Source organism: Anastrepha ludens, chromosome 2 (assembly GCF_028408465.1).
Source record: "Anastrepha ludens isolate Willacy chromosome 2, idAnaLude1.1, whole genome shotgun sequence".
In the NCBI taxonomy this organism is placed as follows: domain Eukaryota; kingdom Metazoa; phylum Arthropoda; class Insecta; order Diptera; family Tephritidae; genus Anastrepha; species Anastrepha ludens.
Window position 1 is genome coordinate 169,376,034 of NC_071498.1, and position 72,089 is coordinate 169,448,122.

General features: G+C 39.2%; 4 protein-coding genes across 4 annotated transcripts; 3 read left to right on the forward strand and 1 right to left on the reverse strand.

Annotated features, from left to right (window-relative positions):
* Window positions 1-8,072: 8,072 nt before the first annotated feature.
* On the forward strand, window positions 8,073-18,395 carry LOC128860406 (NPC intracellular cholesterol transporter 2-like). The gene is made up of 3 exons (XM_054097933.1): window positions 8,073-8,189; window positions 17,838-17,951; window positions 18,031-18,395. The coding sequence occupies exons 1-3, from the start codon at window positions 8,105-8,107 to the stop codon at window positions 18,366-18,368; spliced, it is 537 nt and encodes a 178-aa protein (XP_053953908.1). The 5' UTR covers window positions 8,073-8,104; the 3' UTR covers window positions 18,369-18,395.
* Window positions 18,396-25,573: 7,178 nt separating this feature from the next.
* On the forward strand, window positions 25,574-31,644 carry LOC128860415 (alkaline phosphatase 4). Its single transcript, XM_054097944.1, has 4 exons — window positions 25,574-26,045; window positions 26,118-26,926; window positions 26,979-27,157; window positions 31,473-31,644. Exons 1-4 carry the CDS (start codon window positions 25,626-25,628, stop codon window positions 31,544-31,546), a joined length of 1,482 nt encoding a protein of 493 aa, XP_053953919.1. The 5' UTR covers window positions 25,574-25,625; the 3' UTR covers window positions 31,547-31,644.
* Window positions 31,645-32,029: 385 nt separating this feature from the next.
* LOC128855721 (uncharacterized) lies at window positions 32,030-34,944 on the reverse strand. Its single transcript, XM_054090873.1, has 3 exons — window positions 33,433-34,944; window positions 33,170-33,375; window positions 32,030-32,477 (listed from the first exon to the last, which is right to left on the reverse strand). The coding sequence occupies exons 1-3, from the start codon at window positions 34,942-34,944 to the stop codon at window positions 32,030-32,032; spliced, it is 2,166 nt and encodes a 721-aa protein (XP_053946848.1).
* A 35,789-nt stretch (window positions 34,945-70,733) lies between these two features.
* Window positions 70,734-71,616, forward strand: LOC128860426 (uncharacterized). Its single transcript, XM_054097955.1, has 2 exons — window positions 70,734-71,383; window positions 71,442-71,616. Exons 1-2 carry the CDS (start codon window positions 71,012-71,014, stop codon window positions 71,505-71,507), a joined length of 438 nt encoding a protein of 145 aa, XP_053953930.1. The 5' UTR covers window positions 70,734-71,011; the 3' UTR covers window positions 71,508-71,616.
* The last annotated feature ends 473 nt before the right edge of the window (window positions 71,617-72,089 follow it).

The following is a 72,089-nucleotide window of genomic DNA, read 5'->3' on the forward strand; positions in this document are numbered from 1 at the left end:
CTTTTAATATTTTTTTTCATGGCGTTTTTATGTACTTTCTTCATATCTTCCTCTTCAACTGTTGCTGGATATATTTTTATACGGAAGAATACCGTAAATGAAATGAATTCTCAGAAAAATAAATTCTCTAAATCAATGCAATTTTTGAAGGAATCCATATTTGTGATAGTCACGCACCAACTCATTCGGCTAAGGCGGCCGAAACTTAATTCAAATGGGCCACTCAATGGTCTATTAAACTGCCCACTCACTCTTTAACAAGTATCAAATTTTTGAATTCTGATAAAAACGTAAAAATATAATTTGAAAGTTTTAAATGCGATTAATGTGTTGTCAAAAAAAAAAAAACAACGAACAAAAATAAACAAAAGGAAAAAAAAAATAAATAAATAAAATAAAAGTAAAAAATAAATAAAGTAAAAATATTTCCAAACTTTTCAATAAGCCCCTTTGCTACAGTCATTTAACGCGTTGTATGTACAAAAAACTTAAAAAAAAAAAAATACTAAATAAAAGAAAAATTCCTAAAGTTCTGATTAAAAGATAAAAAAATTTATAATTCTGACTAAACCGTAAAAAGTTTTAAATCGCGATTTATGTTTGCACAAAAAAAAAAAAAATAATAAATAAAAAACTAAAAAAGTATAAATAAATAAATAAAAAAAAAGAAATAAAATCAATACATATTCCAAAACTTCCTTTGCTACAGTCGTTTAACGCGTTGTATGTAAAAAAACATGAAAAAATTTGAAAGTTTTAAATTTCGATTTATGTTAAAAAAAATCGAAAAAAACTTAAAGCAAAATAAAATAAAAAAAATTAAATTATTTCAAAACTTTTCAGAAAGTCCCTGTACAACAGTTATTTATGGCAGTGTCTGCATACTTAGCATTAGCGCAAATAGAATATTTCCAAATGTCTTCGTTAACCTTCACTTTGATTTATTCATTCCCAATAGAAATATACTAGAAATAGAAGAATAGAAATATTAAAATTACACTACATTGTATTAAAAGTATTAAAAAATAGTTATCAAATCGGCATAGCCAGAAATCCTCTTAAGCCATTTTTTTCATCCACCTGCAATAATTTTGCAATTACATTTGCCCATTTATTTATCTTTATTGCCTTTGAAATCAATATAATTCTTATTATTTATGGAAGGAAAGATAACTGGCTATTCTTCGTCTACTTTGTGACTTTGAAATTATTTCATTTACAGCCTGCTTTCATAAGTATGAGAGATTTGCGATTAGCTCAATGAAACATCTGGCGAAAAACACGCGCAAAGCTGATAGTTATCTGGACTTGACGGATTTTACCGATGTGTGTTATCTCACTGCCATGGGTGCTTAATTCCATAGTTGTGTTTTGCGTAAAATTTCGTATACCCCGTATGATATGTGATTAAGAATAAGCTGAGGTGGAACGAGATGAAGTAAGTGATTATATTCAGTATGTAAATATTGAAACAAAAAAAAGAAAAATCAGCTTTTATGAAGACAAAATGCGTCCATGTTTCTCTTTCGAAATCTCGCACTTTATTGGAAGCTCAGTGGAGCTTCTCTGGAGATACCTTGCAATGCCTTTAGGCATTTATGGAACTTGACGTTATTTTTGATATTAGATTTTCATTCATCAGCCGTATTAATTTTGTCATTTCAAAGGTGCTCGGTTTTGTGCGACGTTATAGGACTAAATTTTCGTTTCTTCGCTCGCATCTGCTGCAATATTTAATCTGTCGCCCTTTTTTTATTCGTATATCATTTTGTTCCTTTTAAGTGAGTAAATTTTTCTACATTTTTAATTATTTTTTGTATAATTGAAAAAAAAATTAAATTAAAATTTTAATTTAAAAAAAAAATAAAAAAGTGAATAAATTTAATAAATAAAAAAAATTTGTAATCATTTTTATTTTATATTTTTAATATTTATTTAAAAAAATTTTTTTAAATCGTGGACCACAAATAAAATCGAATAAATAAAACTTTTTTTTTTTTCGTGGGCCACCAATAAAAAATAAATAAAACGAAACTTTTTTTCAAGTTTTGAATTATTATTTTTTTATTGCTTCTTTTATTTGTTTGGTGTTTAAATCGTGGACCACCAATAAAAAACAAAAAAAATTGCATAAATAAAAAGATTTTGTAATCAAATTTTTAATACTTTTAATATTTATTTTAAAAACTCTTTTTTTAAAATCGTGAACCACCAATAAAAACAAATAAAATTGAATAAATAAAAAAAATGTGTAATATTTTGTTTTGACTTTGTAGTATTTATTTAAAATTTTTTTTTTTTTTTTTTAATTAATTCAAACTTAAATTTCAATTTAAAAAATTTTAAAAATAAAAATTAAAAAAGAAATAAAATTAAAAAACTAGAAAAATTGTGTAATCATTTTTATTTATTGTTTAATTTTTTTTTTAGTTCGTGGACCACCACTAAAAACAAATAAAATTGAATAAATAAAAAAATTTTCTAATCTTGTTCTTTGATTTTTTAGTATTTAGTTTTTACATTTTTTTTTTAATTCGTGGGACATCTATAAAAAATAAATAAAATTGAATAAATAAAAAAGTTCTAATATTTTTTTTGAATTTTTTAATTGCTTTTTTTTGTTTTTAAATTAAAATTTTAATCTATTCTTGTTTTTTTTTTAGTTTCTTAATATATATTTTTTTATTGTTTTCATTTTTTTACATTTACAATTGAAAAAAATTTAAATTTAAATTTCAATTTAAAAAATTTTAAAAATAAAAATTAAAAAATAAATAAAATTGACAAAATAGGAAAATTGTGTTACACTTTTTTTTTAATTTTTAGTATTTATTTTTTTAATGTTTTTCAATTGGTGGACCCCCAATAAAATATAAATAAAATTGAATAAATATACAAAAAATTGTAATCTCTGCTTTTGATTTTTTAAATTTTTTTCTAATTCGTGCGTCACCAAAAAAAAAAAATAACTAAAATTGAATAATTGAAAAAAATTGTAAATACTTCTATATTTTATCTTATTTTTTAATATTTATTTTTTTATTTATTTTTTTTTCTTAATTCATGGACCACCAGTGCCACATTGATAGAACAGAGCGCGCGCAGCAGGTGTTTCTCAAATTTGTCTTACGTTCATTGGCTTGCTCGGAGCCTATAACTTCGTATAGTGCAAGTTTAGCTCTGGTCAAATTGAAATCGCTCCTCTAAAGTACATCAATATTAACTTTAACTTTTATTTTTTGGAATATTTAAAGAGTTTATGACTGTTAGTAACTTTAGGAAGCAACAAATTTTAGTCTTCCGTGGAGGTATATTTGTGCTTCGTTGCCATTCCATGCAGATTATGTTAAAACGAATTATGCCCGTATTGCACCTACTGGAGGGGATACGAGTATTTGTGAATTTAACCAAATCTCAACATCTGTCGATTTTGGTTTTTTATTTGCCTAAAACAATTTTTAAGAATATTCTTAACTCCAGTTTAAGTTTAATTTAGTATAATTGTTAAATAGTATTTAATAAATATTATTGCTTCATAGATTAAATATACAAATAAAATAATATAAATAAAATATTAAATATTATAAATAAAAAATAAAATAAAAAAATAAATATATTGAAACGTATCAAAAAAACAGGTCAAAATTTATTTATTATTATTTATTATCCGATAGGCTAAATGGACATATTTAAAGGTTAATAGGCATTACAATAACAATTGCAAGTACAATTCAACTATTTATAATAAATATTCAAAAATGTTAATAGGTGATCTTTTGAAAATGAAAAATCTATCTCAACAAATTTAGTGATTTTATTAAACTCAATTGAGGCTCTACTAATAGGAGCATATCGAGCATGAAGAGATTTTGAGCGACCAACACAGAAGAACTCCGAACTACGCAGACCTCTGGCCGGACGATTAAAGAAAGTCCTATCAAGAAGCACGGGGCAGTCAACAGCACCACGGATTAAGTCAAAAATGAAAGATAAAAATTGGATTTTCGTATCATAGTATTACACCCAGCAAAGCCAACAATTTTGCTTCTTTATCCACAGGAAGTTTGCTAAACGGTTCAGCCATTGGATTAGAGTATCTGGAAGACGCAGAAATTCGTATTAAAGAAGGTTATTCATACCGCCTTTGCAAGGCATCTAAAGCGAAAGGATTTCTATTTTTCGGCAACATGCAAAGAAATTCCAATTTTGTAGAACACCTCCACCAACTCTATGCTTAACACATAGGAGGATGTTCTTTTTAAACCCGGGGAACAATAAATTTCGCTTCCTCAGATGTGCTAGATAAAATGCGCTCAGCGAAGTTAGACAGAAATATTAAAATTTGTTTTTGTTTTTTTTTAATTTTTTTTTAATTTTTAATTTTTTTTTTAATTTTTTATTTTTTAATTATATTTCAATTAATATCAATATAGAAATGCGGTATGAAAAACCGATTAATGCTAAGTAATATTTTTTGTATTTTAACAATTCATTTAAAAATAATTTGAACTCATACTTTACTCATTTCGTTAATATGATATTATATAAGAAAAGGAACATCTCTTACAGTTTACAAATAAATTAAAATATTTGGAGAATACTTAGAAATTAATTAAACAATTCATTTAGTAATATTTTGAAATAATAATAGGACTATGAATAAGTTCGTGCGGTTTTTTTTCGAAATTTCAAACTTTATTGACGTAAAATGGTTACAAATTTAATATTCAAAATATTGTCCATCGCTTACTACTACTTTTTCCCATCTTTCTGGCAATTCACGGATTCCCTTTGTGAAAAATTCAGTCGGTTTTGCCGCAATCCACGAATCGATCCATTTTTTGACTTCATCGTAATTACGGAAGTGCTGGTCAGCCAGGCCATGTTGCATCGATCGGAAGAGATAGTAATCGGATGGCGCAAGGTCTGGACTATACAGCGGGTGGGGTAGGACATCCCATTTGAGCGTTTCTAAGTATGTTTTGACCACTTGTGCAACATGTGGCCGAGCATTGTCATGTTGCAAAATAACTTTGTCGTGTCTATCGGCGTATTGCGGCCGTTTTTCTCGCAGTGCTCGGCTCAAACGCATCAATTGTCGTCGGTAGACATCCCCCGTAATCGTTTCATTCGATTTCAGTAGCTCATAATACACAACACCCAGCTGGTCCCACCAGATACACAGCATAACCTTCAGGCCATGAATATTCTGCGCCGACGTCGATGTTGAAGCATGGCCAGGGTATCCATACGTTGCCCGACGTTTTGGATTGTCGTAATGGACCCACTTTTCATCGCCAGTCACAATTCGATGCAAAAAACCCTTTCTTTTGTGCCGTTGAAGCAGTTGTTCGCATGCCATAAAACGGCGTTCAACGTCTCTTGGCTTCAATTCATACGGCACCCAATGGCCTACCTTTCGGATCATTCCCATGGCTTTTAAACGTTTGGAAATGGTTGATTGATCAACTCCCAAAGTTTTTGCAACCTCTTCTTGCGTTTGAGCCGGATCTTGATCGAGCAATTCCTCCAATTCGGTATCCATGAACTTTGGCGGCGCACCCTCGCGTTCTTCGTCTTCCAAGCCAAAATCACCACTTTTAAAGCGTGCAAACCACTTCTGGCACGTTCGCTCAGATAGAGCATGCTCACCATAAACTTCCACCAAGATACGATGACTTTCGGCTGCTTTTTTCTTCATATTAAAATAATGAAGAAGAATTCCCCGCAAAAACACATTATTTGGCACGAAATTCGACATTTTCAAGTGTGGTAAAAATATTGTTGTTTACGCTTCAAATAAAAAACTTATACTGACGTTTGTGCCTTACGACAGTAGCTCTCCAATGAATGTTTGGAAATGTGGATCGATGGAATAATAATCAAGTTACGCCATCTGTTGTAAAACCGAAACGAACTTATTCATAGTCCTATTATTTTGTGGAAGAAGTTGAATTTGAAAATTCGACAAAAAGTAGAGTTTCGAAAAAAGTATTTTGAAATACTCACAATTCACTCTTTTTATTTCTTTTCCCAATATGCGAAACAAATTTTACATTTCATGCCATCAATTGAACGTAATTCTGATTCACTTTTTTCGCGATAGGACTTGAAAGCGAATTAAATTCTCTCAAAATTCTAGAAGTCGAAGCATGGGAGGCATAATCAGTTCTAACCATACGCAGCCACAAAATTTCCCGATTTCGTAAGCTGCACTGAGGAATATTTAAATTAATATTGAAATTAATATCCTCCAGTTAAAAGTGGTACTCAATCGCCCACTTATCAGATCAAAAACAAAAGAGAGAGAGAGTGAGCGAATAGTCCTTCTACTAGGTTTTTAGTTTAATGAGCCAGCACCGACCTTTAGAGAATGAAATTGCATCAGCGAAGTGCAACAAACGCAAATCATAACGGGCAAAGGCTCTTTTGATACTTTCAAGCATTTTTGTGTATGCAAGCAAAGGCATCGTTCTCGCCAATTACAACGTCACGATGTTTTGCCTTGCTCTTCTTTTCACCAGACCGACCGCAGCACGATGCCCGTTTGCCATAAGTTGGGTGGTTGTGTTAATTGCTTACTCAATGGCTCAAGATATGGGTACTAATAAGAGAAAATAGAGAGCGCTTATTCATGCTTCGAACGCACGCAAGAGAGGTATGCGTATAACAGTTTCAGATTATATGGATCAACGAAGTCTGAACTACATAAAAACAACAAATAAAAGCAAGTACGGCATATGACTTCGCAATGGCGTAATTTACTCGTAAATGTCTTTGAAAAGAGAAACTATGTATAGTTAAGTGCCAAACCAAGATCAATAATTTCAGGAGGGAAACCGGTTTAGATCGATCAAAAAATCGATTTTTTATTGCATAAATCGTTAGTATAACTACTCAAGAATATGTGGTAAAGAGAAATTCTCATTATTCCCGATTCTATGAGCACTTAAGTGACTGCCCGTCGGTTCCGCACTGTAACGCACGTTAGTTAGAACGACGTTTTTCTCGAAACTACTTTTTCCAACTGGTTGGCATTCTAGCTTAAAAAGTTATCGACCAATCTTTATAAAAGTTATCGGGATTTTTTCTTTAATCAATTCTAATTTATATGAACCTTATTATGGGATTATATTATTATTTAAAATATGGGTTTTTAAGCAAAATAGATGAAAAAATATGGGGGAAAAAATACTTTGTGTTCAAGCGCCTCAAAAGCATGCAATTTTCAATATTTTTTTACCACAATTAGGTTCATATTCTTAGGAAATATGTTGTTAATAAAACAAAAAAATTGCTGTTGATTTCAGAGAAAAAGTGCAACTTCAGGAATTCCCAGCAGCAAGATACTCGAATGGCGATCGTCCATGGACAGCACGCCCTAACGCCACTATCTCCCGCGGAAATAGCTACAAAAAAATTAAAAAGTGTACCTAAAAACATAAATAAAATATTCTCTAAACTTAAACAATTTCTGATTATTCCTTCTTTCTTCAAAAAATTCTCGAAAAACACCAAAATTTTGGCCTCCTAAACCGGTTTCCCCCTTCATTTGAATTGGATAATCTAGAGCCACTTATGTGGTAGGGAGTAGGTAAAAGAGAATGAGATTTAGAATATTTATCCAAAAGTTTCTCTTTTTATTTAGTATTTTTTATTTATTTATTTATTTGTTTATTCATTTATTCTTTTATTTATTTATTGAGTTATTTTTTTGTTCATTTATTTGCTTATTAAGTTATTTATTTCTTTATAATTTATTTTATATAACAAAAAATATATTATTACATACATAAATACATAAATGCAGCACTGCTTACGAGGCCTTCAGCCGCGCTCATTGAGTACAAAAAATTACTAGTATCGCTTTAAAATGCTAAAAACTCACATTTGAAATAATTGGTAATAATTTGCATTTCTTACTATGCGTATTCGGTATAACTGGCGCCTATCTCAGTACAACAATTTTTTTGGGTTTTTCTGTTTATATCAGCTTTTCTTTTTTTGTCAGGTATTTCTGTCTGAGTATAAAAATGCCCGTATAATTTCTTTGCACTTTATTTGCACACAATCGGGAGCAGAATATTGCAGGAAATTTCTCAAAATGCCTTACGCATTTCATATTATTTTCTCGTTCGTGTTGTTGACCGCGTTGTGTGCGGTGGACGCAAAGACAAATGTCAAGCAATGTGAGTAGTCTGAGTAGTGTTATGGCCTAGTGATTACAAAAAACGGAAATGCTGGAAATTTTGTGGTTTATGGGTATATAAAACTAACTCAGTTTTTAAACCAATATATGTGCAAAGATGTGTGTGTAAAAGTCGCAGAATTGTAAATGAATTTAGGTGCTGAGCGAGTGAACATTGAAGTGAATATTTAATGGCACAAAAGTGAACATTTGTAATGATAACACTTAATACCAAATAATATTAAAATATTTTTAGAAATAAAAAAATTAAAAATTATAGAAAAACATTTATAATGAAGTTCCTTTCGCGACATTTAAAAAGGGTTGGCTGGGTTGTTGCGTGACTACCATTTGGGAGTGCGTGGGTTCGAATCACCATGCATAAACATAAAAAAACTTGAAAAAATTAAAAAAAAAGTTAATCAGAATTGTATACTTTTTGAACAGAATTTTCAGAAAAATATCGGGTATGCAAAAAAAATTCAAAAACGTTCAGAAGAATTTCATATATTTTAAAAAGAATTTTTGGAAAAATTTCGGGTGTGCAGTTTAATAGGCCACTGAATAACCCTTTTGAAACTAAACAAATTAAAAAAAATATATAAAAAAATTTCATCAAAACTGCATACTTTTTAAGCAGAATTAAAAAAAAAACTTTCGAGTATGCAGTTTAAATAAAAGTTAACAAATTTTCATCAAACATTCATATTTTTTAAACAGAATTTTGAGAAAAACTACGGGTACTAAGTTTCGGCCACCGTGACCGATTGGGTTCGTGCGTGACTATCGTTCGGGAGTGTATAGCATCGAATCTCGTGCATGAACACCAAAATGATAGAAAAAGTTGTCTTTCTTTGAATATCGAAATAACACCTCTTATTGGAAAACCCTTTAGCAGTCGCCCCTCGACAGGCAATGGCAAACCGCCGAGTGTATTTCTGCCATAAAAACCCATTTGCCATTCGGAGTCGACTTAAAACTGTAGGCCCCTCCATTTGTGGAACAACATCCAGACGCACGCATCAAGAGGAAGAGGAGCTCGGTCAAACACCGCGCCAATTATTTATTTTTTATTTATAAAGATTAATAGTCAAAATATTAAAAAAAATTATTTTTCAGTGCAAATGTGAAGCCCTTGAAAAGTTGCACTGATTTTAGAGAATTTTTTTCCCCGACGGTGTTGAGTGTTTTCTTCCATATAAAAAATGTCCAGCATTCTCTGCATATCACTATCCAATTCTTACGTAGAATCGCTAGCTGTTCCAATTGTGAACAAATTTTCGAAATTTTTGCAATTCATCGTTACGCAGCCACAAACCAAAAGTATTCCCACTTAATCAAGGATGATAGATTGCAAAATTTGGCCAGCAGCAAAATTGTGATAGTAGTTTGGTTGTTATATCACAGAAGATTTGACAGAGAACGAGAGAGAGAAAGAGAGAGAGAGAGAGAGGCGAATGAAATGAAAATGAATTGTGCAAAGTGAGGTTAGTTGAATACAATCAGTCATCAAATCAATCGCTGTTCAAGCGGGTACGAAGTGACATGAGCAGTTCATGCCTTGATTTTTTATGAAGGGTCTTTCGAAAGTTTCGCCTAAATGTAGTGAATGTAGTAGTGAATAATTCCTGGACCGTACCTTTTTTTTATGTTTTCTTTGGAATTTCGATTACAATTCAAAATAATAAAAATGAACTGGTTGATTGAACGAAATTAAAATTTGTTCTTTTATAACAAAATAATGATAAACATTCAAATTATCCAGTGAGGTCTTATGGCGCACAAATTTGGGGCTGTGCCAGTCCATCAGTCCATATAATATCGACGTAGTCCAACGACTTCAAAATGAAATATCGGCGTAGTCCAACGACTTCAAAATGAAATTCTCAAAAATATTGTCAATGCTCCTTGGTACGTTCGCAATAGAGATATTCATTGTGACCTCAACATTTCTACGGCCGCTGATGTTATTAGAAACCTAGCAGAAGCCCACTCGATAAGGATCCAGAGTCACGTTAACGAGGAAGCCAGGAAACACCGTATACCTAACCCGACGACTCCAATGAAAAAAACCATGAGATCTTATGCGTTGTTAATATAGAGAAGACATTTTAAAATTCTCTTCATAAAAACCTCACTAAAACTATTGAAATTTATTTCAAAAATTGTCGAGTAATGGTCTGAATGAGTCGGCAATTCAAAGGTTGGTGAAAAAATTTCAAGAAGTTGGTGCTGTCGAGTATATAAAAAAGACTTCTTCTCCTTAATTGGTGCGATAACCGCTTATGCGATTTTAGCCGAGCTTCTTTCTCGTGCTAACCGGCGCCAGTTGGACACACCAAGTGAAGTCAAGTCCTTCTCCACTTGATCTTTCCAACAAAAAGTATACCACAAGGCCTTCCTTTTCCTCTGCTACCACCAGCTGGTACCGCATCAAATACTTTCAGAGCCGGAGCGGTTGTATCCCTTCGGACGACATGACTCAGCCAACGTAACCGCTGGATCTTTACTCGCTGCGCTATGTCTATGTCGTCGTGAAGCTCATCCAGCTCATCACTCCATCGCCTGCGATATTCGCCGTTGCCAACGTGCAAAGGTCCAAAAATCTTACGCGGAATCTTTTTCTCAAACACTCCAAGCGTCATTTCATTGGATGTTGTCAGGACTTTACTACTCAATTGATAATGGCAATATCATCGGCATACGCCAACAGTTGTACGCTCTTATAAAATATTGTGCCTGAGCGATTAAGTTCTGCGGCTCGTACGATACTCTCCAACCTCAGGTTAAAGAAGTCACACGACAGCGAGTCACCCAGTCTGAAACCTCCTTTGGTATCAAATGGCTCGGATAGGTCCTTACCAATTATCTTGCATAGTCGTATTAGTTTTGTGGGGAAACCAAATTCAGACATCGCGGCATACAAGTAACTCCTTTCCGTGCTGTCGAGTGCAGCTTTGAAATCGAAGAAAAGATGGTGTGTGTCGATTCTCCTTTCGTGGGTCTTTTCCAAGATTTGCCGTATTGTAAATATTTGGTCGATGGTAGACTTTCCAGGTCTAAAGCCACCCTGATAAGGTCCAATCAGTTGGTTGACGGTAGGCTTCAGCCTTTCACACAATACGCTCGTTAGAACATTATAGGTGATATTTAGACGAATCTCTCGATAACTTGCACAGATTACAGGGTCACCCTTCTTATAGATTGGGCAAAGCACACTTCAATTCTAATCGGCAGCTATGCTTTCATCCGGCCATATTTTGCATAGAAGCTGATGCATGCATCTTACCAGCTCCTCGCCGCCATGTTTGATAGCTCAGCCGGCAGTCCGTCGGCGCCCGCGGCTTTGTTGTTCTTTAGCCGCGTTATCGTTATTCTCACCTCGTCATGGTCGGGTAGTGGAACGTCAATTCTGTCGTCAACGATTGGGGTATCGGGATCTTCACATTCTCTGTGACATGTGCAGCTGTCACTACTCAATAGATTCGAGAAGTGTTCCCTCCATAATTTAAAGTTGCTCTGTACGTCAGTCACCACTCTCGCCGTCTTTGTTCTTACAGGAAAACGCCTCGGTCTTAAAACTGTTTGTAAGCCGCCGAACTTTCTGGTAGAATTTTCGGGCGTTGTACCTATTGGTCAGCATCTCAAGCTCATCGCACTCACGTATTTCGACCCCTCGTTTTTTCTGTCTCGTAATACGTCTCTTTTCCTTTTTTAGCTTCCGGTAGCGATCCCACATGACTCGCGTTGCGCCCGATCGCAGCGTGGCTCTATGGACAGCATCCTTTCTTTCTGAGGCAGCATGACATTCCTCGTCGTACCAACTGTTTTTTGGGGCTCGACATTTACGTAGCGGGTCCCACACCCAAAGCCCGACCAGCTATCCTGAAATGTTCGCCTTTTTACGTTGGTCTGCTCTCGAACGGGTGTTCGGAAGCTACCCAGAAGTTACTTGGGCTAATCCTGGAAGTTGTGAGCTGCTTGGCCACTCCTAAGTGGATGGCGATCAGTAACTTTCCCCACTTGCGTGAACTTCTACATCCTCCATATAATTGTTAAGAACCGTATTTTGAATTGAAATAGTGGAACCAGAAAGACTCTAAATTTGCGCAAGTTTTATTTTAAAACCAAAACTAGGTTTTTTTTTGAAGAACTCTTTACTTTCAAAATGAGGCAGCGACATGACTATTTTGAATTTTAAAAAACTTGCCTTAGATTCGTAAAAAGCGATCCCAGCAAATCCCTTGTACTTGTAATATTGACGAATCGGAATAATTTTTGTTCAAATTTTGACCGCCATTTTGAATTTTGAAAAACTCGCATCAGATTAATAATCAGCAATCGCAAGAACTTCCAAATAATGAGTTTCAAGTAATGGTATTGTACCAAGAATGATAGAATACGGCGTCAGCTCAGAGTCGTAAATAGTAAAAATTACAGTGGCAAGTTTATTAATATTTTGTTGAGGATCATCATGAATTTTATAATTAAAAGAGGGCGGAAAAATGTTCCACAATCTCATTACAATCAATCTTATTAAATCCTCTTTTAAATATCACGCTTCTAAAAGTAAGTTGAAGTATGAAAGTATGAAAAAAATGGCTTTTTTCCAAAAATTACTGGTTTTCTAGGCCACTTTTTTCCTTGTTCGCTCCACCGGGAGCATATCGCCTCGACAATACTCATTGTTGCGTTAGTTTCTGTAATCTTAGATCGTTAATTTAGATTTCTGACAGGGTAGGTGATTAGCCTGCCGCTAGCAGTTCTAAGTATTTAGTGGGAATGCCCACCTGTCGTTGCTTAGGTACAACGCCTTCTTGCTGCTTAGAGCGCCATCTGTGGTTCACAGTTTTCTGCCAGAAGGATCACACAGATGGTTGCGGATTTCACTAAATTTGGTGTTTCTGCGCTATTGCCGCAGTTGCCCGCTTCCTCTTGCAGGCGCCACTGATGCAATGCCACTGATTTTGCTTGTTTTGGCAGTCACAGTGCAAATAATGCGCTGACTTTCGTGCGGGAGTAAGAATGGAAAGGATAAGGTTTTGGGGTTGAGGAATGAAACTAGTTTTTTTTTTGGGATGGCAGGCTAGTGCACTTACGCTATACTACCGAGGCCGCTTACGCTATTTTTAGAAAGTTGTAACTTTTTTATTAACGGACACATTTAATATATTTTTCGCTCGTCTTATACTTAGCCTTCGATTGCGTTTTCTCCCATTTACCTATATCGGGTGTGTTTTTAGGTGCATGAGAACTATCGCCATCTATAACTAAGGGCTGCAAAATACGCTTCCACAGCTGTAATGATCTCATCATTCGATGAAAAACGCTTTCCTCGCATGCATTTTTTAGGTCTGGAAACACATGGAAGTCGCTAGGGGCCAAATCTGATGAACACGGTGTAAGCTCCAGTAATTCGAATTTTAATTTTTTGAGTTTAGCTTGATAATGGATTGAAAATGCCGTTGTAGCACACTGTATTGTCTTTTCTTTCTTTTAAAACTAGGCATTTTTTCACGATTTTCTTCCTTCACCGCTCCTTAGCCTCTTGTTTTGGTTTAGGACTATGGTGATAGACCTAGTTCTTATCCATAGTGACGAATCGACGCCCAAAATCCACTTTATCCTTTCGAAAACGCTCTAAATGTTGCTGAGAAAATCGCAATCGATTGTGTTTCTGTTAGCGAATGCGGCACACATTGTGCATACAACTTTCGTAAATCCAATATTTCAGTCAAAATATTGCGTACACTGCCCAATGAGATGTCTGGGGATTCTACTAAATCTTATTCAGACACTCGACAATGAAATTGTTGAACACATTCACAATGCATTCGAATAAAAAAGCAGTACAGTACAGCAGCGTTCCTCGACCTTGCCCAAGCACGACAGTTTGTTCTACAAAATGAAAACCACCCTCCCTATAAACTTCTACATACTTATAAAGTCTTATCTCAATGACCGAAATTTCTTCGTCAAGGAAGGAGATCAGCACTCCGAGCTCTGAGAAAGTTTAGCGGGCGTTCGCCAAGGAAGCGTAAAAGGACCAATATTGTACCTACTCTATACATATCACTTACCCGAAACTGAAGGATTAACTATAAGCACATTTGCTGATGATACTGCTTTACCAGCAAGTGACACTTTTTCGCAAGCAGCTTCTTCTAAACTTCACAAGGGACTCGACAAAATCAACCTATGGCTCAAAAAATTTAAAATAAAGTCTAATGAAACTAAATCAATAAAAATCACATTCACTCTTCGTCGCAAACGTGCAGGAAACATTTCGTTTATCTGGGTTCCTGGGCACAGGAATATAGAGGGAAATGAAATTGCCGACGAGCTTGCCTGGAAGGGGTCGACAGAACTGGTTTCAGCTGTCCCCCTCTCAAACATCGGTGTCCCTTTGATCGTTGTTAAACGGAAACTACACAATTTCTTTCTAAACAAAGCGCAAGACAGAAGGAGGTCTGTCTCATCGTGTTCTATTTCGAAAACACTATGGCCTCAATACGATATAAATAGAACGCTTAAGGTGATGGGAATCCCATGTCATTCAATTTCCAAACTCATTGCGGTGCTCACTGGTCACTGGGTGATCGTTACTCATGCGGAGAAGCTTGGAATTCCGTATAACTCCTATTGCAGAAGCTGTGGGGATCCTGCAGAGAAAGAAACTGTTGAACACTTTCTCTGCAAATGTCCGGCTCTGGCGGGTAGGCGCTTGAGATTCCTTAGCGTGCCCTTTGGGGATGACTTGAAGAAATTCTTCAGCCTTGCTCCCTTTTTCCCCCTCCACTACATCAACAGCACTGGATGGCTGTAGAAGGTTTTCTCTGCTCTGTACAAAAAAAATTTTTTTTTTTAATGTTTTGATATTATTTTTGTACACTGGAGCAAGCGGCAAAAAAAAAGAGGTACAGTAGCTGGACGGCGGGATTTCGTCACTTGTGGTCATCTGAAACAGAAAAAACAAAGTGCTTAGGTATTAATCAGTGTGCTTGTCGTTCTGGCGGGTGGTAAGATCAAATGATTTTGACAAAAAATAACAAAATGGCGGACTTCGTAAGAAAATTGCCTTTTTTAAAGTGGAAATCGGACTAAAAAATGGAAAGTTAGGGACGAAATAAATTAAATCTACTACCCGCCAGATCTATTGATGTGTAGAAAAACATATCTAAATTTCAGCTCAATCCGTTAGATAGAAAATTTGTTTTCACGATGGCCATCCGGAAAAACGTGGTTTTCAGAAAAACGCGCTTAAAGTTTTAGCAATTGATTACTTATAGCGCGCGCAAGTACGAGCCGCTCTCATGCATGTGCTATAATTTCGTCAATATTTCGAATTTCGGTCTAAAATTTGTTCAGTATATTACCAATATATCGCACTTTCAAAATATGTAAAAAACCGAAATTCGAAATTTTCAAAATAAGTTACCAGACTTAAGCGAGACACTTGCCCACACGTCAAACTCAACGATATGGACATGCCACAAAGCAATGAAACCAAATATCTAGGAATGCATCTAGACAGAAAATCAACCTAGAAGATACATATATTCTCAAAAAGAAAAGCACTTGGTATTAAAATCAGAGACCTTCACTGGCTTTTAAATCGTCATTCTCAAGTTTGTCTCGAAATCAAATTTTTCTTATACTCAGCCGTTCTAGAACCCGTGTGGACATATGGTATTCAACTTTCAAAAACATTAGGAATGATCACCAACTCACCCTAATATTACCATCTCGCAAATACACAGTGATCTCCAAATTTCTAATCTTGTGCAAGAAACAGGGAATATGCAATATCCCACAATCTCAGGCTCCATACTCACTCTAACTCCTTAATCACGGAAATGATAGCCAATCCCATTGTTTTTATCCGACTCAAAAGAAAATCCACCAAAGATCTCCTCTTCTAGTGGAAAAAACTGAAATGGGTTGTACCACTGGGTGCATCCCATAAACGACTGAAATTCTCTAGCTATTAGTTTGAGTTATTCTATAAATATTGCTTAATGTACTACTGTGGCAAAAAGTAAGGTGAATTTATTTGTCAAACTTCGCGGGATTAAAATTTCGCTCTAGTTATTTTTTTCATGAGTTGGCAGCACTGTTAATAACATCTGGGCCAACTTTCATGTGAATGCCATTATCAGTAATATATTTACGCTTGTGTTTACCAAACGACCAAGAGTGCATTTCTCGATGTTTATAATGTCTGATTTGATTGAGCAGAAAAGTGCCATCAAATTTTGTTTGCGGAATGAAATTTCAGCTGCGGAAACCTTTGGCATGTTGCAGAAGGCATTTGGTGATTCGACCATGGCGCAGAAAAATGTTTATAAGTGGTACAAAGACTTCAAAGAGGGTCGAGAACGTGTTGATGGACGACGTTGTTGCAGCGCTCCGGACGACCATCGACGTCAACAGATGACCAACACGTCAATAAAGTGAAGGAGTTAGTGCTCAAAAATCGTCGGTTGACTGTTAAAGGCCTTACTGATATGATCGGAATATCAGAAGGATCTGTGAAAACCATTTTGAAAGACCATTTAGGCCTACGAAAAGTCAAATCTCGTTTGGTACCGAAAACTATCAATTTCTTGGAAAAAAGTCGTCGCGTTGATGTGTGTGAAACAATGCTTTCAGACTATCAGGAAAAGCTCAAATGCATCACGGGAGATGAGACTTGGATTTATGCTTACGACCCTGAAACAACCGACCAATCAAGCGAGTATCGTGCTAAAGGCGAGGCCAGATCGAAAAGAGCACGTCAAAATCGTTCAAAAATAAAGGTCATGATGACAGTTTTTTTCGTTTTTCGTGGTGTGGTGCACTATGAATTCCTTCCACCTGGCCAAACTGTTAATAAGGAATATTATTTGAGCGTTATGCGTCATTTACGTGAAGCAATTCGTCTAAAAAAACCAGAATTATGGGCCAACCACTCTTGGTTTTTGCATCACGATAATGCACCGTCTCACACTGCACTCGTTCTTCGTGACCATTTCGCCAAAAGTTCCACGCATATCGTTCCGCAACCACCGTATTCGCCTGATTTGGCTCCGTGTGACTTCTGGCTATTCCCAAAACTCAAGAGACCACTCCGGGGAACGAGTTTCGAGTCGATTGAGGAGATAAAAGCTGAATCGAAGAAGGTGCTGATGGCTATACCGGAAATGGACTATTTGGCATGTTTCGGGGATTGAAAAAATCGTTGGCATAAGTGTATTTCATCGAGAGGGGATTATTTTGAAGGGGATGAAATTGATTTACAAGAATAAATAAAGATTTTTCAATTTACAACCAAATTCACCTTACTGCTTGCTCGTGTCAGCAATGAAAAAAATCGTTAGCAAAGAAAAATGAAGATCATCACTAGACAACTTCGCCCTCTTCCGGTCTGACCCAATCCCGAAAACCGTTGCCGAAAAGTGATACACGCAACTTTTTCGCTTGGTTTCAGTGAAGTGCCTCCCAAGTTTAGCCAATCTTTTCTTTTCATTTTGTCTTTTGGGACGTGTACAAACTTAACGTCCTCCTTTGTCCACGTTTGCGACACAACCAAAACATTTCCTAAGCATTTCTATCATAAACAAACTACTACCAATATAATTACCAACTGATTTTCTTTTCTCCACAACAGGTAAAGACACGTCAAAACCTATGCCTCTGAGCGTAAGCATAGAGGGTTGCGAGGAGCCGCCATGCATAGTCTATAAAGGCCAAACATCCATTATTGCAGTACACTTTGTGAGCAGTAAGTACATTTCCTTCATATCAATGCTTTTGTATTTCATGTATTTTGTTTTGATGAAAAATTTTTCTGACACTTTCAGCCAAGGACAATATTCGAAATCTCACAGCGCGGTGCTATGCCACGACTTTGGGTATAACTGTACCTTATGAATTGCCTGAAGATGTGGCAGATGTTTGCCAAAATCTCTTATATGGCGCCATGTGCCCACTCTATGCAACCGAAGATATTGTGTATGATTTCCAGTTTTACGTCGACACCCACTATCCCGAAATTGCAGTTACCATTGAACTGAATTTAGCCGATGCAGATGACGATGTAATAGCCTGCTTTAGTACGAGTATTCGTGTGCGTAAGGGCACTCGAACGAATGTTATAACAGACTCTATAACTAATAATACAAATCACATTTGGAGTTAATCCATTAAGGTGTATTTCGTTGCAGAAATAACTGTATTTTTTATTTGGTTAAATATTTTCTTTTGCTTAGCGGGCATGAGGTCCATAGGATAGAGACGGAATATGAACCAGAATGGGAAATGAAATACAAATGAAATTAATGAAAATTTTTTGGAATGGAAGTAGCTGCGATTGATTTTATATTTACTTTATATTTAATTAATTATATATTATTTATATAAGTATCCAATCTGCTGGATCGCAAATGAGTGATCGAGATCCACTAATGGGTGTCCGCTCTTATCACCCTTCTTGTGGAGCCTAATAGTTGACGACCTGCTTCTCTTGCTGACAAACAACGGAATGCGCTGTCAAGGATGACGTTTTAATTGCGAGCGGTAAGCTTGAGAATACTCTTTGCGACATATTGCAAAGAGCTTTAAATCTGACGAAAAGAAGGTGTGCTGGGGTGGAACTGGATATGAACCCTTCCAAAACAGTCATCATTCTCTTCGCCAGGAATGAGAGAGATCTACAAGGACGGGGTTGCTATTAGATGGGTCAGCGAAGTTAAATAACATGGCCCTGCCCTAGACACCAAGCTTAACAAGGAAAGGCATGCTGACGCAACCTTGTCCAAAGCAACAACGACTCTCTTGATCTGCAAAAGTCTAAAAAATCCTGGGGCTATATCCCAAGAATCTTAAGATGGCTATACGTCATGATAATAAGGCGAATGATAACATATGGAGCGGTTGTTTGGCCATCGAGAGCCGCTCTCTCGACAGTGAGGGCAGCGATGGAGGTGATGCTTGAGCTGGCACGGCTTCATATAATTATTCAACAATCAACCAAGCGACCCCTGTGGAATATTATTGAGGAAGGTTTCGGTAAAGGAAAAGTGATGTGAATTAAGAACATGGAATTGCTGAGTCTTCAGCTCTATAGTCATCAAATTCGAAAACAAGGTAAACTGGAGTACATTAGCTTAAGAAAGGAAGTTCCAGGTGTGTACCCTGCACTAGAAGACATCAAAAGGCATAGGCACAGAAATATAAAGCTCCCGAACCGAGCGTTATGTGCTAATGGGTCATTTTCCAAGCATCTTCCAAGGCGGTTTTCGTCATCTGTAAATGTACAGAAATTAACTTTGACAGGAACTTCTGGAATGAGCGAATTTCCATTCTGAGTGACAGTCAGATTAAGTCTCACTGAGGGTACAACCAATAAAGTTTTAAAAAACTTATAACCCTCCCCAAGGATAAACAGAGAATGCTCACGGGCATTATCACAGTTCATTGCAGTTATTTGCAAATGATCCGAAGTTGGTTCACGGAGTCTTGTAGTTTCTGCAACCAATCGTAGGAGACTCCAATTCAGCGCTACAGCGCGTAGAAGGTTGTACCCAGAATAACAGCAGATACGCTTACTCCAACCCAGCTTTATCTTAAGTTTAAAGAGCTTTGGTAGGATGAGGTACTTGATGAGTAGAGGGCTCAAAAGATCACAAGGTGAAGTCCAAAATAAACAAGACTTAGCTATAAGAGAAACGACAAGAGTTTTGTTCTCATAACTTGCAGTTAATTTATTCAAAATAATCCCCTCTGGCCTCGATACACTGTTTTGAGCGATCTAAAACCTTTTCAAAAAGTGTTTCAGGCCATTGACCGGAATCCGGAATGTCCTTCAGGAGTTCGGTACAAGCCCTTTGGATGGCCTCTACGGACGGAAAACGTTTTCCTTTCATGGCCAAATGCAATTTTCCGAATAGGTAGAAGTCACAGGGAGTCATATCAGGCAAATAAGTGAGTGATTGATGGTTAAAATTCGATTTCTAGTCAAAAAATCAATAAGCGCCATCTTCCTCCTTTGCGGTATTCAGGGCGAATCCCGAATGCGATGCAACAAATGCTTCAACCCGTCAAGATAGAAAATAGCATTGATGGTTTGGAACGTTGGCTCGAACTCCTTGTGGACAATTCCCTTGGAGTCGTAAACACAAATGAGCATCGACTTGATTTTGGACTTCTCCAAACGCGATTTTTTCGGCGGCTTATTTTTAGGCTCATGTTGGAAACACAGCACTTCATCACCAGTCACAATGTTGTAAAGGAAGTTCTTGTATTTTCCTGCCTCTTTAATGAGGTATTTCTAATTTTAAATTCTGAGTTTTTGGTCCTCAGTTCACTTGTGCGGAATGAAACGTGCGCAGACCTTTCGTAAGCCCAAACGATCAGTTAAAATGCGATAAATCGATGTTTTGGATATATTCAACTCCGATTCCATGAATTTCAACGATGATTTTCAATGGAGTTGTCGGTGGTTACTGATTTCGGGCGGCCCGTATGTTCGTTGCCATTTAGGTCCTCACAACCTTCTCTGAAACGTATAAACCGCTCATGAACTCTGGCACGAGATAGCCAATCATCGGCATAAACTTTTTTCATCAATTCAAATGTTTCGGTAAACGTTTTACCGATTTTAAAACAAAATTTGATGTTTGCTCTTTATTCGAAACTCTATACCGTTGACACAAACATACTGACACTTAAGACGCATTAACTTCGTATTCACTGAACCGAATGTCACCAAGCTTTCACTAGAAGTCAGCTAGGGATGTAACTTCCAACGCACTAACTCATTAAAAGGATGGCGTCATCAAAAACATTTTTATGACACCAGACTTGTTTATTTTGGGCTTCACCTTATAATTCTAAACCGGATCGTTTGCATCCATTGGGCGACATGACCCAGCCAACGAAGCCGCTGAATCTTTGTTCTCTGCGCTATGTCTATGCCGTTGTAAAGTTCATACAGCTCAGTGTTCCATCGCTTACGATACTCGCCGTCGCTAACGTGAAAAGGCCCAAAAATTTTCCGCAGAATCTTTCTCTCTTTATAATAAAAAGTATTGTTGGTTTCTCGTTACCCTAAAGTAATCGCGCTGCGAAATTTTCGCCTTCGAGAGGTAATTTTAAATATATCAGACAACGCTTTTGATAAAAAATCTCTTTCCAAATGTTTAGTAAAGAAAATGTATTTTTTTTTTTACTTTTTCTCAACAAATTCAGGAAATAATGAGTACGTAAGTATCACATCTTTTTTTATTAAATAATGCCATAAAATTTTTATCACAAAAAAACAGTCGCTGTTGAATAAATAAATAAAAAGATTCGCGCTTATCACAGCAAATACTGTAAGTAGACTAACTTCAACGCATGAGTCTACTGGGAATCTCTTATCTGTCTCACTATATAAAAATTGACACACAAAGGTAGTCAATCGTAAAGGGTTACCCAATTGGTATTATGAAAAATGCGTTGTTAAGATAAAAACATAGAAAGGTTGTGAGTGCGTTCTAGGCTACGGAAACAATTCATATCTTTTATGCTTGTCAGATGGAGGGTGCGTTCAATAATGTTAGCACAAGACCCATAATTAAGGCTCTTAATATGTTAGGCGCAGCCATAGGTCTCAACGAATAGATAGAGAACATGCTTAAAACTAGAATAATCATCGGTGAGGTAGGCTGTCAACAGGGGAACCCCTCAGGGAGGGGTTAGTATTTGTCAACAATATCCTTACCAATTTCAAACAAAAGGGAATCAAAGTAGTGGCGTACGCGGACGACATAGCGCTTATGGTTTCAGGAATGTTTCCAACCACAATCAGTGAGATTATGGAAGCAGCTCTGGTATTACTCAACAATTGGGCCACGGGCTGTGGTTTAAGTGTAAACCCAATAAAAACTGAGCTGATGCTATGCACCAAGAACTCGAAGGTACCAAAATGTAATCTCCCAAAACTAAACGGCGTTAGTCTCACGCTAACCCAGCAGGCAAAATACCTAGGTGTTATCCTAGACCCCAAACTCAGCTGGAAGTCCAACGTAGAGTACAGGGTAAAGAAAGCGAATGTAAGAGAATATTGGGTAGAAAATGGGGTATCCAACCAAAACTATCCAATTGGTCCTACACAGCCATTTTAAGGCCAATACTAACATATGCGGCATTAGTTTGGGATGGCCTGCAACAGAAAAGAAGTACAACAACTGAACAACTAAGCTGAACAAGATACCAAGAACAGCGTATATCTTAACTACAGGAGCGCTCAGCACCAGTCCTACTGAAGCGCTCAATGTACTAACACATCTATTGCCATTAGATTTACACATTAAAACAATAGCTACTTGTAGCGCGGTGAGACTCAGAGACATAGGAAGCTGGGCAAAAAGATCGTACGGTCACAGTAAGATCCTCCTACAGGGACCCTCGCTGCTCAAAAACAAATCGGACTACACAGTACGTTTTCCACCGAGAGCCGAATGGAGCAAAAGGAAGGTGATTGGAAGATACGATATCGAAATCTATACCGACGGTTTTAAGATGAACTGTGGTGTGGGAGCTGGCTTCCATTCGGAGCCAATCAATCTATCTCAGTCAATTCGTCTTCCTGACTATGCCAGCGTGTTCAAGGCAGAACTTTTAGCGATCAGAGAAGCATGCAAATCACTAAAGCTCTACAAGGAAGTTGGTGCAAGAGTAGCTATCTTCTCAGACAATCAAGCAGCTACGACTCCAAATCCATTTCATTCAAACGGGTCTTACCGTGTAGAGAGGAGCTGGAATTGCTTAGTCATTGGCTTGAAATCACTTAAAATGAAGCACCTGCAAGTTATGGCATTTTTTTTTAACTAGCGGACGAATTCGGTTTTTTATTGACGAGTATATATTTACTTATAAATATATAATATAATTTATGGAGAAATATTGGAATTAGTATGACAACGAACACTTGCTAAAAAATTAACAAGTTTCTAAAATATTACTGTCTAAAACTCAAACAATAAAGTGCCAACACTAAAAACAAAGACCCAAAAAAATATATTCAGTCTGAAATTTCCACTTAAATAGATGTAAACTGCATTGGCAAATATTTAAGCCAAATTTCATCTCCAATTCTGGCTAAAAATTGCCATAAAAATGGAGGTAGATACTTATTTATTTATTTATTTATTTATATTATGCCATCATACATTTTTCTAAGAAAGGTGATCTGTTAGAATGTAAGGTCAATAATTGCTCGAATAATTGACATCCGCATATCGAGCGTTCTAAAGACAAATCTACGAACAGAATTAGCAGGCTTTCGAGCTGGACGCTCCTGCGTTGATCACGTCAATAACCTCAACGTAATAGCAGGGAAGTCGGTAGAATGGCGATCTACTCTCTACCTTATCTTCATCGATTCACCATCATGTGATTGGGAATGCACTGGCATCCCAAGGTGTACCAAAACTTTTAATCCAGCTTATCCTACCATTATACACCAACGTTAGCTGTCGCATTTTGAATAAAAAGGAACAGAGTGATGATCTGCCAGTCACTGTTAGAGTCCGACAAGGCTGCGTCCTATCACCTCTCCTCTTTAACATTGTTTTGGACGTTGTGATGAGCAAAACTACACGTGAATCTAAAGTTTATTTTATTTTATAATAATTTAATATGATATAAACTTTTTTAGTGGCCTCCAAATATTTAATTTCGTATCTCTATTTTGTGAGCTTACGACCGGTTTAAGAAAAAAACAGCAAATTAAATTATGGCTATTAAAGCATCCTGGTCGACCAGGCACAACCAAGAGTTTCTAAAGATGACATGGACTCGAGGCAGAATAAATTATAGCAATAATTTATTATTATATTACTTGTTTATTAGATAGTAAAAACGTTACAAAATACACATTTTTTATCACTGTGTGTCCACTTTTAGAAAAACGTCCCTATAGGCAGTATCCTTTCTTTCCACGGCAGCAAGACAATCTTCGTCGTACCAATTGTCTTTTCGGGTTCATCGAAATCGGATATATTCTTCGGCGGCGGTACGTAGAGAACTAGAAATGTTGCTCCATTGCACGAGCATGCCGGATTGTTGGGCATTACTCTCTGCGAGCAGGAAATAGAGTCGAGTGGCGAATCTTGTAGCTATCTCTTGTGATTGCAGCTTTCCGATGTCGAAAATTCGAGTCGATGTTAGTTCCTTCGATTGTACGCACATCTCAAAACACTAGAAGCGAGTCTTCCAACTATCACAACATGATCGATTCTGGTTTAGCGTTTTTCGGTCAGCAGACAGCCAGGTAGCTTGGTGTATCTTCTTATGCTGGAAACTGGTGCTGCAGACTATCATGTTTCGCGCCCCGGCGAAGTCGATCAACCTCTGTTCGTTATGTCCGGAAGTTTCGTTGTGCAGGCTGTGGGACCAAAAACTCCCTCCTTGCCCACCCTGGCGTTGATTTTTATGTCGTGGCGGGGTCAGCGCTTATAGGAACGTTCCAGGCTCATAGAAGGAATCTTTGGTCGTATCGTCCTTCTCTTACGTCGGGGCGTGGGCGCAAATGAGCGATATGTTAAAAAACGCGCTTTGAAGTGGACTATTGCACGAGACGCTCGTCCACCGGAGTGAACGACAGTACTTGGTAACGAAGGCTCTCTCCCACAACAAATCCAACACCTAATTTGCGCTCCTTTACATGGCAGCTTTAGTAGACGTCGCAAGGTCCTATGGTTTTCTTGCCTTGCCCCGTCCATCGCATCTCTTGAACGGCAGTGATGCTTTACTCACACGAGGACATCAACCAGCCGGGCAGAGGCAACTTTCCCATTAATGGACCGGAAATTTAAATCAAAGTTCGTATGCAGGCGTCCTCATCAGAATAAAAAGTTCTTATCCGAGGCTTTGTTGTCGTTTTCATTGGGGATGGATTTTTAGGTGGCGGAATGATTCGTCTTCTCATATTAGCTCGCTCTCGCTCGGTAGCTACACAGAGGATACTTGGGCGAGCGAAGCTCGGAAGTTGTGAGTTGCTTGAACCGTATGCAGAAAAATCGTCCTGACCACTCCCAAGTGAATCGCAACCAGGGACTCTCCCATCATCATCTTTCTGTAGAAGTTAAGCTCATTTTAATGTTTCATAAAAATGAATAACCCTTTAAAACACAAAAAAAAAATAATTAAGGGGAAGGGTGGCCTGCGATTTTTATCATTTTCATGACAACATATAAACTACGTTGTAGTAAAAAGTAATTAAAGACATTATTAGCATATCGTTAAATTTATCTCTCGTCACTTAGGAAGACATACCTACAATTTGCATGTATTTACTTACATCGCAAGAAATCAGAAAATCTCACCGCGCTTAACCAGCACTACATTCTAAAGAATTTTTAGTTATCCACTGCTTTCAGGCCAATTGAGTACAGATTTTCGCAGCCGAACAATGGACAAAACCAAGCCAGCACCCGCACCCGCACTTATTCCTAGTCATATGTGCCTCAACACCGCGCGCATCTTCAGTTTTGCCACCACAATTCTACTCACCTTAATGATAACCATCCTGTGCATTGCGATTCTAATGCGTTACGAGGTTGATAGCGAGGTCTCCAGTATAGAGGACATACCTTTTTGGAAGGACGAACTGCCCGCTGAACAGAAACTGTGGTTCGATGAAGCCATTGAAGAATTGAAAGTGGCATTGAATAAGAATTGGCGCAAGCAAGTGGCACGTAACGTCATTATCTTCATGACCACCGGCATTGACACGGAAACTATGGCGGCCGCGCGTGCTTTGCTAACGAATCGCACAAAACTACAGGCAGCGTTGAGTTGGGAGCGATTTCCACATCTTGGCAGGCTGAAGGTGATTTTGTGTGGAGTAGCGCAGCAACTCAATTCTGTTAACAAACTCAAAATCACAAATATTTACTTTCAGAATAGTTGCAGTAATACGGACCTCTGTGATCCGTTCACCGTGGCTAGTGCCGTCTTTAACGGTGTGCGACCCAACTTTCGCGTCGGTGGACTCGATGCCAGTGTGCCCTTTCGCGATTGCCAAGCCTCTGCGAATGTAAGTCATCATGTGAAAAGTGTGCTCCAGCAGGCGCAAGAAAACAGTTTGCGTACCGGGTTTGTGACCACACGACGTGTCACAGGCGCAGGTATGGCCGCACTCTATGCACATACGCCCAACACCGCTTGGGAATGTGATGCAGCATTGCCGGTAGCCGCTGCAGCGGCCGGTTGCATGGACACAGCACAGCAACTGCTCAAGAGTGAGGCAGGCCAAAATGCGAATGTGATTATGGGCGGTGGCCGACAAACGCTCGTATCGCGTGTGCCCAACACTGCGTGGGATCCGGTTGATGAGACGGTTTGCGACTCGCAGGATAAGCGAAACATTATAAGCGATTGGCAAAAGCTGAATTTGAAATTGAAGCGTACATTTGCGGTACTACAAAATAATGTAGAACTGCAGGAGTTCAATGACACCAATGTGGATCACGTCATGGGCATTTTCGCGAATAACTATTTACGCTTGACGGATGATGGGCAAGCGCGTATGCGTCGCATGCCAGAACTGTCAGACATGATGGCGAAAGCTTTGAAAGTTTTAAGGCGCAATCAGAGAGGATATCTGCTTGTCGTTGAGAGTGGCACCGAATCGACGGCAAGCATAGCCGAGCAAACGCGCACGCTTTTTCAATTGAACGATGTGGTGCAGCAGGCCGTGGCGGAGAATAGGTACGAGTACGAGGTAGATTTTTTTTATAAACATTTAATAACTTTTTCTTAGCGAAGACGAAACTTTGATTTTGGTGGTGTTCTCCAATGGCTATTACGTGCGCAATGCTGTCGATAGCAGCGGTGAAGTGGACGGCACAGCTAATGCGTTGAATTTTGCGAATGAGAGTGAAGCGGCCTTAGAGAAGCGCCTATGGAATATGCCTACGGAAACGGTGGTGTATGCGAGAGGTATGACAAAGGCGAAGAATGCAGCGTCTAGCAATATAGGATATTCTAATATTTAATGCTTTATACGAGGATCACAGTCCCAAATTCTTGTTTAGAAATTCCTTGGACTTTCAGGGCTCATGGCAGCAACAAATGTAAAAAGGATGTCGACTGCGAAATTTTTTTTGACCGTGCGTTAAAACTATTTCGATCTAACTGCATCCACTTATTCAAAGTGTGCAAATACTTAGATTTCATTACTATCCAGACTGATTAATTCTGCATTCAATGCGCCATTACCCGACGTTGGCAGAGCAAAAATTACAGCTGGGTTGCTAGTGAATAACAAAGCCAAAGGTACACGAAGGATTATCAGCTGAGTGTTTCACTCGTGGAAGCGAGAGATTGAAATGAAATTTAAATTTGAAAAGTCGAGTCAAGAAGCACCGAGACATTTGGTAACTCTTAAAACACTCGAGCAAAAAAATCCACTATATTTAAAGCTCTGGAAAGTGAAAGGTTAGATAGTCAAGGAGGAAAGAAGAGAAGTAGCAAAAGGAAAAGATTGCAGAGAATAGAGAAAGAGATAGCCATAGTTAATCCTGTGAGAATTTTCCAGATTCTTTGGCAAATCTGAAAATATCCTCTAGTTTAAAAGAACGAATTTTACTCTTTCACGTGGCATCGGAACCAAAAATTCGCAGCCTTGCTCTAGCAAACGCAGGACAGTCAGAGATAAAAGACGGGAGGTTAGTAAAGGGCGAGAGGTTACCATACGCGCATGAAAAATACCGAGCGGTGACTATTTACGGTTCAGCTAGCATCTTCGTAACAAAATAATGAAAGCTAAGTATCAGTCCCGCGGCCGCCGTAGCCGAATGTGTTAGTGCGTGACTACCCTTCGTAATTCAGAGAGAACGTAGTTTCGAACCTCGGTCAAAGACCAAACTGAAGAAAACGTGTTTTCTAATAGTCGAGGGGCGGCGACCAAAGTCAAACCTCTGAGTGTATTTCTGCCATGAAAAATCTCCTCGTAAAAAGTATCTGCCGTTCGTAGTTAGCTTAAAACTGTACGTCCCTCCATATGTGGAACAACATCAAGACGCACGGCACAAATAGGAAGAGGAGTTCGGCCAAGCACCTAATAGTAGTGCACGCAGCATTTATTAATTTTCTTATTTTTATTAGCTCCACCACGACAAGAACACTGAAGTGACGGTTCTGATATGATTCCACCTCTTCCTTTGTTCTTAATAGCAGCAAAGAGGACTCGATGTAATGCCAAGTTTCGACTCATGGGAGACTAACGAACGATATCTGAAAAGGATACCTACAGTATTCGAGAGCTTTGATTTTGTTTGCCTTACAAGTCGCTACGAGCGCTTCCGAGCCACGCATGACCAGAACGGTATTTCGGTTTTGCAAGTTGGATGTACTTGTCCGACGATCGTTAAGTTGATTTGAAACCAATATATCAAGGAGCACATCGCAGTTAGTGAGGAAGTACTCAATCCATCTCATGTGTCTTCAGTCTAGTTAGCTTATCAGCCCGCCAGCAATGAACAAGTATATTTGCGCACTTATATTCAAAGTCTTTGAATACGGTCGAAAGCGCAGTCAGGCATTTTGCGACAATTTCGAGCCAGCCCAGCGCAATTCCCATCACTTGGCTATTGCAGTAAATATTCAGGTATTTCTCTGACAGCATACATCTTCTGATTTAATTCTGACCACCTCCACTTGGAATGCACATCAGTAGTTCAATAGTCTGAGCCTTAGCTTGGTGGAGAGCTCTAAGAAAATACTCCTCCTCCAACCTTTCCTTGCAACTTCGCGCCATTCTTGAACAGGTGCACCAAACCTCTCCACAAAAATTGCACTTCGGCTACTATTACATACTTTCAGAAGACGTCAATTGCGAAGGTCGCGCTTGGACCCAGCGAGAATGTACATTGACAAATCAACACGGATATGAACTCGAAGTTTCAATGGATACTGAAGTGCCATACCCGACAGGATATAAGTTGCAAATAAGTTTTACTTCGGGCATACAAAGTCCATGAAGTCGAGATTACTTTCTAGAAACCAGAAATTATGAATCTACAAAACTGTCATAAGACCTACACTCACCTACGGGTGCGAAGTCTGGGTTCTAAAATCCATTGAAACCAATCAGTTAAATCGTTTTGAAAGAAAGATTCTAAGAAAAATATATGGACCTGTACAACTTGCAGACGGTACTTACCACATTCGGTACAACGACGAGTTAGACGCATTTATCAGGGGTGCAGATGTAATCAGGTACATCAAAGTGCAAAGGATTCGATAGTACGGTCACATTTTACGAATGAGCGACGATAGAGCTATAAAAGAGAGCTTCGAAACAAGCCCACAACGCGACAGAAGAAGAAGCCGGCCGAGAAAACGATGGAGAAATAACTTTGAAGGAGACTTTGACTTGAAGGCAATGGTTCACCCCGGACTATAATGCTCTGATGATGATGGTGAAGTGCATGGAGCTTGAGGCAGTATTGCTAGGATTGCTTTAAGTGATAAAATAGGGGTGCTTCGATGCGTTCTACCGATTGAAATGAGGTCAAAACCTTTTAGTTCGCACAACAGTCGGTTCTTCTTCTTTTTCTTTAATAGCGTTACAACGCGGGTTGCGTCAAAGCTTCCTTCAAAATGCTCCTCCAAAGCGGTCTATCTTGAGCTGTTGCTTCGTAGTTACGTATTCCCAGTTTCTTAAGATCGTGTTCCACTGCGTCTATTCAACGGTTCCCCGGTCTGCCTTTGGCCTTCACGCCCATTAGCTTCCCTGTCAAGGCTTTCTTCACGGTACAGGCAACAGGCATATGGATCACATGACCTAGCCATCTTATGCGCTGCGCTTTAACAAAACGCACAGGTGCCTCGTTGTGAGTTAGATCGTTCAGTTCAGAGTTCAATCGGATTCTATAGGTACAATCATCCATTCTTATTGGGCCAAAGATCTTTCTTAAAATTTTTCTTCCCATGTGAGCAATCTGAGCACAATCATCAACCTTAAGAGTCCATACCTCACAACCATATGTTAGGATTGGTCGAATGAGAGTCTTGTACATAGTGAACTTTGTAGTTTCAGACAAAAGTCGGAACTTGAACATGTTAAGATGGGCGTAATACGCTTTGTTGGGGGCGTTGACGCGATCCCTGACGGCGGAAGTTGAATCACCGCTACATGCGAACATAACTCCTAGGTACTTAAAATGCTGCACTACTTCAAAAGTATAGGCTATAGGTATAGAAATGGAAATTTGACATTTGGTTTTGCCCTCGTTTACAAAAAGGCCAATATCGTTCGCAATTTTGTTAATTTTTAAGAAAATTTCTTTTAATTCATTCCTTTTTCTTGAGAGAATAGCGATGTCAGATGGTAGATAGATGGTATGGATTCTTTTTCCCATACGTCAATTGTTAAGTGGTGGAGGCACTTATGTAACTCCTCACCACCTTCTTTCAGGAGTTCAGCCGCTAAAGAGTATTCGCCGCTTGCCTTTCCATTTCGAAGCTCGGTTCTATATTACCGGAACGACTCGGATTGATATACGGCCAGAGACTACCACTTCAGCAGTCTCTGAGGACATTCATGAATGGGAATGTTTATGCTGATACAACAGCAATAACCGGACATAACTTTAGGCTCTCTCTAGCTCCTAAAGTATCAACGATCTCTCAAGGGGTTCCACTGGACAATAATTCGATCTAGAATTAGCTTCATAATCCTGTTATTGAACCACAAACTTACCCAAGGAGGAAGACCATATTTTTTGCCAATGGCACTGCTGCAGTCATGCAAGGCAATTGATGCTTTCTCAATCATTTCCTCAATATTAGGCACTTTCCTCAACTCTATTAGCCCAAGTTGTATTCACCCTGTCAGAAAGCATCGACGAAGAAGGAGTTTTACCATACAAGTTTTCTTTTGTTCATTGACTGCTAATTGATTGATGTTACCGACTGCCGTAGCCGAATGGGTTAGTACGTGACTATCATTCGGGAGTGCGCAGGTTCGAATCTCCGTGCAGGAATATTAAATAATAGAAGAAATGTTTTCTAATAGCGGTAGCCCCTCGATAGGCAACGGCAAACCCGCGAGTGTATCCCTGCCATGAAAAAGCTCCGCATAAAAACGATTTTCAGCTCGGAGACGGTTTAATACTGTAGGTCCCTCCGTCTTACCTAGCCTCAACTTTATTGGCCTTTTAAGATATGACTCGCTATTAAACTGCCTATTTTATTTTATTGGATGTACATTGGGTTTACTTTTTTGATTCTCATTACTTTCCCTTTTCAGGCCCGCGTTCGCATCTTCTCCACGGTGTTCATGAGGAAACTTACATGTCCTACGTATTATCTTACGCCCTTTAAATGGGTCATTTCAATCGAAAGCACGCCACAGAGAAAAAAACTTGAAATTTAACAGAAATATTCATTTGAATATAATTTTATTTGATATTTTATTGATTGAGATAATAAATAATAATTACAATAAATATATTTATATGTATGTATGTAAGTATTCATATATTTGGTTTAGCTAAGACAAAATTTTCAATTCAAAACTAACTATAAACTCAGCGCCAGTTGCCTGCTTTAAATATTTCCACCGAAGGTCGACACTGCCTCGCCTGTTGTTGCTGCATCGGCTGCTGATGGCGTCGCCGTCAACCAACTGAAATGTCTATTACCAGCCAAAACCGCTGGCATACCACTAGACGCGGACGACAAACCAGCCGGTGGTGGTGCCGGTGCCGGTGCCGGCGGTAACTGTGTTAGTTCTCTGCTCAGAGTTGTTGTAGTCGTTACAGTGGTGCCGAGCGCGATGCGTGGCACAGGGCGCACAATATTGGGTCATTTTGCAGCCAAGAGGGTGGATGGTGGTGGTACAAGTTGGGGGCGTGGCGCAAAAGCTCCCGCTGCAGCGGTTAAGTTACGCAAATGATTTGCCTGTGCATACTCGAAAGCGGAAGAGCGATCCAATTGTTGGGAAAGATAAAATTCGCCCAGTGAATAGAAGTGACGTTGATCAAAGGTGGGGAAGGGAAAGGTATTGAAACGTTGTGGATAAGGCTTAATAGTGTGCGGGTGATTGGAGCTGAAGTGGGGTGTATGGGTGTGTGGTAAACGGGGTGCGGTGGCTGTTACCGGAACGTTGCTGAAGGGGAAGTGATTTTTTGGCTGTGGCATTGGATGTGGAAAACCGGGATTTGTAATGGAGGAAGAACCCTTGAAAATGTCCAATGATTTGAGATTTTCCAACATTTGATGGGATGCTTGATGCTTTTTCAAGTAGGCGTGACTGTGAAAATTGAAAATAATTTCGGAAAAGAGTTAGAATTGAATGAGAGTATTTTAATTGATTTTTGTTGAAATATAGGGTTATCTAATAAGAGGTGTTATTTTGCTATTCAAAGAAAAACGTTATTTCTAAAAATATGAATGATCGGATGTTTATTTCATTATAAAGGGGAAGGTATGCCGTTAATAGTTAAGTTAATAGTGGAAAATAACATCAGGCAAATGGCCACCACGACCACGCTTACAGGACAATATCTTTTTCATGAAATTTTTCATAACCGAATTGCAAAGTGGCTGCCCTATGTCCTCGATAGCCTCATGAATTCCTTCTTTGAGGCCTTGAATCGACCCTGGGCTGTTGGCATAGACCTTCTCTTTCACGTGGCCCCAAAGAAAAAAGTCACAAGGTGTTCAATTGCAAGATCTTGGTTGCTAATTGGGATCACCTCTTCGAGAGATGACACGGTCCGGAAACTTTTCCCGTAAAATATCAATGGTTTCGTTGCTTGTTTGGCACGTAGCGCCGTCTGGTTTAAAATAAACGTTGTCCAGATCAATACCATCCAATTTCGGTCATAAAAAATTGTTAATCATCTCTAATCTAATCTAAGTAACACCTGTTATTGGAGAACCCTTTATTTGGCTGAAATGTCCATTTTCTTTTTGTTTTTAAATGCATCATTCATTACTCACCGTCGAAAATTTTTGCCACACTGCGCACACGGGTAAATCCCCTCTGGTCCCTCATCGGGTGCGTTGCCCTTCTCATGCGTCATGCCTTGTCCACTGGCGTGCTCATTCAAGTGTCGCTTCTTGCTTTGTCCACTGCTGGCCATTAGTTCGGACTTGGGCTTGTGCCAGCGACGATGTGAGGCCAAATTAGCGGGACAATTGAATACCTAAGCAGAAAGGAAAACAATAAATATTTTTCATATATCCGTTTGCGCCACACCCACCTTTTCACACTCGGAGCACTTGTACTCGATGTGCACAATGCGGGGGCAGCGATGCTGCGCCAGTTGGAATGCATCATCGTACAGTGTGCGACACAGTTGGCACAGGTAAGCGCCGATTTTGTTGTCAATGCTGGCCAAAATCGCCTTAGCCTCTTCGGTGATTTCAACCACATTGAAAGCCGGATCAATGTCGCCTTTACGCACCACCAACTCTTCGTCGTCGCGCAACTTCCTTATAATGGTGCCCGAGACTGGGCTAATGGTCTCCTCGTCGACTGCGAGTTGATGCTTGCGCAGTTTCATACGCTTTCGCTCCGATTTGTGAGGGCGTGGTTGATGGTGGCGACCAAAACTATTAGCTTTCATTGCCGGTTTTTCGCCAAGTACCAGTCGATTGGGTTCACTCACGCCAGCCTCCTCGTTTCTGTTAGGCATCGCGATGTTCGTTTGTTTGGTTGCCAGTAAAGTATTATCATGCCCCTCACCTACACTCTTTGGTACAAGAAAATCTCTTTCGAATAATTTTGCCAAACCATCAATGGCTCGATGATGCAACTCCTCATTCGCGTAGGTGAGTTTGTTGCGCGTCAATACTTTGCCGGACTTTTCCAGCTCCTCCTCCAGTGCTTGACTCTGCAGACGTTGCATGAAATTGGCGCTATTGAGCGGATTTACGTCGTCGTCATCGTTGCTCAAGATGTCTACATACTCTTCGTCCTCATCCTCCGCCTTCTCATCGTCGTCCCGTCCCCCATCATATTTTTTCTTACTCTCCTCATTACTAATATCCGTGTACAATGTTGGTCTAAAAGCAGCCCTCCTAAACGCCCCCACCACAGCTTCATCATCGTCATTGTCATCGTCCTCGTCGTCGCCTTCTTCGTCATCCATGTCCTCAGTGTAGCCGTGTGAACTGACAAGTGTTTCCTCCTCGTCCTCGGTCAACACAATCGTTTCGTCGTCCACGCATATAATGGGCAATTGGCTTTGTTGTTTCGTTTGTTGTAAGAGTTGTTGTTGTTGTGGCTCTCGCATTGTTGTCTCATGTGGAATGGGGCGCATTGCGCTTGCTTGACTTTCTGGAATTTCTTCAGCGCTATTTCTTATTTCGTGCAAATTGTTTTTATAGCCGCTGGACGCTGCATGATGTGGCGCTAATTCATCATGACGACAATCGTAGCTTAAAGGTAGTTGAGGCAGGTAATTGCTACCAGTGACGGTGGTGGACACTGCTGCTGTGGCTGTGGCAGTTGCTGGTGGCAACGTTGTTAACGGTGTTAGTTGTGTGGTTCCCATGGCGTGCGGTCGCCAAAGGTAATTCTCGTCTGACATTAATCTTTGACGCTTGCGCGGCGGAGAGGGTGTTGAGGGTGGTGTTATCGGTATGATGTTGGAGGCGCGCAACGATAAGTCAAGTGGCGAGAGCAGCGATGCAATAGATCGACCAAATCGAGGGAAAGTTTCATTGATGGTGGGTAGAACTCTACATTCCGTGTATTGTTCGTTCAACATTTTTCGTCTTTATTTGCTCAATGTAGCTGGAAGGTATTAAAGAAGTCATAAAAGTATATGAAAATATTTACTTTGTAGTTTAAAGTTTCTTTTCTACTGTAGACAGATTTTTTATTTTAGTTAACTAGGACTTAAATTAAGTACAATTTTTCTAAAGCATTTTGTTACACCTAATTAGGTTAGGTTAGGTTAGACACAACGATGCCACTTAGGCCACGAAATGAGTCCGTTGTGAGCCGCGCGGCTGGGCTACATTTCTCTCTCCATATTGAACCATCTTGGGCTTTTGACAAAGCGTAAAAGGTTGTTGATATCTACGATGTGTAGATTGTCTATATGCATTAAGAAGTAGGATTTTAAAAATCGGTTCCTGCTTCTGGCTAGAGCTGGGCATGTGCAAAAAAAGTGTTGAATTGTTTCCAACTCCTCCTCATTTCTGCAGCTACGACAGAAATCATGCGTGTAAACGCCTAATCTCTTTGCATGATTTCCTATGAGACAAAGCCCTGTGAGGGCCCCTACTAAGGTCCTAATTTGAAGTCTACTCAGTTTTAAATTACTCCTGGACAGACGTAGACTTAGCCTTGACCATGTTTGCCTCGCAATTTCACAGGCATTAACGCTAATCCATCTTTGATTTGCAGAACTGATTAGTGCGTTCTTAATAAGAACCTTAAGAGTTGCGAGAGGTACGCCCATAAAAATACTTATGTTTGGCATACAGGTACCTTCTCTTGCAAGTTGGTTAGCCCTACAGTCCCCTGGTATATCTTTGTGTCCTGGAACCCAGCATAAGATAATGCGATATTTCTTGGCCATCTCATTTAGAGATTGGCGAGACAGTGTAAGATACTCCTTGGTGTTATTTGGAATGCATCCAGGGCCCGTAGGGCAGCTTGGCTGTTTGTTAGAATGCAGATATCTGTTGATGATATTCTGTTTATCTCTAACCATTTTAAGTCTTCATGAATAGCGTTTATTTCCGCTTGAAAAACACTACACTGATCCGATAGTTTAAAGGATTCACTGATGGAAATCTCCTCGCAATATAACACTGATACTACACCGGTCGTACATTTCAAATCCGTCCGTGTAGATCTTAATGGGTGTGTTGGGTGATGGACCTTCGTCAAACCATTCCAGTCTGGAAGGGATTTGCATTAGGAAATTATTTTCGAAGCAAAGAATGGGAGGATGATAATCACAGTCACTGGGTATATCCGTGTAGGAGTCTAAGATGGTTTGATGATTGTGAGCTCGCTCTGAGCCTTAAGGCGGAACAGACCGCTGAGTATTTGCAGAAGAGATCTAGGGATGGCAGATGTAATATTATATCCAAAGCCATGGATGGCTTATCTAATTAAATGAATTAAAAACTTCAAATCTTGCTTAAGCGAGTTATGCTGCATGCTTATTATTTCACACAAAAGGGCAGCGATTCTAAATTCTGCTGTACTCGTATATGCTAAATTCTGGAAAAATGTGAAACACATTTTAAACAGCCCGAATTCCTTCTGATTATAATTCTGTACAGACAAAATCATGTAGAACTAATACTTTGAGAATAGGTTGGTTGGTAAGTTAGAGTGGTGATTCATCCAGAATCCAACTACCGCTTCCGCACCATTTTGTTGCCACATCCTCATTACCAAATCAGTCTACAGTCTGTGCGGTTTAGTAACCTTATTAGGCTGTTGACGTCTAGGTCAGACAGTTGCTCGAGACTCTGGAACAGTGGTTTGCCCAGGTTTAACATTCTGTCCTTCCATATGGCAGGGTATTCGCAGAAGAAATGGAAGATTGTTTCCTTTTTCTCCGGTTGTTTGCAACTTTGTATTGTGTATGTGTTGTGAGGGATGCCCATTTTGGCGGTTTGTTCTCCGATAGACCAGAAGCCAGTTATGACTGCCGTGAGTCTACAGGTGTCCCGTCGTTTCATGTTTATCAATGTTGACTATTGCTTGAGATTGTAGGTGGGTCAAAGCATTCTGCTAATTTTGCTTTTCGTCTGGTCTCTCCATCTACAATCTGCGATTCGGAGGTATTTTAGGGAAATCACATTCTTGACTGCACCTAATGGTGTGAATACCGATTCTGCAAGAGCGTTACTCATGGCAGATCCCCCTCTTGTCAGTTCATCTGCTTTTTCGTTACCTTCAATGTTCCGGTGTCCCGGGAACCAGATTGTTTTCACTCAAGGTGGAAAGACTATTCCTACTTTGTTCCACCACTTTAGAGGTTGTAGTAGCCGAACCCAGAGCTCGGATTGCAGCTTGGCTATCCAAAAAAATAGCTATGTTGCCCTTAACAGAGAAGCCTGCGATTTGTTGCCTACAAGCTTCCCCCAATTGCCAGTACTTCCGCCTGGAAGACACTGCTGGTATTAGGGAGATGCACAGATTTTTCAATTTTAAGTCTATGAGAATATATACCAGCTTCAACACCACAATACATTTTAGAACCGTCTGTATAGACTGTAGTGTCGACGTTGTTTAGTCAGAATCCCTTATTCCATTCCTCCTTAGTTGGAAAGAGAGCGGCAAAATCCCTATTGAATGTTACCGTCGGGACGATGTAGTCGGTCCTCATCAAGGTTAACTGAGTTTGTCGCAATAGTAGACTAGCGTGACCATAAGTTTTTCCTTTCCAGCGACCCGCTTCATTTAACCTAAATGCACTCATTGTTGCCGTCTTCTTTATATGTAGGTCTATTGGAATAACGTGTGTCAGTGCATTGAGAGCCTCTCTAGGGCATGATCTGATTGCACCGACCGTTATTGCACAGGCTGATCTTTGTATTCTGCCGAGTAATTTCGTATTGTACTCTCCCTAGAGCTTTCCACCAAACTACCGACCCATACGTTAAAACCGGTCGTATAACCACCTTATACAGCCAAAATGTATACTTGGATTGAATACCCCATCTTCTTCCTAGCATACGTTTACAGGCATATAAAGCAATTTCTGCCTTCCTTATCCGTTCTTCGACGTTTAATTTCCCGCTAAGTTTGCAGTCCAGAATTACACCTAAGTACTTTGCACTGGGTGAAAGTGAGTGGGTTTGTCCGTTAATATTTAAAAATAAAAAAAAATAAATAATTGGCGCGTACACTTCTGTTAGGTGTTTGGCCGAGCTCCTCCTCCTATTTGTGGTGTGCGTCTTGATGTTGTTCCACAAATGGAGGGACCTACAGTTTCAAGCCGACTCCGAACGGCAGATATTTTTATGAGGAGCTTTTTCATGGCAGAAATACACTCTGAGGTTTGCCATTGCCTGCCGAGGGGCGACCGCTATTAGAAAAATGTTTTTATTAATTTTGCTTTCACCGAGATTCGAACCAACGACCTCTCTGTGAATTCCGAATGGTAATCACGCACCAACCCATTTGGCTACGGCGGCCGCCAGGGTAAAAATTGGTACCTTGTAACTGGTCGTAAATAGCATGAGTTCTGTTTTACGCGCGTTTAAACTTAGGCTACAGCCTGTAGCCCAAGAGTTAAGCTCGCCTAGCGCCCTTTCAATGATCCCACTGTTCATATTGGTATAGGAATTCTGTATACAAATTTACTTCCGGTCACGATGCTGTATTTTTTAAAGTAGTATTAAGTGCAAAAGTATGCTGAGGTTACAAGAAAACAAATTTTTTTTTAACTCAAAAAGAAGTGAAAACAATTGGCAACTCAGCAATAATAAGGGCCTTTCAAAAGTGACGCCTTGTTGTCAGTAGTGAATAATTCCCAGATGCATTTTTACGTCATCTTTGACATTTTTTAGCACACAGATGAAAATTTTAACTTTTGCACTGGAAAGATCAGGTGGAGAAGGAATTGGCTGCACTTGGGGTTTCCCACTGGTTCCGGTTAGCACGGAAAAGAAACGACTGGCGCGCTTTGTTAAACTCGGCCAAGATCTTTTAAGCGGTTATTAGCGCCAGTTTATGCTTGGCTGAGAATAATTTTGTATTTGTGAGGTTTCCAATGGCCGACACTTCGACCTAAACGAAGTTTTGTGTCCTACCACATACTCCAGAAGTACTTAATGCAAGTCCTATTGACTAGCACTACTACCATTAAATGTATTATATCAGGTTCTATTTAACCTAGTTGATCCCGCCACGGGCTGGGAATTCGTTGAAAGCCAAATTCTTTCTCTAAATTTCCCATTCAGCGGAGAAATTTCAGAATATCTGCAATAGAAGCATTCTTGATTGTATTCGGATCCATTTGATTGTTGTTGTTGTAACAGCATAAACAATCCCCATACGTAAACTGGGAATGCCGCTGAAGTGACAGTCCTTGGCTGGATATAAATCCGGGTCGTTCCGGTTACGTAGAACCGACTGTCGCGGGAGCATTGGTCTATTTAATCTCGATGAAAGTTGGACAGTCTCTTCTATTCCAAGGCAATAAAGTTGGTCAAGACATGCTCTGTGGTTTCATCTTCCTCCAGACAGAGTCTACACTCTGTCTTTGTTATTATTGATTAGCTCTTTGACCTGAAGACCTGAAGAGATCTATTGTGCAGCCATGTAGCCTACTCAAATAGTTTTAGGCTATTAATAAATCCTAAAACTACTGTAGGCTTAATTTCTACCAGTAGGTTTGGATCTAACAGCCCCATTTCCCACGTAATTTCGTCTGTGTCGTGCCACTGTCATAGAACCTGTTTTGCTGTTTCTTGTGCCTCTTTGCAGAGTCTACAGGAATTGTTTTCTATCGCACCTATTTTTTCATTAAGTGATAATTAAGCTTAAAGGGTACAGTTAATAGTTCAGTGTAAAGTTTTATGTTCTTTCTGCTTAGGTTAAGGATTGCTTCTGTCTTTATCCATTCTGAATCTAGGAGTTTTTTCGATTGCCGCATGCCCACTTGGGCTCCCCAGTAATCGATTAGGCCTCGTTGTTCCTGCTCACGCAGAAGGGCACTTTTAAAGCTGTTGTTTACCCCACAGAAAGGTTCAGGCACTATGAAGGGAGTCTTTGCCCCTTTTTCGCTAAAGTGTGCGCAATTTCATTCCCTTCGTGCGCCGGAACCCACATCAGGGTAACAAAGTTTCTTGATGCTAGGGTGTTGAGGATTTTAAAATATTCCCAGAGCAACCTTGATTGGAATGAGAAGTTATCCATCGATTTTGGAGCTAATTGACTGTTCGAGAGAATGTTAATACTGGCACAGCGCGTGCCTCTCCGTAGACATTCTCTAGAACACAGCTCTGGCTTATTCCCAATATGAAGTTTGGAGAGATGGTAATTTAAGTAATAGTGAGCTGTGTACGATAGGTCGCAGTGTGTCATTACGACAGCCACCCTACCTACCTACCTGCCTGTCAGAAAACCGACTACTTTCCTGATGTCTACTTAACGCCTACTTATAAGGTTTTTGGCTTGGGGAAGTTCTTGTGTGACTTCCTAATGAGTAATTTTTTACTCCAAATGCTTTACCATTTACCCTGCATTTAGTTTCTGCCCAGCTGATACCACAGTATGGCTGTGGACCCGGAAAATCTGATGCTGACCCCGCGCCAGAGCGAGCTCTTCAACAATTTCAATTGATGAGCTCAGTTGCCTGAGGCCTCCATATAGTTAATTTTGAAAAAAAAGTCTTCGATCAGGCACAAGATTATCTATTAATAAAACTAATTTGTCTAGTTCGATTGATTTCAGATGAATCTCCAAGGACTTGTGATGATCACCGCATGAGACTTCTGGAGAAACGAGCTCCACACAATTATTAATTTTTTTTGAAATTTTGCTAGAGTCAAGTCGACACATAATGTACTAAGGCTATGTTTTTATTTTTATAAAATAAAGCAATTGACTAGCAAAAAAAAATTATTAAAAATCATAATTTTTTCGGCCCTCCGACTACCCCTAACTCTTTAATGGTAGTCCTTTCCATATAAGAACCTAGTGGTGGATGCCTTGCGATGCTGTTGAAAGAAAGTTATTTTGCTCCTTTAGTTTTCGTTTGATAGCTTCAAACTAGTTCTTTATACGTTTCATACTATTTCTTATTTGGCTCTTCGTTTTATTCCAGTGTCAAGTGACTAAAAACTGGTAACTGTCATAGAGATCTAGAAATTTCTTACACTAATCCCGGTTATCCCTCTGCAGATATTAAACTCGTTTACTTGCTGAGCAATGAAATTGATAGTTTGCTGTTGGTGGTGTTGAATATTAAAATCGTCGCGCAATATTTACACTTTCAGTGAGTTGGGCAGCGGGACGTATTCGCAACATTGTTAAAGGAGGTCAGCGCAGATTAGTGTTTAAGGCATTACACATACACTCATCCACACATATCTATACAGTGATATACGTATATCGTATATATGTGCATGTGATGTTTTGGCTTAAGACGTGTGTGTGAAAGTGCAGCGTTTGGATGATAAGAGTTGATTAACAACTCCTGAGTGCATTAAATAGGAAAATCCAACGCTTAGACAGTAGGAAAAAAGTCCGCCGTACACCCTTTTCAAACTAAGGTATTTTCGAAACATGTTTTTTTTGCCGAATGTAGGGATAGCCTTTTTACATTTTTCATCATATCTTCGGTGTTTGTACATAGCCAGAATTGAAAGTAGGGGACACCGGTGTTATTGTTTCGAGGAGAACATGATTTTTATTTTAAAGTTCATTGACCTGCCGGGCCGTAACTTGAAGTGCCGCGTTTTCATACTTACCACCGTAACGGGCCACCTTACTAACAATATATTAAGAGGATAGGGGCCCGAATCAAGAGGCCCGAAAAAATTATGATTTTCAATCTTTTATTGCTAGTTAGTTTAGTTTTGCTAATAGATAATCTTGTGCCTGATTGAAACTTTTTTTTCAAAATTAAAAATATGGCGGCCGCAGGAAATATTTTTCTGATTTTCGGAAATATATTTTCTGATTAATTAAAACAAAATAGAAATTTAAAAAAAAATTCCTTCGATGAAGCGCGAGTTTTTTACGTTTTGCAAAAGCAGTATACATTTTATTGAAATCTACCACGCGGCTTTTAAGTTAAAGTGATCACCAGTTCAAAAACATAGTTTTGAGAAAAACGCATTTAAAGTTTTGCTATCTGCTCCGGAGCGCCCGAGCGTCTTTTGTTAATTGTTGATTAACTCGAAAAGTATTTGTCGGATGCACGTCAAATTTTCACACAATATTTTTAAGATATTATACTTCATGAAAAATTCTGACTACCCCTAACTCCTTAAAGCCCGCCGAAAATCATTTATCATATTTCAACATCCAGTAAAAATATTAAAAAAAAAAATAAAAGTATTATAATTTAAAAAATAAATTTGTTTAAGGCCTTTCATCATATCACTTCATCATTTACACATCTCATATTCCCTATCCAAATGACGACAGCATGATTGCTACTTTCGCCGACGACACAGTATTAATTACGTCTGATAGGAATATAAATGTCGCTTCATTCAAGCTACAAAATCTAATTGACACAATGTTCGCTTGGTTTGCAAAGTGGGGAATCCAAGTAAACATAGACAAAACGGTCCAAGTAATATATACCAACCGCAAACATGAGCATCGTACGACAACAATTAATAACACAGTCATCACTCAAAACACAAAAGCTAAATAGCTGGGCATGATCATTGACGCAAAACTGACATATTCCAAAAAAGGAACGAAGTGAAAAACAGATTCAGACAACTGTATTGGCTACTCAACAAGGACTCAAATTGTCAATATACAACAAACAACTAATACAGGGTGGCTGATGAAAGCCGCTATCAAAAAAAAATTGAATAACTTTTTTTCTTTTTAAGTTATCTGTTCCATTTTTGTTTTAATTTGCAGATTGATCTTTAAAATTTATTAAAATGGATAACTGGGACACGCAAACAAGAATTTGGATAGTCCGCCGCTATCACGCACTGGAGTCCGTAGTTTTGGTACAGAGAGAGTACAGGCGGATGTTTGGCGGCGATCCCCCGAGCAGATGGACCATAATGAGACTGGTGAATAATTTTGCTGAGCAAGGAACAGTCGCAAGAAGGCCTTATCATCGAAACCCACCAGTTCGGACGGAGGAAACGATCGCTGCTGTAGCTGCAGCTATACAAAGCAATCCAAGGGTTTCAACAAGAAGCTTATCTGCTCAACTTGGTGTCAGCCGACAGTCTTTGCAAACAATAATGCACAAAGATTTAGACTTATTTCCCTACAAAATTCAAATGGTTAACAAACTGAATGCAGCAGACTTGCCGATTCGCTTGGAATTTTGCCAGAAGATCCTGCAAATGGTGGAAGAAGACCAAAAAGATTTAGACTTATTTCCCTACAAAATTCAAATGGTTAACAAACTGAATGCAGCAGACTTGCCGATTCGCTTGGAATTTTGCCAGAAGATCCTGCAAATGGTGGAAGAAGACCAAAACATGTTAAACTGCCTTTTCATGTCTGATGAGGCCCATTTCGATTTAAACGGCAATGTGAACAAACAAAACTGTCGAATATGGAGTACTTCTAACCCACAGATACTCCACGAGACGGAATTGCATCCTCTTCGCGTGACAGTGTGGTGTGCGGTTTCTTCACGCTCTATTGTCGGACCTTATTTTTTTGAAGAAAATGATCTCACCGTTACGGTTACTGGATACCGTTATTTGAAAATGCTGAAAGAATTTTTCTATCCAGAACTACGCCGAAAGAGAATTCCTTTCAACTCTGTGTGGTTTCAACAAGATGGGGCAACGTCTCACATAGCCCAGACTGTTATGACAGAGTTGCGACGAAAATTTCCCAATAAACTGATTTCAAGGAACTCCGAATTTCGTCGACCCCCCAGGTCGCCTGACCTTACTGCACCTGACTTTTTCTTGTGGGGTTTATGTAAACAAGAAGTTTATAAAACAAAGCCAACAAATTTGGATGAACTAAAACAATCCATTCGGGCAACAATTGCGTCTATTCCTGTCGCAACTCTCAAAGCAGCAATGAACAACTTTTTACTAAGATGCCGCACTTGTGTCAACGAGCATGGGGGGCATTTAAATTCAATTATTTTTAAAACTAGTTAAGCTACATTTAATAAAATTTAATGACCTACAACTTGAAAAAAAAATAAATTAATTCCATACACTAAAAAAAAAGTTATTTGAGTTTCTTAATGTAGCAAAATTCATCAGCCACCCTGTATTGGGTTGAAGAAAAAGTAATGTCGTTTTTTTCAATTGAGCGCGACATTTAAACATATCTTGCGTTGTACTTATTGCATCGGGTCACACTAAACGGCGATTTGAAGATGACAATCTGTACTACAAGTGTCTTGTGATCGTACGTTTCAGTCTTAAGTTATAGCGCGTCAAAGATGCAGTCCACCAAGCAAGAAATTCGTCATATTTTACGTTTTTACTACCTTAGAGGTAAAAATGCAACAAAGGCGGCGGCACAAATTTGTGAAGTTTAAGGGCCTGATATTGTAACGATTCGCACAGCACAGCGTTGGTTCGATCGATTTAGTTCTGGTGTAGTAGATGTCGAAGATGCACCCCGTACTGGTAGGCCAATCGTCGTAGAGACTGATAAAACCTTTGAAATTATCCAAAGAGTCCGGCATGTGAACATTCGCTCGATTAGTCAGGAACTAGGTGTAGACCACAAAACCCTTTGGAACCATTTGCAGAAGATTGGATTCCAAAAAAAGCTGGATGTTTGGGTGCCATACGTGTTGACGCAAAAACATCTCTTGGGCCGCATCAACGCTTGCGACTCTCTGCTAAAACGGATCGAGCTTGACCCATTTTTGAAGCGGATGATGACTGGCGATGAAAAGTGGATCACGTACGACAACGCCAAGCGAAAAAGATCGTGATCGAGAAGCGGCGAGCCGGCCCAAACCATCGCCAAGCCCATATTGACCGCCAGGAAGGTTTTGCTGTGTGTTTGGTGGGATGGGAAGGGAATTATCCACTATGAGCTGCGCAACTATGGCCAGACCCTTAATTCGGTCCTCTACTGTGAGCAAGTTGACCGTTTGAAGCAAGCGATTGACCAGAAGCGGCCAGAATTGGTCAATAGGAAGGGTGCTGTATTCCACCAGGGCAATGCTCGTCCTCACACATCTTTGATGACCCGCCAGAAGCTACGGGAGCTCGGATGGGATGTCCTATCGCACCCACCCCATAGTTCGGACTTGGCACCAAGTGACTATCATCTCTTCCGGTCCATGCAAAACGCCCTTGGGTGATACCAAGTTGGGCTCAAAAGAGGCTTGCGAAAACTGGTTGTCTGAGTTTTTTGCAAATAAGGAGGGGGGGTTTTATAAAGGGGGGATAATGAAGTTTCCTTCTAAATAGCAAAAAGTTTGCGAACAAAACGGGGCATATTTGACTTGAATCGGATAATTCTAAGTACGTTAAATAAAGCGTCAAATTTCGATCACAAATACCACATTTCTTTTTCCACAACCCAATATATAAGGCCATGATAATACCCATCTGGAGATACGGCATAGAACTATGGGGGACAGCAAGCAAATCGAATATATAAATAATTCAACGACTTCAATCAAAAATCTTAAGGACAATGGAAAATACACCCTGCTATATAACAAATGAAGACTTACATCGCGACCTAATAATTGATCACTTAAAAGACGTAATCCGCAAATACAGCATGAAACACACACAAAAATTAATAACTCATTCGAACAAGGTGGTACAAGAAATACCGCACATGGAGCTGACGCAGCAATTAAGACTAAAGCGAGTCACAAAAACATTAGCATTAGCACATACAAAAACTATTTTGACAAACTATAACTAAGTATATTATTGTTGCTAATATATTAAATGTAAGCTAGGTAACTGTTCATTGAAACATGTTATTTAAATGCTGATTTCAAGTAACAATTAATCTTCCACCCAAGCTATAAAGATTACTTAGTGTCCATGGACATATGTATGTAATAAAAAAAAAATTTCAGTCTCAGTCTGTTTTCATCTCAAGGAGTAAATGTTTGGTTCATATAATTCTCTTAATGTCTGCAAAAAATTGATTTTCTAAAGGCAGTAGCAGCCCTGATTGGGAGTCTCCGGTTTAAAGGATTGATCGAACCCCACAGATATGCTGTGTACACAGTCAGGCTGCTATATAGGGTTTTCCAATAACAGGTGTTATTGGTGAGATGATTAACGATTTTTTGTGGCCAGAATTGGGTGGTATTGATCTGGACAACGTTTATTTTCAACAAGACGGCGCTACGTGCCGCACAAGCAACGAGACCATCGATCTTTTACGGGAAAAGTTTCCGAACCGTGTTATCTCTCGAAGAGGTGATCACAATTGGCCACCGAGATCTATTGATTTAACACCTTGTGACTTTTTTCTTTGGTGCTATGTGAAAGAGAAGGTCTACGCTAACAGCCCTGGATCGATTCAAGACCTCAAAGAAGGAATTCGTGAGGCTATCTTTATAATGAAATAAACATCTGGTCATTTATATTAAAAAATAGCATTTTTCTTTGAATACCAAAATAACACCTCTGATTGGAAAACCCTTTACAAAGTGAATGAACTTAAGCCAACTTCGATAAAGGCCATTTTTATGGATTTTTTTAATAGTACTTTAACGTTTCTCTTCACAATTTTTTGCACCTTTTAGCACTGGCTCTAGAGAATGATGCCATCTATAGCTTACCTCTATCGATCTTCTCTAAAGAAGACCTATGGGAAAATTTTAAAATTTAATTTAAAAGGTGTGCGAAATCTTATATTAGGCATTTCGAGAATTAACAGTAGCCGGGGAAAAATAAAAGAAAGCACGAAGATATTGAAGAAATAAAAAAATGGAATAGCAAATTAGTTCAAAAAGTAGCCTAAAAGTACATTCACCCAGCTGTGATTAATCCATTAAATCCACAGAAATTAATCCACCCGTTTACATATGGTTCGTTAGCCGAAAAATTTACCAACAGCTGCCAATACTGTTTCGCAAGTTTTTTCTTCATAGAAATTGATTCGGTGGAATATTTTAGTGTTTTTGGTTTATTTAATTATTCTTAACGATATGAGGAAATGGCAAAGAGAAGCAATAATTAATTTAGTTGCGCAAGCACGCGAAAAGGATGTAGGCGCCAATTATATACAAATACATGAAATTTACAAAAAACCTGCGGCAGTGTTGGGAACATTTTAACCAGAATTCAGCAAAATCTTTTGAGATATGCAACTTTTCCAATAATTATAATAGAAATAGTAAATAAGTGAATGAAATGATTTTTAGTACGCGTTTAATTAAATATTCATGCATGGAGTCGAGTAAATTGTTGTAGCAATTTGGGCGACTTTCGCCTTAACTCAATCGCGCCTGTAAGTATGCACCAAGTCGCATCTCTCAAAGAGCTTGAGAAACGGTAAATTTAAAGCGTACACATCGTGCATACTACTGGTGTGCGGTACCGCCAACAGGTGGAGGTGGTCATCAAAAGACTGCAACGTCACGTGAAATGGTTCAAAAAGTGAAGAAGCCACTTGAGCGAAATCCCCGACGAAGTTACAATCAAATGGCGAAAAAACTGAAAATATATGTCCGCAGCAACCGCCGCATACTGAAAAATGATCTCAAAGTTAAGTCTTACAAGAACCAAAAGGCGTGTGATCTCACACCAAAGCAGCAGCAAATCAGACTTGAGAGAGCGAAGAAGTGGCTTCGAAGAAGTTGCTTCCCTTGGTCGAAAGCGGTCAATTTCCAAACATTGAGTTTTCTGACAAGCAAGTTTTTCAAATTGAGCAATTCGTAAACTCCCAAAACGATAGGGTTTATTTGACCGACTGTTCATACGAGAATTCGAGTGAAGCCGTGGGCAGACAAAGATTTCGGTGGCAGACCATGGACATTTCAACAGGACTGAATTAGCCAAGAATGACTAAAAAACAACGTTCCGAACTTCATAACGTCCACACAATGGCTCTCAAATTCACCAGAGGTGAATCCGATGGATTATTCTCTTTGAACCATTTTGGAGAGCAAGATCCGAACTAAACGTTTCACCAGTCTCGAGTCGCTGAAAAGAGTCATTGTCCGCGAGTGGGCCAAAATACCTGCAAGTCACATTCGGGCAGCTTCTGATTCGTTTCTGGACAGTCTCAAGGCCATAGTCGAGGCAAAAGGTGGTCATGTGGAGCAAAAGTAAATTTATTCTTTATTTTTTTATGCACATGCATAGTTTATAATTCTGACAAACAGAAGTGCTATTTTTCAGACTTGGCCAAATTTTATTATTCGGAAGGGATGAACAAACTAGATTAGCGTAAAGGACTAGGAGACTACGTACTCCGAATGGTAGTCACGCACCAACCCATTCAGCTACGGCGGATCGCCAAACAACTAAGTAGTTTTTATTTTTGTGCGGACTTTTCAAACGACAAACGTCGATTTAAAACAATTTGATTTTTTTATTTTATTCTGTACGATTTTAGAATATCATTCCAATATTTTGACTTTGTATTGAGAAATTGTGAAGTTGCTTTAGTTTTTTGTTTTGTTTTTAATTTTTATAATAAAAATATATACTTATTATTATGTCTTTTAACTACTAAGAAAGCAACTAATTAAATCTGTAATCACTTGATCCTAGACTATGTAATTAAATTAAAGATGTTGAGAGACTATATTCACCAAAACTTCCCAAATATGTGGCTTTGCTGATGAAGCTGACCAGGTATCCACGCGAGAAATATGAATTTTCTAAAAGAAGAACTCCAAGCACTCCAAATAAATGCAAAATTCTTTGCATTAAAGATCAATGAAAGCTAAACGGAATACCTCGCAAGGCTCAACAGGTTGAGAAAAGCGCCCCTCCTTACAATTGGTGATTATAAATTTTAAAAGCGTGGATCAAATGAAATTCCTCGGACTGCTTCTCAGTAGACCGGATGGTACAGCGATTGCTATCCAAGAAACATGGACACTGAAAGTAGCTACAGTTACACAATTAAGCATATTGAAAGAAACAAACTGAGAAGAAAACTAGCTCCAGTATATGAAGAAACTTTTTTCTATCGCATGAGTCATAATAACGAGCTAGAGGAATTCCTGCAAGATGAAAACGTCGCGCGGCTAGTTAAATCGCAGTGCATCCGAGGGATGGGACACGTTTGCAAAATGCTAGATGAAAGAATACCGCGCAAAGTTTTGGATGCTAGCGTAGCGGGCTATAGCGGAAAAGATGGTTAGACGACGATGAGGACGACATAGGTAGCATACGAGCGACGACCTAACGTAGTATGGCTATGGACCGAAATGCATAGAGAAAAATTATACAGGACGCTAAAACCTACACGGAGGTGTTCGCATAAAGTACTTAGTCTGCCATAAATTTGCATTTGTTCGTATGCATAGTCTACTCATAAATAGAACTCAGTTTCGTGCCATATTTCGCTTGGTACAAATGAAGTGGGAAGTTAAGGAAGACCGATAAAAATCCAATTGAGATTTTTCAAAATGCTGAGAAAAACTTCATATTTCGGAAATGTTTGTTCACCTTCTCGATCAATCGTTTTCGCAAACGTCTGAAATGACAGACTGAAAAAGAAGAGGTCGTCGCCGCGTGGTTCGAACCAGTGCTACCATCAAAGCCGTTCGTGAAAGAACTCGCAGAAATCCTCCTAGAAATTAAAAAATCGTGTCCAGGGAAATGAATGTACTTACCAGATCTATGTGAACACTAATTGGAGATGATCTCCACACAAAAGCCTTCCGCTGCTCAATTGGTCATCTTTTAACAACGCGCTTCAAGAAAATTGGACTCGACAGGTGGAAGCAGTTTCCTCGGTGACACGCAATCAACGACCACGAAAATATTATATTTCCAAATGAGAAAATGTTCACTTTTGAAGAAGTTTTTAATAAGCAACACCAAAATATGTATGCTAAAACTTCTAAAGAAACAAAACATGTTGATCCAAGTGCTCAGCGTGGCCAGCATCCAGCCTCCGTAACGGTTTGGTTCTGCGAAAAAGAGGTTAAGACCCGGGCAAAAGGAGAAGGGTGGATGTCTCAGAAGGCATCGTGAAGCAGTCTCTTCAATGGAGATCTTTGGATCTTTCAACAGGATTCCGCTCCAGCCCATAAGGCAAAAACCTCCCAGTAGTGGCTAAAAACCGATATTCCTTGGTTCATAGTCGCAGAAGATTGGCTTTCTGGACGTCTGCAAGTCCAGATGTGAATCCATGGAACTGCAGTTTGTGCTTAGAGTTGGAGAACATGACCTGTCGAATGCCTCACACAAATTCGGAGCGTCTCAAATAATCTTTGGATATCCAAGGAAATTGAATGACCTAATCGTTTGAGGGTTTCGTGACCAATTCGAATGAAAATTTTTTTTTTAGTATTATATTTACATGATTAAATAAAACTAACTTCATTAAACAAAATATTATATTAAAATTTCATATCGATAACGGACTTAGATTTGTAACAGAACTTATGGCGGACTAAGTAAGGGAATTTTATTATTTTTTTATTGGGTATGGGAATAAGTTTACGACCTCGTAAAAGAGGTTTCGCAGGTGATACTATTTTTGTGTTACCTCTAGTAATATACTGGAGATTTGAAAGTGTATATCTGAGGTCCCGACCACAATAGTTGACTTTTGTTTGAAGCCTAAAGATGCTTTTTATCTGACGTCAAAAATGTTTACGTTCGGACTTACAGGATTTTCGGGAGGTCATGCTTCATTATCACCTTTTAACGAAAAGTGCAGCGGAAACATGTCGCGTATTGATCAATACTTACGGAAATCACGCTCTATCAAATACAACTAGTAAAGATTGGTTTTGACGCTTCCAAAGTGGCGATTTTGACGTGAGTGATAAAGATCGAGAAGGGGTCCGAAAAAATTCAAAGATACTCAACTACAACAATTATTATATTTCCGAAGAGTTGGATGTTGACAGATCAACCGTCGGCAAACGTTTGCACGCGATGGAAATGGTCCAAAAAGCAGGTAACTGGGTGCCACATCAATTGAAGGAGAGAGACATCGAGAGACGTCTGGTGACGTGTGGGATGCTTCTTGAAGGGCAGAAAACAAAAGTTTTTCTGCATCGCATCATCACTGGCGATGAAAAATGGATCTATTATGATAACCCTAAGCGTCGAACATGTTGGAGCCTGCCAAGAGAACCAGGTCCATCCACAGCGGAAAAAAGAATTCAGCTTCAAATTTTATGTTGTGCATCTGGCGGGATCAGAAGGTTGTTGCATATTATGAACTCCTCAAAACATCTGAAACCATCATTGACGATCGTTACCGACTGCAGCTAATGCGTTTGAATCGAGCTCTCAAAGAAAAGCGGCCAGAATGGGATTTTGCTGCATAACAAGGCTAGGCCAGAAATATTTAGTGGGACTGAATTGAGAAATCATGGCCCACGCGGCGTATTCCCCAGACATTGCACTTTCGAATTGCCATCTGTTCCGATCAATGCAGTCAGCTCTTATTGGAGAGCAGTTCACTTCTTACGAGAACATTGCGACTGGCTCAATGAATGGATCAAGACAAAATAACTCGAATTTTTCGTCAGAGTAATCTGTGTGCTGCCTGAAAGGTGGAGTAAAGTTGTAGCTTCCAATGCCCAGGATTATTTAATTGTTTAATTGAATCGTAACTTTGGCTAAGAAAGGACGGAAACTTATTCCTATACCCAATATTAAAAAGAAACAATTCCCAAAATTTGATTAAATTTCTATTAATTGAAGGTGAATTGTGCATTTCGCTTATAATAAATGAATTACAATACCAGCACCTGTAAAAGTGCGAAATTAACCTCCTTATTATTATTATTTATTGTTAATATTTTTATTATTTGAATATTATTATTATTATTACTGTAAATATTATTCTTGTTGTCATTATTATTTTATTTTTATTATTTTTTATTTTTATTACTTTTTATTACTCTAATTTTCTACTTAAAGAAAGCACTTGAACATTTTCACAGTTTACAGTAAATTTATGCGGCTTAACTGAAGCTTCAAATTATTAGAAATCTTCCTTTAATCATTTTTGTATTATGTTTTGAATATTTTTTTATAATTTTCTGTTTTAAAATTTTTTTTTTTTTTGTTTTGTATATTTTCAATATGCGCTCTTAAACTTAGCTCTCACTTCCCACCAAACAAATACGTGTATATATTTTTATACCCTTGCATTTCATTCACATACTTTTTTAATTGCTGGATAGTTTCAGTCAGGAATATCCCTGACCGTCATTACTTAACAATTCTTCTCAAAATTCAGTTAGTCCACATATAAAATTTCCTTTAGTGTATTTCACCGGTGCTCTTTTTTCAGCACAACTGGACCAACTTCACTGCTTTCACAAAAATCTAAGTGACCAAATGTGTCCTGTATTCGTTTGCGTGCCGCCGAGACTGTTGTACCGCATACGAGTGCTCGTCAAACTAAACTGATTTCCACCAATTTTACTTACCGTTGGGTCACCTGTCGCAATGTTCCAAACTAAGTTTGAAAGCAACAAAAGGCAACAAAGAAACCAACCAGCCAGCCAGGCAACAGCCACACCCACCACATGCCACCCACTCAAAGGACACACGCATAAAACCTATTCACACTCACACACACACGCAAAGTTTTAGGCTTGTGCAACGCGTATCGGCACTCAATGTTGTCATCTCGCTCCCGCCTTCATTACGACTGTGTTGGCATCCTGTGGAATCCTCAGCACCTCGTCCTATACGTCCGCTCGGCTACGGCGTTGATTTGCCATGCAAGCAGCTGGGTGCTGCGACAGCATAACTGTACATCATCCCCCACGCGGTGGTACGTCAGTCTCAACTACCCTCACCCACGTCAATCACTTCACTCACCCTTTAGACTTGTGTTGCTGGCATAGCGCATGCCCGGCACCGCCTACAACAATGCGAGCTCGCTCTGCACATTCCGACTGGACTTGCACGGCCCCGAAATCCATTGAATTCGGGATTAAAACATAAAAGCAACAAGTCGGCGTTGGAATGCTGTCGCTATCGGCTGTTTGTCGCTTTGTTGTTTGGAGGGAGTGCTGGCACGCCCCTTTCGTTTTGTTTTGTATGCTGTGCATAGTTTCACTTTGTGGCGTATGTGGGACGCATAAATCAGAGAAGGGGCGTAGTGGGTCCAGTGTTGGCTCGTGGCCGACTTGCACTGTTATTGTTGGTAGTGTTCGAAGAGTAAAAAAGTTGAAATTGAATTACATTTTCATGCAGTGCGGCTTTAGTATAGCTGTTTGAAAGGATGCATTGTCATTGGTTTCTGTTGTGAAGTAACTTTTCCATTTCTGTTGATGGGTTGCGCGTGTGGGTGATATTGGGCCATTGGGCAATGGAACGCGGGGCGTTATTTGTGGTTTTTCGTTTGGATGTCGGGCTCGTTGCTGACGTTGGGATGAGGAGAACTTCAAAATGGTGGAAATCGCAATGAAAGCAAATTTTTTTTGTTGCTGTTGACGTATTAAGGACAGATGCCTTCGAGATTAGTTTTTCCTGCGATGTGTTGTGCGTGCTTTTAATGCTATACATTAGAATATGTGAATGTATGTTTGTGTTCGAACTAGGTGCATATATTTCTATAAAGTTCGTTGAATTAGCGATCCGTATTCTGTGTTAAAGGTCATAGCGCAGGACGGAAATATTATGATTTTAATTCAATATGAAGAGTTTATCTGTTCTCGCCAAAGGAGTGTCTGGATAGACCCCCGCGACTTATTCTTTCCACCAGTAACAGATAAGTACACTGTCCATCATTTTCGCTAAATCATTTTCGTCTGGACTTCAAGTTGATTGCATCACCACGGATTTCTCCAAGCCCTCTGACACTGTTAGGTTAGGCTAGGGTAGGTTAGCCTGGTTGGCATTAAGCCACGCATAGACGTTTTGGTCCCTGGTGATACCCCGGTGGTCCCTGGAGACCGAATTCTATGAAAACTGAAAGTAGACATCATGAAGGCTGTCAACGCTTTTGGCGCATCTAAGCAGAGCTGGGAGATCCGCTTCTAAAACGTCGTCCAGACCCTTAAATAGTGGGCCTCCCAGGCATATTAAACGCGTTTTTGATAATGCCGGATAAACGCAAAGAAGATGCTTTAAAGTTTCCTCAACATCCTCTCTGCATTTCCTGCATTTGTCCGTCCTGGCAATCCCCTTCTTGTGTGTCACATAAAATTCTTTTGTGTAAACTGGTTTCAATTCAATTTCACTCGATATTCCTTTAATGGTTGAAATCTTATTTAAGTGACAACTTCTTCTTACAATTGAGAGTGAATCTCCTGCTCCCTTCATTGCCACTTCTTGGCTACCTCAAGGTAGTGTTCTGGGCCCCCTACTACTCATCTTATTTATCCGGGATCCTGCAATCGAAGTTTAACCAATTAAGAAGGCCACAAATGTTGTTTGGAAAATTTCTTTTTTTCAATTCAAAGTAAAAATTTGTGAAAATAAACAAAATTAAGAATCAATTAACTTTTCACCTTGAGACGTTCCAGAAACGAATCGCAAGATGCCCGAATGTGACTTGCAGGTATGGTATTTAGGCTCAGATTGGACAATGACTTTTTTTAGTTCAGACCTTTCTCTCCAAAGTGGCTCAAAGAGAATAATCCAACGGATTAGCGTCTGGTGAAATTGAGAACATTTGTGAGGCGTTTTGAAGTTCGGAACGTTGTTTTTTAGCCATTCTTGGTTCACTAGAAATATGTGAGTCGATCCCGATCTGTTGCAAAGTCCTAGGTCTGCCACCAAAATATGTGTCTGCCCACGACTTCAAGGCAACCTCCAGAATACTTTCTCGATAATATTCCGCATTTACCTTGTCGCCAGGCTCGATGAAAACTATTGTGGCGCTCGCATTTGCGGTTACATCGGCCCAAAACTTTACCTGTGGCGGGTGCTGCCTTCTGGTGGCCAATCGATTACTCAAATTCTCGTATGAACGGTTGGTCAAACAAACTCTATCGTTTTGGGAGTTTACGAATTGCTCAATAGGAAAAATTTTCGCGTCTGAAAACACAATGTTCGGAAATTGAACACTTCCGGCCAAGCGAAGCAACCTCTTCGCTCTATCAAATCTGATTTGCTGCTGATTTGCTGTGAGATCATGCGCCTTTTGGATCTTGTAAGACTTGATTTTGAAATCATTTTTCAGTATGCGGCGGTTGCTACGGTCAAATTTTTTCAGTTCTTTCGCGATTTGTTTGGCACTTCGTCGGGGATTTCGCTCAAGTTGCTTCTTCACTTTTTGAACCATTTCACGTGACATTGACGTTGCAGTCTTTTGTTGACCACCTCTTTCTTTTTGAAGTCCCACGCATCCATTCGTACCCGAGCCATGAGGTGGACGGGTATAACGATGTTTTCCCGGGAGATCCCCGCTGATCAGAAATGCATAGACAGAGTGGTAAACTGAGGCAACTTTGATCGCCGCTGTTCATTGCACAGCCTCCAGTGCTTTGTGCATCTCGCCATACTTCGCTTCTGTACAGAAGAATTCAGTTTGTGGCCGCCATGATTAGCCTTATTTTCTTCTGTGTTGGCGCATGAATGTTTGCTATTGATTTGCTTGTCATTCCCGTGACCTTTGCTGATTCAATAGTCCCATGCCGTATCTGGGCCTAAAAAGCAATCCTGCAGTTAAGTTGAATACTTAGATATTTCACTACTTTTTGGGTCACTGAGGACGAGTCGCCTATTTACATACTGACCTCGGGTGGCCTGTGACCTCTTGGCGAGTTCCAGACCATGGCTCTCAAGCCATATGTGCGTTCTTATCAGAACTCGGTTCAGCTTCCTCCTAGCGTTCTCAGTGTCTCTGGCTGGTATGACCGCCGCTTTATCGTACGCTTATCCCACTAAATATGTATCTTCTGGCATTTCTATGGTCAATATCTCATCGTAGCTCAGATTCCAGAGATTGGAGCCGAGAATAGATCCTTGGGCTGCGCCTGACGTAGACGTATTGAGGATCAAGGTTGGTGCGCACGAAATATTCTCACAGAAATCTATTAAGTATATTGGACATGCTCGACATGAGGCTAAGCTTCAAGCATCATTTGGCAGTAGTTAATTGAAAATCAGCGGCTATCAATGGCGCACTCAAAAGATTTCTGTTTAACATAAATGGTCCGCAAGAAGAGAGGAAACGACTCATATCAACTGTGACGAACTCTATATGCAGCGCCGATGTGGCCTGAGGCCAAACATAGCCACATGCGTGAAGTAGTTCGTTTCCACAGACGCAGCGCACTACATACTCCATGCGCTTATAGAACGGTATCAGAGGACGCAATATGCATTATTGCTAGCAGAAAAGGCTGCAGAAAGAACGCGACCGATAGCGGAATGGCAAAAAAGGATGGGATGAGTCAACCAAAGACCGGTGGACTTTCAAACTCATACCAAATCTTGAAGGGTGAATAAATAAGAAGCATGGCGATATCAACTAATACCTAACTCAGATACTCACCGGACACGGCTGCTTTCTGGAGTAACTACACCGTTTCCAGCAGGCCGGCGGCCTTTTTGCCCGAGTTGCTCGAACACAGTCCAGAGCGCATATGTCCTTTCACTGCAAACGTTTCAGGGAAGAACGAGCAGTGCTGGAGAAGACATTCGAACACTCGCCATCCCACACAAATTTGTTATGTGCTCGACCATCACTAAATGGGGCACCGAAAAAACGTTCGCGGCTACAGTCGTGATGAGGCTCAACCACATTGACTGGGAGAGAAAAGCCTAGAAACGACAGCAGCAATTGCAACTGCAGCAACAACAACGGCAGCATCAGTAGAAGCCGAAAGATAAGTTAAGTATTTAATGCTATTAAAATATCTAATTAATTAGGTAGCAAGGCCAACCAGATAATTTTTTACGTTATGTACAATCCTTAATTCAGCTAAGTCATAAGTCGACAGTTTTGAGGAAAAAAGGAAGAAGGAAAAAGAGAAAAAAAAAAGAAAAAAATCATATAAACTATATTACATTTCGTTTATTATTAAGTTGTGTAAGCACTTTTGCTAGCTAGCCAGTGGTGATGAACTGTTTTGGGCACACCGACGACTGATACAGACGCTTAAGTCAAACACTCACTACAGTAACAAACCGAACACAAGGCAATAGCTTGTGAGTATCGGACTATTGCATATTCTCCGTTGTTACATTCCCCCACAACCGCTTTCGAAGCCAGTGGGAGGTGTGAATATTATCGATGGCGTAAGTCTCCATATGCCCGCAGGAGCGGAACTTGCATGCAGGAACCTGTTAAGTCTATAGACATAAACGCGGCTCCAACTTGAAGAAATGTCAACGCGATTTCAGGGTGGAAATTAGCCGAGGAGGAGGAAATATAACATTGCTATGGGCAGCATGCCCAACATGCCATTGGAGTCATGGCACCTTTGATAATGTTTCTGACCTTTTGATTTCAACCTCCTCACTAGAAAAAAAGACAGAGACGCATTCGGATCTTAGAGTATGATATTATATAACGATGTTTTTATGATGAGAAGATAATTTTTGTTTACTTCCAAACCGAACTTTACTTTGTTTGCATTAGGGTGGTACATTAGGGTCATAGTAACTAAATGGTTGGTCTTGACGGGGTTGGTTGGTTGGTTGGTTAGAGTGGTGATTCATCCAGAATCCAACTAGCGCTTCCGCACCATTTTGTTGCCACATCCTCGTTACCAAATTGTTTAACAGTTATTTGCAGCAGGACTATATCCAGTCTGTGCGGTTTAGGAACTTTATTAGGCTGTTGATGTCTAAGCCAGACAGTTGCTCGAGGCTCTCTCCATAGGGCAGGGCATTCACAAAGGAAATGGAAGATTGTTTCCTTTTTCTCCGGTTGTTTACAACTATGACAGTATGTGTTGTGAGGGATACCCATTTTGGCTGCTTGTTCTCCGATAAACCAGAAGCCAGTTATGACTGCCGTTAGTCTCCAGGCGCCCCGTCGTTTCATGTTTAACAATGTCGACGATTACTTGACGTTATAGGGGAGCCATAACGTTCCTCTAATTTTGCATTTCGTCTGGTCTCTCTATCTATATACAATCCACGATTCGAAGGTATTTTAGGGAAATTGCATTCTTGACTGCACCTAATGGTGTGAATACCGATTCTGCAAGAACGTTATTAATGGCAGACCCCCTTCTTGTCAGTTCATCTGCGTTTTCATTACCTTCAATGCTCCGATGTCCTGGGGCCTTGATTAAGGTAACTTTATGGTTTTCACTCAAGCTGGTGAGGCTATTCCTACTTTGTTCCACCACTTTAGAGGTGGTTGAAGCCGAACCCAGTGCCTGGATTGCAGCTTGGCTATCCGAAAAAATAGCTATGTTGCCCTTAAAAGAGAAATATGCGATTAGTAGCCTAAACGCTTCCCCAATTGCAAATACTTCCGCCTGGAAGACACTGCAGGCATTAGGGAGATGCACAGATTTTTCAATTTTAAGTCTATGAGAATATATACCAGCTTCAACACCACAATACATTTTAGAACCGTCTGTATAGACTGTAGTGTCGACGTTGTTTAGTCAGAATCCCTTATTCCATTCCTCCTTAGTTGGAAAGAGAGCGGCAAAATCCCTATTGAATGTTACCGCCGGGACGATGTAGTCAGTCTACACCGAGGTTAACTGAGTTTGTCGCAATACTAGATTGGCATGACCATAAGTCTTCTCTTTCCAGCGACCCGCTTCATTTAACCTAAATGCACTAATGGTTGCCGTCTTCTTAATGTATAGGTCTATTGGAATAACGTGTGACAGTGCATTGAGAGCCTCTCTAGGATATGAACTGATTGCACACCTACCGTTATTGCACAGGCTGATCTTTGTATTCAGCCGAGTAATTTGGTATTGTATGATACTCTCTCCCTAGATCTTTCCACCAAACCACCGACCCATACGTTAAAACCGGTCGTATAACCGCCTTATACATACAACCAGAATGTATACTAGGGTTGAAGACGCCATCTTCTTCCAAGCACACGTTTACGGGCATATAAAGCAATTTCTGCTCTCCTTACCCGTTCTTCGACGTTTAATTTCCAGCTAAATTTGGAGTCCAAAATTAGCCCCTAAGACAGGGTACTTCAGAAACTAAAAAAAATGTTCCTTTGAGACGTCTACGATCGGTGGAAAATTTTTTTTTTTTCGAAATTACTTTGCAAAAATACTTCGGAGTCAGCAGTGCACGATGAAGTTTTTTGTCGGTACGGTCTAATGTACAAGCTTATTACAAAATCGAGTATTTCCATACATATGTAACATATGTATGTGCGTGAATTCTAAGCCAAGTCATTCTCCTGCTTAAATCTTTTATCACAAAACAAATATCAGTATTCGATTACGCCACATTTGTGTGTATGTCTGCTGCTTATCCATCGATCGGAAATGTGAATCTAACCTACAGGGTCAACCACAAAATATCACCCTCGAGTAAAATTAGTTATCTTGCATTAACGTTTACCGTTATAGCAGACTTATCAATGTATCAGCCTAATTATGAGTGAAGCAGATATTTTACATTATCCACCCTCAAAAGAATGCTCAGCGCAAGCACCACCCCATTGCCGGTGGCAACTTAACCGCAAGCAAGCGTTCGCTGTGAACAAGAAGCGCAAGGGAGATTGTTTTTTTTTTTTTTTTGATTTTTCAAACCATATGAGTATTAATGTGTAACTAATGATGCGTTGATGGATTTTTAAATGATACGGAAATCAAAAGGAAGTTAAGTAATTTGACACTTAAACCGAGAGTGGCAGAAATTGCTTTCCATTTCCGATATATCTTAGGGCTATGCTGGGTAGTTTGAAATTATTTCGGAATACTTTTGAAAACTCTGTGTCTGTAATTGAACGCTAACAAGTGTCAGAAACATTTCGAAATTTTTTGAAAAATCTGAAAAGTGACTGTCGACATTTAATTTGCAACATGTTGCCGGCATGCTAATTGGCATTCTATCCGCAGCAGGTGCCAGCAGCAATAAACAATTCCAGCCAACGCGCAGGAAGCTGCTGTGATGATGGAGTGGGCTAACCACAATGGATACCAGTAGACCACCAACTCACACACACACACGAAACCTGCTATGCAAGCGAGTGTAACAGATACAAAGCAAAAGAGGGGCGTGTGTGGGTGGGTGTTGAAGTTGACGAATATTAAAAGTTGGCAGCGTAGCAACGTCAATTAGCAACATTTTTCACTTTTGACCTGTTTGCAATAAGCAAACGTCCACCGACTTTTACGAGCTGTAGCATAAGAATTGCGTACAACAAAGAAGAGAGAAGAAGGCAAAAAGATATTAGTGAAAAAAAACACAAAAAAATTCTGAAAAAATGTTTGCCATGGATGAAGTGCTGAATTGAAGCTCAAGCAGCAGGTAAGCGGCGTTTAATGAAGTTTATGGTGTAAGAAATGTGTTAACGTCAAAATTAAAGTTGGTACAAGCAATGAGTTCGAAAAAAATATGCAATAAACTTAAAATATGCAAATAATTGGGTGGAATTCTTTTACATTAAAAAGTTGCAAAAAAATAAAAAAAAATTTGAAGAATATTCCTATACTTACAGCCCCTAAAGGAGGTATAAAAGATGTAGTTGAAGTATACTTCAAGGCGCTTCTGCCAACTTTTAAAGTGTGCACATTTACGAGTAAGCACTCATATACAATCAGCAACTCTCGCACAACTTTCCATTACTTCAGCAGCTCCAGTCACTGCCGTGCATCGCTTCCGGTTGCTGCTGACTATTGGCTGTTGGCTGTTAGCTGTTGACTGGCGGTTGTTGCCTGCTGACTCCTCACTTTTGCTGCCCGCGTTCTGTTGCATGCAGCCAGCATTCGCCACTTAATTTAGTTATGCTGCACAAAAGTTCATAATTACATTCCAGTTTATTAGCCATGATTGTGTTGCAGTGCCAACCAATGTACGATATTTGCTGAGACTGCGTCTGTGCTCTTTGTTGCTCTCGGGTGCAATTGGCTTTCAGTTGACGTGTAATGGTGGAGTTGAGTGCTGTGATTTTCTTATTATTTGTTTATTTCAAAAGTACTGTAATATTTGGTATGTTTGTTTGCTAACTCGATTAGTAAATGGCTGGTGAAGGTTTCAATGCAATGCTCCGAAGAGTTTTTAAGTAAATTTTAAATTTCTAAAGTGAGCGAGAAATAGTTTGACTAAATTCACGTATTCCTCACTTTGCGCGATTGTTTGTTTTTTTCGTTTTTCTTTTGTGCGGATCTTTTACACATCACCCAATTACCTTTTTTGTGGGGCTTCCCTTCTTTTCTGAGCAGTTTTTCAAAGCACCGATGTCGTTGCCAGCTATGTTGAAATTATTTTGGAAATTTGAATAGGTCGAGCCAAGGAGTACGAAAAGATTTGGTGACTCCTAAAACACTCAGGCTAAAAAGCCCATTGTATTTAGAGCTTAGGAATGAGGGTAGATGGTTAAGGTGGAAAGGAGGATAGTATCAGAGGAAGAGATCGGAAAGAATAGAGACAGAGACAGAGACAGAGACAGAGACAGAGACAGAGACAGAGACAGAGACAGAAACAGAAACAGAGACAAAGGTAGTTAGTCTTGCGAGAATTTTCCTGATTCTTTGGTAAATCTGTAAATATCCTCCAGTTTAAGAGATCGAATATTACTCATTCTCACGACGTCGGGGCCCCAAACTCGTAACCGTGCTCTAGCAAAGGCAGGACACTCACAGAGAAAGTGCTCATTGCTATTCACCTCCTCCAAGCAAGACAGGCACACTAAGTCCTCAATGATTCCAATGGTAGTCATATGCGGACCCCATGCGTTGTGTCCTGTAATAATAACGACCATCAACCGAACGTCTCTTCTTCCAAGTTTTAGTAAACAGTTTAACAGTTTTCTGTTCGGACTTTTCGCAAAACACTTTGCAGTTCTGCAGCGTCCCAGAGCGGACCATCGCTCTTTATGTAGATTGCCTACATAATCGCTGATCCAATTCATGATTCCTGCGGAAATCATTCCGATTATTGGCTCTGGCCTTTGTGGGGGAACCGCTGATTCATGGGTGGCCAATTCATCGGCAATTTCGTTCCTTGAGCACCGGAGTACCTTGGAACCCACATAAGAGCAAGCCTGTTTTATCTTGCGAAGGAATTAAGCTTCTTCTTACATTCTTGAACAATCTTTGAGTTTACCTTCGCGTTCTCCAGAGCTTTTAGTGCAGCCTGACTATCACTAAAGACTCCAATCTGGTTCCCGCTCCATCTCCTCTCGAATATCTATTCGGCTACTTTCAGGATGGCAATAAATTTCCGTTTGGAAAACAGTAGCCATTTCTCCCACAGCATAGTGATGCTTATTACTATCGTTTAAGTGTTATTCAGCTCCAGACCCTATTTCATTATTGGACCCATCGGTCAAGAAAATAGCCGTCAAACCTCCCTGAATGCATTCTAAATTGCTCCCTTGCTCACGCAATGGAAATTTGCCATCAAATTTCCTTCCAGTTGAAACTGTGGGTATCAGGTCGTCTTTAGGTGCCAAAAACAGCGGATACTGCTCAGATAACAACTTAAAGACTTCTCTGTGTCCCGAAGTTCCGTCTTCGTCTTATTGCTTCCTGTTGTATCTTAAGATCCAAGGGGAGCAAATCAAGCATAGCATTTAGAGCATCACCGGAAGTTGTACTCAAGTACCCGCAATGCATAAACATACACTTCTTTGCGGCCTATATATTTCTCGAAGTGAGGACTTAATCATGGTCCGTCGCCACCAGACCCCGGGGGAGTAAGTGATGATTGGTCTGATAAGTACTGAGTATATCCTAAGAAGCACAGCAGGTTTCAAACCCGAGGTTAGTGTCTAATCCAAAATTACTCCTGGAGGTTTCCCTTTCTCAGAGAGACTGAGTGTCACACCTTTCAGTGTTGCAAGACTAAGTGCATCCAGTTTCCGTTTTCTCGTGGACAAGACTATAGTGGATTTGTTCGGATTGACGGAAAGACCTTCTCTCATGCACCAGTCATCGATTTTGCCCAAAACTCTCTGCACTTTCGTGCAACACCTCCTTAGGGATTTATCCGATGTTAGCACACAGACATCGTCCGCATATTAAGCCAAAAGGGCCATTATTGAAAGCCCCCTTAAAGTCCACGAGCACGCCCATTGTGTACTCGTTAGCTTCCAGCCCGGCCTCATTCTTGCTAACAAGGCTGATTCATATGATTTTCCTCTCTGGTAAGCGTGTTGATTTCTCCTAAGTGGACTTCTCGGCAATACCCCCACTCGAAAGTGTTTCTCCATCAGTCGTTATCTTTTCCTGGTTTCGGAATAAATACTACTCTTATGCGTCGTCATTGGGTTGGTATATGACCAAGTGCAAGATAGTCTGTGAAGATCCTTTTCAGAGTCTCAATCAGCCTGTCTCCTCCTCTATTTCTCAATGCTGGATATATTCCGTCAGGTCCGGGGAGCTTAAAATTTTTAAGGAAAAGCTTATCGATTCTTTTGTCACTATCCGACTACCAGTATACCAGCTGTACCTAGAGATTCTACCGTAGCATCCGTTATTGTTCATGCCACTCTCTACTTCAGAGAGAGTTCTACTACCCGGTAAATGGGTTTGCTAAGCGGTCTAGATGAAGGGCCTTACAAAGTCTCGCTACTTCCCTCATTTCTTCGACGTTACTGCAGAAATTTCTATATGATTCAAGTTTGGCTTTCCGTACTTTTTTCTTATATTCTATTTTATTTTATATTATATTTTTAAGGCCTTAACCCCTTGCGACCTCTGGGGTTGCACTTGCTGCTTCCCCATACAATGTTCTGTGAATTTGTATTACAGCCCACTATTGGGCTCAGATTATTGGATTCTGCATACTTGACTACTTATCTTAGCTCCCTCGAAGAAGGTGACTGTAAAAAGTCGGATGGTAGATAGACCGAAACTATGATAGCTTCGACATTGTTCCCACTCTTCCAGTACTTTATTTTTGCAACAACGATATCTCCGGAGCATAGCTCTTTTATCATCGTGTGTCCGATCAACCTTGGTATGATAATACATGCTCGCGGTCTCACATTCCCTTCACAATGAAGTATTTCTCCCAACGACATAGCACCTAGACCACAGACACGCTTGGTTCTTGTACTTATTAGTATTATCAATTGACACGACTTTAGTTGCCAATTTACGTCATCTCCTCAAGAAATATTCACAAACTCAAATTGTTCAGACTAGAATTTTATCATTTGCAAGGACTGCTCAAACAGCAGCTTGCTCTCATAGTTTGGCTTCACTGAGCGAATAATAAATAAATAATAGATTTGACAAACGCCGCCAATACCACACATCTGTCAACAATGGTTGGTCCTTATTAGAAAACCGTATTAAATAAATAATTTTTGCTCATAAGTTATCGATAACAATCGCATACAAATATATCGATAAAAACCGATAACTTTTCGATTGCAGTGAATACCTTGAGGATAACCATACATAACTCGATAATAATCGATAACTTGTCTGTAATAATTGATAACTTATCGATTATAATCGACAGTTTTTCGATAAGAATAGTTAAATTATCGATTATAATTTATAATTTCTTTATTACAATCGATATCTTTTCGATAAAAATCGATAAATTGCCGACAACAATCGATAACTTTGGATTATAATCGATAACTTTTCGATAGTGAGCGATAAATCTTCGGTTACAATTTACGACTTATTGATAACAATCGATAACTTTCCGATTAAAATTTATGAATTATTGATTACAACTTTTCGATAAAAGTCGATAACTTGTCGGTAACAATCGATACCCTTGGATTATAATTGATAACTTTTAGATTTCAGTTTATGAATTAATGATTACAATCGATAACTTTTCGATTACAATTTATGACTTTTTGATTACAATCGATAACTTTTCGATAATAACCGATACCCTTATCGATATTTCATCCTCTTATCTGTTTCGCTGGAAATGTTATACCTGTCAATTGTATACGAGTGCATTGCTTGATTATAAGTAGCTATGCTTAAGGGGCGAAATCTTTATTGAAATGCTTATTGAGTATGGCAAGGATTAACAATAAAATGATTTCAGCGGCTTCTGCGAAGAAACTAATAAACCAGAATTCGATTTTTACCCTTTTCTTTCCCACAGCACAGCGTTTCCATCGTTAGTCTCATTTTATGTTATAACTAAAATATTTTCTTTCGAAATATTCCTAACCACAAAAGCTAAGTTATGTTCATTAGTTATTTATATACATACATACTCGTACAAATGTTGCTTTTGTTGCTTGCTTGAAAGTTATTTTACGGTATTTTAATATTTGAAATTCAATACTTTAATGGATGTTAACCTTTTTCCAGCTAATTAGGGAGCAAAATACGCACAAAATCGCAGAGAAGGGTAGATTTCAGTGAACACCCAACGACTGCCATGAAGGTGAAACCGCATACAGGCATACCAGCGCACGTACAAAATATCGTAGCAAAATTCATACTTCAGCAACAGCGAATATTCATTTTTTCACGCACAATAAAATTTTCGCAAATTGAATTTGAAATGATAAACTTAAAGAAAATAAAAGCAATGCGAAGTCACAGACGGAGGCGATAGGGGAGAGAAAGAAGAAAGGTAATTTTAGTTTGAAGTCGATGGGCCGAAATAACTTGAAGCTCACCCAAATGCCAAACGCAATCAATGAAATCAAAATCAAGTGTCAACTGTTGGACTTTCGGCCAAAGATTACTTGGTGGGAGTTTGTAAAATTTTGCGTTGCTCTAAATCAAATGCATGTACATACACATACACACAAATATATGAATGCAACCGTCAAGTGTATTAAGTGTCACTTACGTGTGACCTTTGCAAATTCAATTTGTCGCCTTTTTATCTGCAAAAATTTCTATTAGCGAAAATAACTGCTTTGCTTCGAAATTTCTTTCTATTACATTTTCTATTTATACCCATAAGAGTATTTCTCTCTCAATTTTTTCCCACTTTGCTTTTCATTTTCAGCCAAGCATAAGTAGTGCCGGCACTTCATCCACTTATCTGCGGAGGCTGAGTGAGTGCAGTTACCAACGCAGATTCATCAAAGCTAACGTGGCAGTGTGTGGATGATTGTAAGTATTGCTTGATAGGAATTGTATGCATGTGTGTGTGTGTTAGTTCCTTTGATATTTATTTTCGCACTCAATTTCTGGCATTTGCTGTACAAAATGTTATCACATGCAAAATTGAATCAATCAAAATCGATTTCGAAAGGCGCAAAGTCGACAAACTCAATTTCGTTTAAGGCAGCGAGTTTTAGAATCATCGTCGAAAGGCCAAAAATCTTGAATTTCTAAAACAAATAAGTCAATTTTTGATACTAAAGGTATTAGCTGCATGCAGATGCACCCTAAAACAATAGAAATATACTTATACAACCCTTCGTTGTTTATTAGTTCGTTACTCTGACAGAAAAAGCGGCGCACAGTACTTCGAACGTGGGCAAAAATGCAGAAGTGAAATGTCTGGGAACTTTGAATTTTTAGAATCATTTTAAAGCTACAGCTCCAATTGAGAAAAGTTTGAATTTTTGGAATCATTTTAAAGCTACAGCTCCAATTGAGAAAAGTTTCCAAACTAGTTTGTGATGAAATAGACCTTAAACCTTATACCCTCTCAAATCACAAGTAATTTGTAGACATCATTTCTCGTGCAACGCTTGGCATATACAATAGCTTGGTAGATACCTATGAAATGAGACATTTTTTCCAATTTCAAACCTTTATTAACAAAAAATGTTTACAAATTTAATCTTCAAAATAATAGCCATCGCTAGCAACACATTTTTCCTATCTCTCAGGCAATTCGTGGTTGCTGCGCCCAAAAAATTGGCCGTCTTTGGGCGCAAACCAATCATTGAGCCATTTTTTGGCTTCTTCGTGAGAATTGCAGCGCTGCTCGGAAAGTGCGTGGCCCATCGATGCAAACAAATGATAATCGGAAGGCGACAAGCCTGGTGAGTAATCCGCATGCACCAGCGGTTCCCAATCGTACGTCTCCACCAAATCCCGGGTCGCTCTTGTTCGATGTGGCGCGGTGCATTGTCATCAAGAAAAATTACTTTGTGACGCCGATCGGCATATTCTGGGCGTTTTCGGTGTATAGCGCTGTTCAAATCGGCCAACTGTCGTGGGTAGCGTGCACTGTCAACTGTTTCACCTGGTTTTAATAGCTCGTACCAAATCATACCACGATCCACGATAATCCAAGAAAACACACAGCATTGCCTTGCGGCCGAAGCGATTTGGTTTGGCCGTTGTTTTTGGCTTGTGGCCGGGCGGACCATACGATCGTTTACGCTTGGGATTGGAGAAATACACCCATTTTTCATCACCCGTAACGATTCGATGCAAAAAAGACTTCCTTTTGAACCGGGAGAGCAGCATTTCACAAGTGGTTTTTCGGTTATCTTGCTGCCTTTCAGTCAGCTCATAAGGCACCCGACTTCCGACCTTTAAAATCATGCCCATGTCTTTCAAACGCTTGGAAATTGATTTTGGGTCACTCCCAACTGCTCTGCCTTCATTTCTGCGTTTGCCCATCATCTTCATCCAACAATGCTTGCAATTCGGCGTCCTCAAACTTTTTCGGTGGCCGGCCAAGGTCCTCGTTCTCCACGCTAAAATCACCACTTCGGAATTTTTCAAACCACCTGAAGCTCTGTGCTCTACTTAGAGCATGTCCACCATAAGCTTCTATAAGCATTTGATGATCTTGAGAAGTGTTTTTCTTCAAATGATAACACAAAATCAACGATGTCCGCAAATGGTAGTTTGAAGGCACGAAATTCGACATTTTTAAGAGCGACAAAAATGCATTTTGTATGAAACTTAACAAACAATGAACTGAATATTATTAACAGATGACAGACGAAAAAAAACAAGACATTTGGGAAGGTTTCAAAATACTTCTAGCGACTTCTATGGACTAATAGCTGAAAGTCTCATTTCATAGGTATCTACCCGTAATAGTAGTTGTGGTAAACAAATTTTTCCGCTGTACTTTTATAAAGATAATTATGATAACCTCAAAAATATATGTCTCCTGCAAAAAATTCAACCCAAATCTTTTTTTTTTAATTAAGTAAATTCATATTTTCTTAGCAGACACTGAAAGCTGACACTACATGAAACCGGAGTTCGCCCGTTGCTGTGATATGGAGCTAAAACATAAACGGTGAGTGAAAAGATAAAAAAACTGCAAAAATTTGAAAGGAAAGTTTTCAGAAAAATATTTGGCGCGGTCAGAACTGCACAAGAAAAATGGCGCTACGATGGATTGATGAATTGGACAACTTTATTAATGGCGAGAAGTGTCAAAATGTACGTTACATTAAAGCACGACGAATACGTTGACTGGGTCACGTTATGAGAATGGGCAGTTCAAGAGCCCAAAGGAAAATTCTGGAGGATAAGACAGATACAAATAAAGCAAAAAGAAGACCAAACTCGAGGTGGACAGTAGAAGTGAAAGAAGACCTAGAATAGCTGAACTAAAGAACTGGAAGGAGCGGCAACGGATAGAGCAGCATGGAGGTGTACTGTTCAGCAAACCATATAACCTCATAAGAAGCTGCAGCGCCAACCGATGATGGTGAAATCTGTGTTTGAAGATGCTAAAACCCCAGAATTAAGAAAATTTAGAGACAAAACCACAAATCTCCTAAATCTTTGGAGGTATGCAATAAAGTTTTACTTTTGGAAGAACTCGGGTTAGCGTACAGGGTGATTTGAAATTTGATGAAATACAAAACCGATACCATGAGCGATATCTCTTCACTCCGTAAGAGTTAGACCATAATAGTTAGACAAGTTATGTGAAATTGTTCCCGAAATAAAACCCGAATCCAAAACGAGTTCAAAAGCAGAACGAGTTCAATAGTTGATCAAGTCAAGCAAGGGTTTGAACAACAAAGTGAGTCCATGGAAGGTGACGATCGTAGTGGCAGGCCGATCGAAAACTGATAAAAATATCAACAAAGTGAAAGGAAAATTGATCAATGACGGCCAATTTAGCATCAGAGAGTTAGCAGAGGACTCGAGCACTGCATATGAATCCGTTCAGAATATTGTTTTAATATTTAATTTGAGCTTGCGCTGCGTTGCTGCAAAGTTTGTCCCAAAGGACATGATTTCCAAGGCTGCATCCGACCCAACATCTACCTACCTAACATACATTAAGGGACAAATACCTGTAAACGCCCATATTTTCCCTGATTTTCATTAAAATTATTTAAAATGAAGAAGCCAATATATTTTTTTCAAAATTGTCATACAGTTTATTTATACATTAAAATAATATAAATTTTTTTTTTTGTTTTAATCATTTAAAATCGCGGATATACACTCAATTCTTCCAGGAAGGTTGCAGCGGGGCATCTCAATCGGCGGGCATTGTAGCATCGGCGTCAGTGAGCTGAATACAAAAACCAAAAATTTGTTTCTTTATTAATGTCATAATTTCTATATGAATTAAAAAAAAATGGAAAAAAATTCGTGGAACAAAATGCTTAAAAAAATGAATTTTGGGGTGAATTTTCCTACTATTTTTGCTTCGAAAAAATTATTTTTCGTAAATTTTTCGAAAACTTGAAATACATAGAAAGTAATATCATAAAAAAGATGTGTGCAAAATTTCAGAGGGGTTCGGTCAATAGCTTCTCAAGTTATCGTGTACGCCAATTCGAAAAATATGGTTTTGAGAAAAACGCGTCTAACGATGTTAAACATTTTTTTTAAACCATCGATTGTTTTTTCCCCCTATCGATGTTTTGAGGAAATTTTCCATCTCTATACATTTTGCGCGTGACTGATTTGGAGTAAGTATAATAAGAAACAATGAAATAATTTTACTAATATTCTTTAATTCATTAGTTGAATTTTAATTTGTGTTGGTGCTAGGAAGATCGCAAGGATGGATAAGTTCGTTGGGAACAAAACAAAGGGTAATTATAACTTACAATTTTTACCATTAGAAATTGAAAATTAATTGTGGAGTTTGTGTATGTATGTATACATATAGAAAACAGCAATGCGAGCGTTGCATGTGCAAACGGCTCTAACGAGGAGAGCAGCAGCAAAACAAGTACGTTTGGAAAATCGGAAGTGAGGAAATTTTTTATCAAAATGAATGGTTCAAATGCTAAGTGCAAAGCCTGTGGTAGGGTTTATAAAACTTGCGGTAATACGTCAAACCTCAGAGATCATCTTCGGCGATTGCATCCGGATATACAATAAAATAAGTCTTCTGGCAGTATTTTGTCTTTTATAGAAAGAAAACACGATAAGAGTTCTGATCGTAAAATAGTAATTGACAATGCGATTTCCGAGTTCGTTGCCTGTAGCATTCAACCGTTCACCCTTGTTGAAGAGACCAGTTTCCGTAAATTAATGAAAGTGTTGGATCCCCGCTCTGAATTTCTTTCTAGAAAGGCATTGAAACATGTGCAGATGGAAAATTTGCTTATTAAAATGAAAGCTAAGTTGTCTACCACTTCGGATAAAGTTGACCATCTTGCTATTACGACGGATCTGTGGACTTCACGAGCAAGTAAATAATTTATCACCGTCACATGTCATTTTATCGATCAGGATTATATTTTGCGTTCAGCTGTGCTTTCTACAAACCTTTTGCTAAACGAAACAAACCATTCAGCACAAAATATTGGCGAAACAGTGCGTATAGCTTAAAGCAGGAGGTGCCCACTAGATGGAACAGTGCCCTTGCTATGATTAAACGAATAATCCTCACCAAAGATGCAATTGACAAAGTTCTACTAAGCATTCCAAAAGCACCTGCACCTCTGACTGCGAAGGAAGTTGCTATTTTAGTGGACATCGTAGAATTGCTTGAACCTTTCGACACCGTACTGAAAAAGTTTCGTCATCAACAAATATAACAGTTTCGCTTATAATTTCGGTGGTGTGTGGTTTACTTGACACTATAGAAAGTTTAAAACCCAAAGTCCACTCGGAAGAAGGATCCGAAATGCTATTAAATTTAATTGATAGCTGTAAACGCAGACTGTTGGGATATGAAAAACACACTGTTATCAGATTATCCACGTTGCTGGATCCTCGATTCAAAAAGGAGGGCTTCCTTTTTTCTCACAACGTTTCAGAATCCGTAAAAGCGTTGGAAACCGAATTAACCCAGCACAACAAAAATCCTGCTGTCTACAAATCCGAGCCACCAACACCAACTGAGACTGCAACGCCAAATCAGCAATTGTTTGCATTTTTGAAAAGCAACATTGCCAAAAAACCGAGGGCTGAACGAGTTGACGCCATTTTAAGCCTTCGGAACTTTTACGAAAGTCCAAATTTGGATCAAGATTCTAACCCTCTTGATTATTGGAAGGTAATTTTTTGTTTATGATACTATTTTAGATAAATAATATAACTATGTTTTTTTGTAGAACATGAATGGAAATGACGCTCTGAAGGCTTGCTGCAAAAAGCTTTTATGCATTCCGGCAACCTAAGTAGAAAGCGAACGCATTTTCAGCAAAGCTGGAATTATTATAAGTGACAAGAGGGCTTCACTTAAAGCTTCCACAGCAGATAAAATAATTTTTATGATTCGAAACAATTGGCTACTATTTAGAAGCAGTTATAAACACAATTGAATTGTGATATTTTATTTTAAATATTTTTTATATAACTTTTGTATTCCAAGATTTAATACCTAATGATACATTTATATGTTCTATAGTATATATTTTTATACAAATGAATTGCAACAGTGCCTCTAAGTTTATTTATTCTTGTTATTTTTTATTTCATAAAATGATTCTTAGTTTAATTTTTTATATTTTGGTTTTCTTCATAATCAGATGTATAAAAATATATCAATCGCTCAAATGAATTGAGTTTTGCTTTAAATAAACTTAGCCTTAAAAAAATTCATGTTCATTTTTAATTTACCCAAATTAAAAATTTTTATTAGTTTGAAGACGATAGTATCGATGTTTATTAGTACAAAACATCGGAACATCGATTGTGCAAAACATCGATTTTTTCCCAGCTCTAGCTCGAACGCAAAGAATAGAGTCGTCAAGGTCGGC

Bases quoted from the DNA above. Each gene is read 5' to 3' on its own strand.
- LOC128860426 (XM_054097955.1), top strand. From the start codon at position 71,012: ATGCTATTAAATTTAATTGATAGCTGTAAACGCAGACTGTTGGGATAT. The intron at 71,384-71,441 runs GTAATTTTTTGT...GTTTTTTTGTAG, and splicing joins ACCCTCTTGATTATTGGAAG to AACATGAATGGAAATGACGC.
- LOC128860415 (XM_054097944.1), top strand. From the start codon at position 25,626: ATGGACAAAACCAAGCCAGCACCCGCACCCGCACTTATTCCTAGTCAT. The intron at 26,046-26,117 runs GTGATTTTGTGT...ATTTACTTTCAG, and splicing joins CACATCTTGGCAGGCTGAAG to AATAGTTGCAGTAATACGGA. The intron at 27,158-31,472 runs GTATGACAAAGG...TTCCCTTTTCAG, and splicing joins AACGGTGGTGTATGCGAGAG to GCCCGCGTTCGCATCTTCTC.
- LOC128855721 (XM_054090873.1), bottom strand. From the start codon at position 34,944: ATGTTGAACGAACAATACACGGAATGTAGAGTTCTACCCACCATCAAT. The intron at 33,376-33,432 runs GTGGGTGTGGCG...CTTTCTGCTTAG, and splicing joins AGTGCTCCGAGTGTGAAAAG to GTATTCAATTGTCCCGCTAA. The intron at 32,478-33,169 runs GTGAGTAATGAA...CAATTTTCACAG, and splicing joins TGTGGCAAAAATTTTCGACG to TCACGCCTACTTGAAAAAGC.
- LOC128860406 (XM_054097933.1), top strand. From the start codon at position 8,105: ATGCCTTACGCATTTCATATTATTTTCTCGTTCGTGTTGTTGACCGCG. The intron at 8,190-17,837 runs GTGAGTAGTCTG...TCTCCACAACAG, and splicing joins AAAGACAAATGTCAAGCAAT to GTAAAGACACGTCAAAACCT. The intron at 17,952-18,030 runs GTAAGTACATTT...TGACACTTTCAG, and splicing joins TGCAGTACACTTTGTGAGCA to CCAAGGACAATATTCGAAAT.